General features: G+C 57.6%; 1 protein-coding gene across 1 annotated transcript; it reads left to right on the top strand.

Annotated features, from left to right (window-relative positions):
* The first annotated feature begins 12,723 nt into the window (after positions 1 to 12,723).
* ELFN2 (extracellular leucine rich repeat and fibronectin type III domain containing 2) lies at positions 12,724 to 59,944 on the top strand. The gene is given in 4 exon segments (XM_032492181.1): positions 12,724 to 12,796; positions 14,826 to 15,006; positions 52,046 to 53,014; positions 53,016 to 59,944. Coding segments are annotated over 2 exon segments (2,463 nt in total). The 5' UTR covers positions 12,724 to 12,796; positions 14,826 to 15,006; positions 52,046 to 52,513; the 3' UTR covers positions 54,978 to 59,944.
* Positions 59,945 to 69,513: the final 9,569 nt, after the last annotated feature.

Below are 69,513 nucleotides of genomic sequence, written 5' to 3'. Positions count from 1 at the left end.
CTACTATGACTGTAGTCAGGGAGGCAGGCTGGCCAACCTCACCACCCAGGAATCTCAGCTCCAAGCCAGGCAGGCAGGGTGCCATCAGCACCCCTAATGAGGCTCCCTGGGGCCCCTCCCATAATTGGATCTCTGGACCAAATAGTCTCTACCTGGACAGTTCCAAATATCCCCCAGGGTATGGCAATGGCCTCTGGCCCTCACAGGTACCCTCTTGTCTAACCTCAGCAGGGACTTTACATATATTCCTCAGGCCCCACTGGGCCTTCAGTTGCCCTTGACTCATGGACTATGAGGATTACAGACTCTCAGAATCAGAGAACCCTATGGAATTAGATCCTCCAGCTACTGTATCCACACCCCTAGCTCTGTTTTCACCTTTGCTTGCCTGGATGCAGAACATGGATCTTCCTCAGTTTTCCCAAATATCATTGCTTGACCTCCAGCCCACTGGCCCCCAAGATGGCTCCTGTTGACACCTTCCTCCTGGAATTCACACCTTGCGTCGTCCCCTCCAACAGTGCACAGGGCACACCGGTGCAACCAATAGGAAATTGCCTGAGTGACAGTGTATAACTTTCTGAGGTTAGGTCATGCAAGAACTGTGGCTTCCTCCTTGTTCTCGCTCTGGGAGCAGCAGCTGCCATGCTGTGAGGACACTCGAGCAGTCCCGTTGACAGGTCCTTGTGACAAGGAGCTGAGACCTCCCGCCAATAGCCGGCACCAACTTGCCAGCCATAGGAATGAACCGTCTGTGAAGCAGATCCTCCAGGGCAGCCTCCAGACGAGCGCAGCCTCAACCAAACATCTTGACAGCAGTCTTAGGCAAGGTCTTAAGCCAGAATCATCCACTCCCAAATTCCTGGACCACAGGAACTGCGAAATAACCACTATTCTTTTGCTGTTGGAAGCCGCTAAGCTTTGAGGTAATGTGTTCCACAGCAATAGATGACTGATATGATAAGCATGTAGGTTTTTCTGAAGGGGGTGGGGGTGGGGAGGCTGAAGTGGGCGGAGGGGCTTACATTGCATGCTCTGCAGCAAAATAACTGAAAAATCCCCTTTCGAAATCTGTGTCTTCTCCAAAATTCCTCCACAGCCAGACGTCCTCTGGGGGCTTTCCTCTCACCTTCCTGCTGACCTGCCGTCTCCTCTCCTGCCTCCCATGCACTTTTCCCCAAGCCCTAGCTCCAAACGGTCTCATCCTTATTAGGTGCAGCCGTGATGTGCTCCCTAACCCTGACCTTCCACCTGGCATCCCCTGACCTGTCACAGTGCCCAGCAAAACCAAACGCCCCCAGCTAAGAGGCCCTGAGAAGGCAGCTGGAATCTATCTCTTTATACTAAATTTGGGATGGTTCCATGATGGGCCAGGGGCAGAGGTTTTAGTGGGGAAACTTCATTATTTTTCCCTCTGGGTTCCCTGTCTCCTCATTGGTCCTTAGTGATCATAGCTCGCGTTTCCAGCATTGGAAGCACAGCAGAAAATCTGATTTTTGGTCTGAATCCAAAAAAAGGAATATGACACCCCATCCACGGTCAGTGTGTGTGTGTTTCTCTAAAAGAATCACTTAACCTAATTTTCTTAGCATCAACTGGAAATGCCATGCGGACTAAGTGAAAAAAAAAAAAAAACTCAAGTGCAACGGGGAGATCTTGTTTTTTACCTTAAACAGCACAGGAAGCTTTTTAGCAATTTATGGGTTCCTCTGTCTGTCTCTCTCTCTCTCTTCTGTTTTCTAAGCCATCAGAAAGGAAGCTATCCTGGAAACATGTGGTGATACGGCCAGGGCAGTAAGGTCATTTGGATGTGACCACATTTGGTCAACTCGGGAAAAAAGGGCACTTGGTGGGCTGTGAGAGGCAGCTCTCAGGCACTGCTCAAAAATCCCAGAGCCTATGAGGGTCTGGGATTTGGGACAGGGGTCCAGGCAGCTGGAAATGCCTGTGCATCATCTCGCGCTGAGGCTTCTGGGTTGGTTTTGCTTCTGTTGTTTTTTCTGTCCGTGCATCATTCTGCTCAAGACTCAATTAGTTCAGCTGTGGGCTGGGGGAGGCACTTTGACTCAAATTCCACCAAGACTGTGCATGGTGGTGGGGAAAGAGGAAAGTGGGGGGGCTGGTGAGAAGGGGGATAGATGCTGGGTTCCCAGGACAAAAGCCCCTAATGTTCACATTAGTGACTTATTAATGAGAATAATGTATGTTAAGGACCCTGCCTGGCCCTGAGCGAGCCCCATACCAGGTAGCTACTGTGAGAGGTGATGGAGTGAGATGTAATTCGGGGGAGGACACATGTGAGAATGAATAATGATACGATGTGATGCGCGCTGTAACTAAGGCCTACACAGACTGTTCTGGGAGCCAGGGGAGGAAGAAGTAACTTGGCCAGCTCAGCTTAGGGATGGTCAGGGAAGGTTTCACTGAGAAGGCGGCCTTTGAGCAGTATCTGATGATAGACTGGAAGTAGACAGTTGGGGAAAGCATATGAAAGGAGTAAAGTCTTCCAGGCTGAGGGAACAGCATGATCAAAAGCACAAAGGTGTGGAGTTTATGGGGTGAGAGTTTCATGGCATGTTCTGGAAAGAGGAGATACTGGAGTCACTGGGACCCAGAGCCTGTATGGGGTGATACAAGACGATGCTAGAGACGTAAGTAAGGGCTTGAGTGCAAAGGGCCTTACTTGGGCAAGGTAAGGAGTTTGGGTTTTATTCCCTAGCAGGGAGGGTGTACCATTCATCTCTGTGTTTGCACCCAAGGCAGACATCACTAGCTGATCATGAAACTTTCTGCAGAGGGAGCTGCTGCCAATCAATTGGCATTGTCATGAAAAATGAAACGAACTGCATCCCTGCATGGGCTCTGGGGAGACATTGGAGGGGTTAGATAGGTGGGTGATGAAGGAGGCTGCTGCAGGTGTTCAGGTGAAAGATGGCAAGGCCTAACTTGGGACAATGACGACGGGGATGGACTTATTGCTGCCCGGTTTGCCCTTACCTGTCCACTAGAGAGTCCAAGCAGTCTTATCATCTCCACCCCCAGGCTTGGCCAGGTGCTCAGGATCCTGTGTGTGTGTGTGTATGTGTGTGTGTGTGTGCGTGAGTGTGTGTGTGCATTAGCTCTGTCTGGGCGCTTTCTTAGTGCGAAGGTTGCTGTATTTCTGGACCCGTGCTAACCAACATGGTGGCCACTAGCCACAGATGGCCATTTAAATCTAAATTCGTAAAATCAAAATAAAATACTCAGTTCCTCAGTCCCACTAGCCACAACGTCAAGCACTCAATAGCCACCTGTGGTTAGTGGTTACTGTATTAGACAGTGCAAATATATAACATTTCCACCATCGCAGAAAGTTCTGCTGGAAGGCGCTGGTCTAGGGAAAGCCCGGTCAGAGGGTACCCACCATGACCCTCAGTTAGCTCAGGCCAACCCCATCTTCTGTCTGGTGGAGGTGACTAAGTTAAGAGTCTGAAAGTCTTGCCAATTTATGTCTGCCTACCAAGGGCAAAGTCTCTGATGGGAGAATCTTTGAATGTTTCAGAGTTTTAAACCATCTCAGCGCTAGTTCACCAGACCTGGAGGTTCCGGGGGAAGGAAGTTCCCATGTGGTGAGCTCCAGCATTGTGCTGGCGGACAAGGCTGCTTCTCTCTCTTTTTTAAAAAAATTTATTTTATTTTTTTTCTTTTAAAGGCTGCTTCTCGTATTCGCACTTCACAAAGAAGGAAACTGAGGCTCAGAGAGGGGTGTGATTTGTCCTTTGGCAGATGACTGGGAAAGTCACGCAAACAGAACCAGAAGAGACTGTTTTGCCGTCCGCTGCCTGGTACTCCTTGGGGGTCAATACTCAGTGTCTTGGGCCAGAGGAGATTAGGTGGGCGTCCTCCAGTGCCCATGTCTGCAGGCCTCTGCACCGGAGAGCCTCAGCCACAGGGGCAGATTGGGGAACTTTCTGCAATTACGCCCTACATCCGCCAGAGGGCGCAAAGGCCGTTGTCGCTCCGCCTGACATGGGCGGGATGGTGGGGGACCGCTCGTAGAGCAAGGACTTTGGTCTGGGACCCTGCTTCAGGCCCAGCCCTGTCCAGGAAAGTACAGTGTGTTCCATACGGCCCCTGCCCTCTAGGAGAGCTCAATGTAGAGAGCAGAGACGACATAATGACATGTTTGGCTCTGCAGCAGTGGGCCTTGAAGGGTGGATAGGAGTATGCCAGGCAGCCTCGAGTGTAGTTGTGGAGGGCAGAGGTGGCATGCCCAACAGTCTGTCTTCTACTTGGAGAAACCGTGACCTCGGTAGCCTGCGTCCCACAGCTTGTCAGCTCTCCTAGTCCCACCCCAAACCTGCTTTCCTGTTTTCAGTTGACAGACAGGAGGAATTTCTGAACAGACGTTCTTTCTGCTCTAGTAATACCTAACTCTGGAGTTCACTGCACACACACCCCAGGTGGTTTCATGCCTCTGTGCCTTTGCACATGCTGTTCCCACAGCCTGGGACATCCTTCTCCACGTTCTTCAGTTGACCAACTCCTACTCATCCGTCAAGATTCAGCTCAGGCAATGGCTTTTTCCAGGGAGGCTCTCCCATTCCTGGCCTTGATAAGATGCTCCTGCTGGGAGTTCCTGCAGTCGGTCTGCTGTGCACTACCTGAGGACAGGCACTGGCGCATGCTACCCCATGAAAGTGATTGAGATACACAGGGCCTGCTCCAGGCAGGGCTTCAACCCGTACCAGGTGTGGAGAAGGCTCCGGTTTCTTCTGCACGTGACATAAGCCAAATCTCACCAGGCACTTGTGTGCCCAAGTGCAGGGGGTACAGACTCTGGACGCCAGAGCTTCTTGCTGCATCTCCTACCTCTGTAGGTGACTCAGATGTGTGTTTATGGGGGGTGAAGGGGTGGGAACGGTGGCCAGGGAGGAACTCGAGCTCAAAGGACTTAGGAGGTTTCTCTGGGCTGCAACAGAGCCCAGTGTCCCCCTGGGCATACTCCCTGAGGGGTGGGGAAAGGTAGTGAGCAGCAGCCCAGAGTCCTGGCCCAAGGACAGAGAGACCTGGAGTCTAATACTATCTCTGCTATCAAGCTCGCTGTATGACCTTGGGGGAGTCACTGCTCTCACCGAGCCTCAGTTGTCTCGCCTGTAAAATGGGAATGCAGCACACACACTTTTCGTGTTGCCAGCGGGGCTGGGGTGTTGTGGGGTCCACAGGTGCGACGGGAGCCTGGGGGTGTAGGCGTCCTCGGGCGGGCGCTGGGAGGCGCTGCGCACCTCGGGCGGCCCTCCCGCCGCAAGTTTGCCTCCAGCTGTTGAATGCGCCGGCGGCGGCGGCGGCAGCGGCGGCGGGACCGGGTCCCCGTGGGGTGAGCGGGGCTGGGGGCCGGGGCGTGCCCAGGACTCGGCCGTCCGCGGGGCCGCGGCTGCAGCGGCGGCGGAGCCCGGCGCGGCCCCCGCCCGGCGGGCGTGTGTCTGCGAGCGTGCGTGTGTCCGCGGCAGCATCGAGCCCGGAGAGGGGGCGGGAGGGGTCTCGCTGCGGAGAGGCCTAAGGAGGGCGCGGGCGGCGCGGGCGGCGGACGGACCGCGGCCGCGGCCCCTGACGCACGCGGCGCCCCGGCCCCCTCCCGGGCGCGGGCCCCCGCGAGGCAGAGGCGCGGCGGCGGGGTCTGCGCGCACACGCCGGCTTCCAGACACACACCCGCCCCGCCACAGACACACGCCGCGCAGCGAGCCCCGGCCGGCGCGCCAAGCCCGCCGGGCGCCGCGCACATCGCTCCGCGCTCGCACTCGCACTCGCACCCGCGCGCAGGCTCCGCAGCCGCCGCGGCCGGAGGCGGCGCTCGGCCCGCAGCCCGGCTGGGGCCGGAGGTGAGTGAATTCCTTCGGATCTGAGCGCCCGCGGCCGGCCGGAGACGGTGGGAGTGGGCGCTGGGACCCGAGGACACCCCCTCCGCCAGTGGGGGTGGGGCTTGAAGGGGTACCCAGCCGGGGGAGGATGAGACGGGAGAGCCACCCCCAGTGCCTCCTGGGTCTGGGGGTCCCCGTAAGACCCCCGGAGGTCCGCCCTGTGTAGGGGGTGGGGGTGGGGGAGGTGGTTGTGGGCGGAGGCGGGGTGGGAGGACGAGGAGGACGGTCGGTGAGGTGAGCAGTTTTGGGGGGTGGTGCAGAGGCTTGATGGTGGACGGTCGTGCCAGCCAGTGCCACACCGCACCTCTCTGCCCCAATCTTTGCCAATCCGGGGGTCTTCGCTCCCCTCTTTCACGGAGTGCTGCCGGGGTCAAGGAATTCATCTTCGTAGCTGGTAAGGGGGAGTTGATTGGTGCTGGATGACGGCTCCAGGGGGAGGGGGCCAGGGTGGGGCTTTACCCCCCTCTTCCCCGCAGGAGGGCGATGGGTTTGACAAGAGGACCGGAATTGGGGAGTAGGGGTCCCGGGGGTGGGGTGGGGACCCTTGCGAAGGCTTTGCTCCTTTCTCCGTGGCGCCGGTGTGGGGCAAGCAGGGAGGCAGCCCGGGGAAGCAGCAGAAATCGGCAGACTGCAGCTCTGGCAGGGCCAGGGCCACTGCCGGGTGGTGTGTGAGTGTGTGTGTTTGTGTGTATGTGTGTGTGTCTGTATTTGCATGTGTGGGCTCCAACAACTGGCAGAAGAAGGGGGCAGGGGGTGGGTGTGTTGGCTGGTGGGGCGGTGTGTGCACGTGGGGAGGGATGTGTGTGCTGTGTGTGTGCACACAGGGCTGTGTGCAGGGGTGGACCCCAGCGCTCTGTCTGTACACACACACACACACACACACACACACACACACACTCTCTCTCTCTCTCTCTCTCTCTCTCTGTCTGTGGCCCAGCAGCGTTTCCTCAGAATGTTTGGAGGGGGGAGAGCTGATGTGTTTGCACGCGTGTGCACTCGGGATCTCGTGTCCGGGGCAGAGGCAGCCAGGCCGTGGTGTGTCAGGCGTGCCCAAGGAGGGTGGTGCTGACCCCCGCTGGGCTCAGCCAGGGAGAACTGTGGTACCTGAGGGCACTTCCTGTGGCTCTGGGCTCCCTGCTGTGCCTGTTCCACCTGGACCCCTCCCACCCCAGTGGCTGCCTCTGGAGGGCACATCAGTCCCCTTGCCGGGACACAGGTGTTGTGTGTCCGGGCTGCAGTGGTTGCTGTCAGCAGGCCAGGCTGTTGGAGAAGAGAAGCTGAGGGGAGGAGGGGGTGCTGGCAGCACCTGGAGGAATGTGGCGGAAGCTGCAGGCCCCAGGCGGCCAGATTTAGTTACCGAGGGACGAGGGACGTTTCCAGATGGGGAGCTGCATCATGGGGGGGTGGGGCAGGGAGCACCGACTGGTGTGCGGTGTGCGTGCCTGGCTCACACACCTGTTCTTGGGGTCTGTGGGCACCTGTGGGACATGTCATGTCTTGGCTATCAGCAGGGCATGGGGGCCTGCACACGTGTGTAAGTGTGCGTCCGAGGAAAGGAATGAGCGCAGACGCACATGCAGGCACTGTCTGCAAATGCCTGTCCCAAATGAGCTGTGTTCGTGGGTGGGGACCTTTGGGCCATCGGTCCCCGGACAGGAAGAAAGAGGAGAAATTGAAGTGGGTATCAGGGAGCAGTGGGTGCGACGTCAGTGAGAACCTCTGGGTGTGACATCAGCTCTAGATTGCCAGTGACGTCACTGGGACAGCAGTGTGATGGGTCACCCCCAAGGGCCGGAGTGTGTGATGTCAGTGGGAGGGTGAGGGAGGTGTCACTGTGAGGGTGTGTGGCGAAGTGTGGTTATGTCCCCTACGTAGTGAGGGGGAAGAAGGCGAGAGGGATGGAGCCTGGGAGTGAGCAGTCCCTCCCAAGAGGCCCCATTTCCTGAGTGGATGTGGGACCCTTTTCCTTAGGGCCTGTCCCCCTTATAGCACATTGCCACTGCTTCCCCGACTTATGGTGTCCCCTCTCCCCCTCCCCCAAGCTGGGACCCTGCCAGTCCTGTTCTCCACCCCATCCTAGCCATGCCGCACAGACCCTTGGGTGAGTGTGTACTGGTGGGCGAGTATGTGTGTGTAAGTGTATGTAACAACAGAAAACTGCCACCACCAGAGAGCCAGAGACCTTTGGTTCTAATCCCACGTTGCCACTCTGGGTTTTCTGATTTAGGCATTGCCTTCACCTCTCTGGGCCTGTCTCTCATCTGTCACCGGGGAGGGGGGCAGTGGTTAGGGAGGTGAGAGGGGATTACAGGCTTCAGGGGGCTGGGTACCCAGCACATGGTGGGGGCTCAGTCCATGTGAGCCCCATCCTCTGGCGTCCTGTCCCCCAGCCCAGAGCAGCTGCTCCCCTGTTTTGCTTTAAGTCTAACTTTGTAAAGAATGTTCTTTTCTCTCCTTGGATCCTCACAGCAGTCCTGTGAGGCTGGCAGGCTGGCTGCAATTTTGTGGCCATTTGACAGATGAACAAACTGAGGTCAGAGGGTAAAGTAAGCTGTTTGTTGCTTCATTCTTTAGTGAGAACTCCCCCACCCAGTGGATGCAGGGAAAACCATCTGATTGGTAGTTCACTGCCCCACAGGGCACTCTCATTGAATGGAGGGACAGGGAGCTCCGTGCAGTGGGGGCGGGGAGTGGGATGTGCCAGAGTGAGGGCCCCAAGCCTGAGAGGTCAGTGGCTGCAGTGGAGGCTGCTTCCTGACTCCCAGTCCAGCGCTGGCTTGTTCTGCCCTCCCCATGACATTCCGAGATGGAGCGGGTGATAGAAATGGGTACATCCAGCTGCCAGGCCTTCCCTGGTGGGGTTGGCCCGGGGTGGTCATTGGGGGCTCTGTACCTGCTCCCATTGTGGCTCCCTTGTCCCCTGGGGTCTGGCAGCGTGTCTGCTGTGGAAGCAGAACTAGTTCTGGTGACACCTCTGCTGTGTCCTGGCCGTGTATGACACACGGGGATCAGCCTCTCCTGTCTGTCTCCAAGGCGGTGGCTGCTTGCCTTGAGGCCTCGATGAGCCAGTGGGAGAGGGTGGCATCCCTGGGCAGGGTCAGGATGGCACCCATCACAGTTACTCTCCCTGCTTCAGCTCCAGTGCCCCTGGGCCAGGTCCTCCCTCCTGCCACCCTGCCCCCCGCCAAATCTGCTGTGACAGTGTGCCGTGCAGACTAGACAGCCAGGAAGCAGGATTGCCTTGAAGCCCAAGTCTCCTTAACAAGTCAGGCCTCTTCGGGCACAGCGTTAATAGTCCAGAAGGTTAACTCAATCCTCTGCCTCCTGCTGTCCCAGCCCAATCCCCTATTAAATTAACCTTCTCCTGGCTCAGTTAGCACCTGGGGCAGAGGCACAGCCATTAGTACTGGGGATGGTGTCTGGGGGCTTGGAATAATAAAGCCCCTGTCTTCTCCCCCCAGTTCTTCAGACAGTCTCCAGGGAGACCCCAGAGAGCCCCTGAGGACTGACGCTGGGCAAGCTTGCTTACACCTGGGGTGCCAGAGGAAGGGCGCGGGCTGCCTGATGCTGCCGACAGCAATAATTATAGTGATAATAATAATAATGATATTAGCTCATATTCACTGAGCCTCTACTGAGAGCCGGGCCTGGCGTGAAGCTCTTTATAAGGGGTAGTCGTTTAATCCCGCAAAGCCTTCTGCAGTTAGAGCTATTATTATTTCACATTTCCAGGTAAGAAACAGAGAGGTTCCAGACTGGCTCAGGGCCACACAGCAGTGGAACCAGGAAGCCCCACAGGTGGACTCTTTGCATCATTAACTGTTAACTGATGAACTCCTTTGCCAGGGGACCCTGGGCATCTTGGGGCGCCCCTCTCGCTGAGGGACCTCTCAGGGCCTTGTTTTGCTTATCTGTAAATGGGGACAGTGACCCTGCCACAAGGAAGCAGTGGGTGTGGCTGCAGGGACAGAGGGGTAGAAAAGCTCCTGGGTCTCAGTCCCAGCTCCCCACTCCTCCTGCGCCCCCTCCCTCTGCAGTGACCTGTGACATTCCCAAGGGCAGCTCCTTGCTCCCTGCTTCTCTCACAGTGCCTGGAACAGCATAGGGCACATAGTAGGTGCTCCATAGGGGCTCCCCTGGGTGACAAAGGGGTTGCTGCTCCAGGACCAGTATCTTCCCCAGGCCTGAGTCCGTCATGGCCTCAGCTGGGGGTCCCCAGACCACTCTGCCACACTCCCCCATCTTGCTTGTGGAAGAGCAGGGGCTCAGGGTCCAAATTCTGCCTCTTTTCCTCCTTGACGTGTGTCCTGGGTAAGAAAATTCACTTCCAGAAGGTTCTGTCTCCTCAGTGTAAAGTGGGGGTAATGGTACCGAGTTCTTAACTCTCTCAGGTCGGTTACATAAGAGAATGGCAAGTGTGGAGTATTGTGTCTGGCACATAGTAGGTGTCAAGTAGATGGGTTCCCTCCCCCTTCCCGTCTGTCTCCTGTGTTCGTTCCTGGTTCCCTGGAGTGGGGCTTGGGTTGTGTGTGTGTGTGTGTGTGTGTGTATATGTGTGTGTCCGTCCTTCTCTCTCTTTTCAGTCTCTACTTTCACTCCGTGAAATGCATAGAAACTGTTTCCTGGAGCCAGGCTGGGGGATCTGAGGAAGCGTGAGAAGGGCCTGGGTGCCGGGTCTGCTCCAGCTGGAGTGTGCAGACGGGCTGGTGTGGAGGCAGGGCATGTCTTTGTGTGTTCGTATCTGTGCGTGTGTGCAAGCTGGTCCCTACCTCTCTCAGGGGGAGGCAGGGAGCCATTCCTAAGGGCCCAGCCTAGTGGCTCAAGCCTGACTCAGTTTCCCTCCCTGGCCTATCTTTATCTTGTCTCTTCCCTCAAATCCTCTCTGGATCCTGGAGAGACACAGGCTGTGGGGTCAGCTGGCCAGCCGCCCTCCCTTCCCTGCCCTTCTCACTACCTGGGGGATTCCCTGTCTGTCTCTCCCACGGCATGGCAGCTCCAAACAGGTAGAGACTAGCAGGTCCTCAAAAAATACTTGTTGAACAGCTTCCTTTCATCTGCCTGCTGTTGAGGATGGGTTGATGTATTTTGCATTTAGTCCGTGCACACACGCACACAGTTATAAGCACGTCTCACTGAAGGATAACTGCTGGACTCAGACGGGAACCCTCAGGGATGAGCCCTGGTTCTGAGCAGACAGAAAACATGTGGACCATCTGCCAGGTGCTCAGCACGGGGCCTACACACAGTAGGGCTTGCTGACAGGCGATACCCATTGGTCTGTGACCCGACTGACTAGGGGCTGGTGCTGAGCCAGCCTTATAAGCAGGGCTGGAGAGGTCAGAACGACTTCTGCTCAGACATCAGAACCCCCATGACTGCACACCTGCTACGTGCCAGGCACGGGGCGAAACACTCTCTATTATCTTGTTTAATTTTGGCTGGAGGATTGTGGAAGAGGTCCAGCCGGCCTCTGGGTGGGGGGCATGCCAGGTGGAGACCATGTGAGCCAAGGTCCGGAGGTAGGAAAACCCGGAGTGGATTTTGGGAAGATGATTCTGGACATGTGGTTTGGGGATCAACCACTCAACAACCTAAACAATCTTAAAATCTGGGCTAAGAAATCCAGAGTTGTCCTTTTTGTCAGAGAGTGCCCGAGTCTCTGGGTGTTTTTTTAAAATGCAGATTCCTGGGCCCTGCCTCCTGAGATTAGGGTCGATACGGAGCCCGGGAACCTGCATTTTAAGTGCATTTCCAGAAGATGAATGCCCAGGTTTGCTGGGTGCGTGGCAGCGGAGGGGGCTGCTGCGTGTTCCTGGGGATCTTCTGGACTCCTCCCACACACCCCGGGAGCAGCAAAGGCGTACCGTTTTCCAGAAGAGCCTGAGCTCAGAGAAGTGAGGCGTCTTCCCTTGGGTGACACAGCAGCAAGACCGAGGCCGATACTGACTAGTACTGACTAATAATCTTCCTGTTCACTGACTGCTGTTCTAAGCCCGCTCAAGGAGCCTCTCATTAAATCCTCAGAACCACCCTCTGCATCATTCCTGTTGCACAGAGGAGGCAGAGTGTGCGGTCAGGGCTTCAAGTCCGCACCACTGGTGAAGGCGTGAAGTGCAGTGGGCGTGAAGTGAGGCTGGAGAGGGCCTGCCCCAGCATTTTGGACTGAGCAGTGCCCTCCCTCTCCCTTCCTTCGGTGTGAGGGAGCGGGTGGAGCTGAGCCTGCAGTTGTGCGTGTGAGCAGAGGCCAGAGGCGGGGGTGGAGTGGGGAGCAGAGAAGCCTGGAGGACGTTGGAGAGCCAGGAAGGCGTCCCGGAGGCGGCGGCGGCGGCGACGCAGAGTCGCGTAGCGGTGGCCCGAGGCCGCTCATCCGGTGGGCGCTCTGACCGAGGCAGGTCCGGGTCTGGTGGGCGGCGGGTGTGTCCTCCCCAGTGCGCGTCAGGGACTGGCCGACGCGGGGCGCCCGGGCGCAGCCCCCGGCTAGGCATGTGCGCGGCGGCGGCGGGCGGCGGCGGCGGCGCGGAGCAGGGGGCGGGCGGGGTGGGCAGCCACCGCGGGGGAGGAGGCGCGGCGGGGGCGGGAGCGCGCGCAGAGCCCCAGCACGGGGCCGCCCGCCCCGCCCCGCTCCCCGCCCGCGCGGCCCCGCGGGGGTCCCAGCCCGGCCTCCCGCCACTCTCCGGTGCCCCCGCGCCGCGCGGCCGGCGCGGCCGGGTTTCCGCCTTACTTCCCTGTGCTTAGAATTTGCAGTCGCATCCCCTGGCGCTCGCGGCCAATTTCACGGCCTCTGGGCTCGGAGCCGTGCGCTGGATCGTAAACCCGCCCGCGCCCGGGGAAAGGGGTCGGAGGGGGCGACCGGAGCGAAGACCTGCCAAGTTGTTGGCAAGGGTGTGTGTGTATGTCAGGTGGGTGTGGACGGGATGGGGGGCTCCGCCGGCAACTGCCCTGGGAGAGCTGGACCGGTGTGCAGGCGTGGCCATGTGTGTGCGGAGCAGGGCTGTGTGTCCGGAGTGGCCCCCACTGTGTGAGCATGCCTGGGGCATTTATGTGTTGGTCTGTGAATCTGTGCAGGGGCCCCTGTGTCCATGTGCATGTTTGTCTGGGTGTATATGGTGAAAACTGTATGTGTGTATTGGGGGCTGGTCCACAGTGAGTGGCGCTGGTGTGTTTCTGTGGATGTGTTGACATGTGCCTGTGTAGTGTCCCCAGGCATGTTGGCACATGCTCCAGCCTGCATGTTGGGGCAGGCACCGCCGGGTATGGGGTCTCTGGGCAGCTTCTACGTTGCATCTGGGTCTGTGTGCCCACGTGTGTCTGCGGGAGTATGAAATTCTGATGTGTTGGTTGCTGTCTAGGTGTGCTCAGTGGGTACTGGTGTGTGAGGGTGAGTGTGCAGCCCAGAGCCAGTGAGCTCAGGGTCAAAGGTGAGTCATGTAGCTAGGGGGACGATATCCCTCAGGACCTGGGCTGGAGAGCTCTTTCCTGGAGCACACTGGCTGGTTCCTCTTCCTCTGCCTCTGGGTGGGGGTGATGGATCTGAGGCAGCGCAGGGGGCCAAGTGTGTGTTTCTGTTCCATCGTCGCTGCCACTGGCTGCCAGCACGTGGTGGGTCTACATATGTTTGTGAATGGCTGTGTTGGGGGGGGGCCGAGGTGTGAGCCCCTGCCTGCGGAGGAGGGCCAAGAGTGCCATCTGGGCCGATGGGGATGCAGGGCCAGACGGAGAGAGGGGCCTCCGAGGGAAGGGGATGAGTGTATGCGTGTGCACGTGTGCGCACAGATGGAGGGCAGATTCGGCCGAGGCACATCTGTCTGGGAGTATGTGTGTGTGTGCAGGTGGAGGTCAGGCAGGTACATTGCTCTAAGGATGTGGGTGCACATGTGGTGGGCGGTGAGGTTGAGGTAGAGTTAGAGGTGGAGCAGGCTGGGGGCCACAGGGGTGGGTGCCAGTCCTTGCAAGTTTTGAATAAGAGACCGGCTGGGGTTGGGGAGAGGAGTTGCTGGTTCCCTGCAGCAGAACGGATGGGGCCCAGCTTTAGAAGGGGGTGGGCCGAGTTGGTGTTGGGGTGACCAACATGAGGGCAGAGTGGTTGGCATGAGCGTGGGGAAGGGTGTATGTGTGTTGGAGGAGCCGGGCGTCAGGTCAGTGCAAGGGTGTGGGTGGGCATCCTCACCTGGGTGTGTGTCCATGACTGTGAGTGAGATGTGGGGCTCGGATTGTGACTTGGGATTAACCTCCAGGCTGTGGACCCCAGGAAGGAGTGATGGGGTCGGGTAGAGTTGGTGGGAGTGGGGGCCCTTCAGCTCCTAGAAAATCTCCCCATCTGTTTCTTGCTCCTCCTGCCCAGGGGCCATGGAGGGATTGAAAGATGCACTGTGGCCCCTGGCCCCTCCCCTCCTCACCCCCTTAACCCTGTGTGACAGGGTGGGGAGCCCCCAACCCTCCATCTGGGTTTGAGGCCCCTTCCCTCCATCTCTCTTGCCCCATCATCTTTCTATCTCCATCTCTCTGCCTCCATCTCCCCCATCTCCCTACCCTCATGTCCCCCATCTCCCTGCCCTCATGTCCCCCATCTCCCTGCCCTCACGTCCCCCATCTCTCTGCCTCCATCTCCCCCATCTCCCTGCCCTCATGTCCCCCATCTCCCTGCCCTCATGCCCCCCATCTCTCTGCCTTGCCTCTATCTCTCTCCATCTCTGCCTCCATCTCCCTCCAGTCCTCCCCTCCCTCTGCCTCCCCCCCTCTCTCTCACACTGATATTCATTTGTGGTATATTCGGTTGCCATGGGAAACCTAAGAAAGAAGTGAGTGTACCCTTCAAGACTTCAGCATTTTTCCCTCCTCCCTCCCTCCTGCTGTCCCCCTCCCTCTCCTCCTCTCCTCCTCTCTTCTCCCTCCCTCCCCTCTCTCTCCCTTGCCTCCTCCTCACAGCAGGAGAGCACTTGGGTGAGGAGCTGCTGCCGCCTGAGCTGGGCCAGGACCTGAGACCCCATTGCTACCGCCGCTGCCGCCGCCACTGCCACCACCGCCTCTGCTACTGCGGGGACCTCCCTGAGACCAGGCCAGGGACAGAGCTTCGCTGGCCAGAGGGGCTCCCTCTGCCCGCAGACATCTGGTAAGGACAGGGTCCTTCTGACTGTGTGTGAGTGCGTGGCTGGATGTGAGCAGGGCTCACATGACCTGGCCTTGAAAACCCATGATGTAGCCCAGCCTCTGCCTCCTATTCGTCCCTTCCTGCCTTGCCTGGCCCCTGCCCCCAGCTGCAGGCACCTCCACTCTCCTCCTCCTTGGCTCCCCTTCCACGGGGCCTGTGAGGCAGCTGGCAGAGAGGTGGGCCTTTGGGAGCTGGGACAGGTCCACTGGGGAGGGTGGGGAGAAAGCCCCTGCTGGCTCAGAGACCCCACTCCTACCCCTTCGTCCAGCTGAGAGACTGAACCAGGCCTGCCTGTACCCCAGCAGGGCAGGGAGCATCTGTGCCCTGGCGGGGGGTGGGTGGTGGGGAGCCAGCTTCCAGGGGATGTCCTGGGAGAACCTGGCCTCTTCCTCCTTGAATGGGGGCCTTTCCATGTAGAGCAGGGCAGACTGCGGGGCTGGGAGTGAGCTGGGGGCAGGGAAGCACCAGCAGAGTCAATACCAGGCCTGATCCAGTGTCACTAAGTTTTGCAGGAGGCAGGAAGGCAGTCTGACAGTAGGAGGCCGCGGGCAGGCAGGCCAGCCGGCTGGCAGGAGCTGTTATGTCCCGACTAGGGCCGGTGGCTGCCCTGGAGAGGAGAAGCCAAGGCTGTCCCTGTCACCGTGGCTGTGTTGGTGGTGGCCACGTGGAGGGAGCTGTCCAGGCGGGGCGCTGAGTGACGGTGGTTGCCGTGGCGAGGGAGCCGCCTCTGTGGCATTGTGGTCTCCATGGAGAGAGGAGGAGACAGAGGGAGGAGGCTGGCTGTCTGGGCTTGGGGTTGGTGGTTGCTAAGGAGAGGGAGATGCCGTCTCTAAGATGTGGTGGTCCCCACGTGGAGGGGCCGTGACTGCCAAGGTGTCAGGGTTCCCCATGGAAGGGCTGCTGCTGGGTGCTCTGGAGGGGGCTTGTGTGGGGACAGTGGGGGTGGTGGGTGCTCCGTGGAGGACGGTGGGAGAGTGAGGGGGGAGGGGCTGTTGCCGTGGATTTGGTGTTGCTGGCACAGCTGAAGCAGGGTTTTTTGGAGGAGTGTTGAGGCACACTGGGTGGGTCTGAGCTGTGCTCCCCACTTCCGTTGCTCATCCTGCCCCGTCCAGGCCAGACCGGAGCCCCTGCTCTACCACTGGCATCGCTCCTCTCATGGTTTCTCGTACCTGTCCTTCCCTTCCGCTTCTGTGACCAAGCTCTCCTGCCTCTGCTTTGTGCGCCCTCCCTCCTCAGGGCCTTGGAGCATACAAGTCCCCTATCTGGATGCATGCTCCCTCCTTGTCCCCAAATGGCTTTGTCCCCATCCTTCCATGTTTGCTGAGCTCCTGGAAGCCCGGCCTCAATACCTGCCTTTGAGGTATCAGAAAAGGAAAGTGACTTGCCCAAGGTCACATAGCATGCGCTTGCTGGGACTAGGATTTGACCCCGGGCACCTGCCTCCCCAAATGTCCAACTCACAGGCCTAACTCCTCCCCTTGGAGCCTGACCCCCTCCCCCCGCCACGACCACCCGACTCAGAGCTGTCGCTCTTCCCCCAGTCCCCAGGTATTCTCCCCAAGCACACGTTTCATTTTAATAACAGGAGGAACCGGCATGGAAGAGCACCGAGTTCTGGGTTTGAATTCCTGACTCTGTCACTTACAGCTATATGGTTCTGTGCCTCAGTTTTCCCTTCTGTAAAATGGAGACGATGTACATGCCTCTCAGAGTTTCTGTCACTTGGGATAATGTATGGGATGCCCTGGCTCCTGGGACACAGACTCTCAGTAAGTGGTAACCACCACCATCATCACAATTCCTTTAAGAATGATTTTAGAATGATTTTCTGACATGCCTGGGGCAGACAGGGTGCCTTCTCACCAGAGATCGGCCTTGTGGTGTCCTTCTGTGGGATCCTTGAGCCTGGAGGTACTGGGCTGATGTTGTGGAAGCAGGAAGTGGGGGGCCTGGAGTGGAGGAGGGCCTCCCAGTGACCACACAGCAGCTTGGTTGTTGAGGCAGGACAGAACCAGGTGGGGCCGGCTCCCTGTCCGGTGCTCCTGCCCGCTTACTCCCGGGGCCCATTTGTGCACTTGAATCAGATGGGCCTTGTCCCGCTCAGCTGTTGCCTGAGACCCCGGCCTCCAGGCTTCCTCCCCAGGGTCCCGTGTTCTGAGCCAGCTCAGCCAGCCCTGGCCTAGGGCACAGCGTGTCAGGCAAGTGGCTGGTGGGACCCTGGGAGTAGCAGGAAGTCTGTCCTGTCAACCTTCTTGGCACCAGGGGACAGGCCAGGCAAGGGACTGAAAAGGATATTCAAAGAGGGACATTTGAAGGATTTGGGGAGTGACAGGCAGGATGGCTGCCTTTTGAGTGACAGAGCTCTGAGTTCAGATCCTGGCTTTGCCACTTTCTAGGTGGGTGGCCCTGAGAACATTTCTCTGCCTTTCTAGGCCTCAGTTTCTTCATCCACGTAATGGGTATGATGAGGATTCACCTTGCCGATATGGGGCAGGGGAATGAAGTTAAAGCACAGGACCTGGTACCTGGGAGGTGTTTCCTGAAGTGGCAGCTGCTCCTTCTAACCTGTCAGCCTTCTTCACGTTTTAGGTTGATCTGGGGAAGAGGGGAAAGAGCTGTCCTGGGTGGCCCCAAATGGCAGCAGTGGGACCAACCATGCACAGACCTCAGTTCATCACAACAAGAGACTTTTTCACAGTCAGAGCTGTCTTGGGATGGAGTGGATGAGAGGTGTTGAGCGCTCTGTATACGGCGAGATCGCAGAAGGCTGGCAGGGGTATAGAGCTTGGAATTACAAGACCCAGGTTCATGTCCTAGGTGTTGCCATTTATGGGCTGTGGGATCTTGGGAGCCTCAGTTCCCCCACCCTGAAAAATGGGAGGGATAATAGAACAGGGGTTACTTTAAATGAATTCAAAGAGACCTCAGATTCCCTTAAATCTGCACAGCATCCCATTTTCCAGAAGAGGAAAGCAAGATGCAAGGAGCTTAAGGGGCTTATTGCAGTAATACCAACACCTGCTCTTTGCCGATTATCTGCCGCACGGCCCGCATGTTCCCACACGCTCCAGGTCTCACTTAATTCCCTGGCCTTTGTCCCTGCTCTTGTTTCTACAGGAGTGGCTGTTCCTTCTGTGCCCATGGCTGCTACCTGGACTTGTTGTGTGGCTGTCTCCTGTGCCGGCTTATTGTCACCTCTTCAAGGAGGCCCTCCCTGATCACTCTGTTCATTGCTCTGGTTCTTCACTGTCTAACACTGCTAACGCAAATTTGTTTATTTGCTTGTTTATTATCCCCACTCCCACCATTGGAGAGTATCAGTTCCATGCAGGCAGGAGCTTGTTCCCTGCTCTATCCTGAGGGCCTTGAACAGGGCCTGGCACATAGTAGATGTTCAGTAAATATATGGCAAAAGCATGGGTGACCCTGCCAGCTCCCCTGGGAGGTCAGTTTCATCATTCCCCTCTTACGTCCGAGGACAGTGGGACTAGGGAGGCCTGGTAAATTGCCTGTGGACATGCAGCTGGAAGTAGGTGGCAGACCTGGCCCTTGATTCCAGGCTGGGCGCACTCAGGGTCAAGTGCTTTTTCTGCTGCACTACACCGCCGTGCTGGGGAGCTTTGCATTTTAGGCCAGAGAGTTTAAACTTTACTCTGAACACAGAGGCAAAATCACAGAGAGGCTTTTAAATAGGGAAGACTCCTGCCATAAGGAAAAGCTTTCAGTAGCAGCCAGAACTGTCAAAAGAAATCAGCTCTACTGCTCCCTAGCTGTGTGGCCTTAGGCAAATTACTTAACCACTCTGTGTCTCAGTTTACTTGTCTGTAAAATGGAGGTACTATCTTAGCTTATCTCGGCTGGCTTCTGGGAGGCAGTGGGCTTTGAGATTTGATTTGCATCCTGGACTCCAAGGTCCCCTCCCCAGGATGGAAAAGCAGGCTCTGCTGAATCACCTCAGTCCTGGGAGGCCTCACTGCCAGCCCTGAGGGATCTGAGATTTTGACTTCTAAAGAGGGGACATTTTAAGTGCTTGGGACACATCATTTTCTGCTTTACCAGCCTGGGCTCTCTTGTCCCACCCCAACCCCACCCTCCCTTAAAAAAAAGAGAGAAAGTCAAAGAGGGAGGAGAGAGGAGGTTTTAACTGAGCACCTACTATATGTGCCAAGGACATTCCTGTTTATAGCCCCTTTTCCAGCTGTAGCAGACTATGCAGAGTAGGATTGTTGTGCCCATTTTACAAATGACCGAACTCAAGTTTGGGAAATTTCTCTGTAGGGCACAGAGCAGGATTTGGACCTAGGCTCAGAGTCTCCTGTCTGTACTGTGTTGGGAGAGGGGAGAGAGTAATATGTCTAGGATGGGTTTCCTCTGGGGTTACCTGGGGAGTGGGCTCGTGGTCCCAGCCCTGCCAGGTTGGGGCTTAGAGTGGCCCAATTTTAGAGGCTGGACCTTAAGGGGTTTTGGATGGACAGACTGCTCCTGCCAGCCTGGCTCCCTGACTCCCCCACACTGCTGGCAGCCTCGCTGGCCCCGAGAATAGATCTGGTGTTGTGTGTGGTTGTCCCAGTGTCTCACTCAAGACCCCATTTGTTTGGGGAGGAGAAAGGGGGGTCTGTGGTGCCCAACAGAGGTGGGATTCATGGATAGGGCCGAGGCGGGGGTAGCCTGCCTGGTACAGGCCAGGCCTGGAGGAGGGCCAGGAGGGAGTGAGAGGAGGGGGCTGGGGTGTGGCTGGGGGTCCTGCTGGGGGCAGAGTCTGGTACCCTGGGTGGGGTGGCTGTGTAGATGGGGGTGCAGGAGGAGGAAGGTGGGAGTCCCGCTCTCATGATTCCTGGTCTGAAGGAAGGAGAGTGTGGTAGCCCTGTCCTCAGGGAGCCCCAGGTCTTAGGGAGTACAGGGAGAGGCTGTGCCATCAGGAACCTCGTGAGGGAGACACAGCCCTGACTCCAGGCAGCCTCCTGTCTGAGAGGGGATAGAGTCCCAACTCCCAGGAGCCCCAGTCTGAGAGCGGAGGCACTGTGAGTGTTTTGCGCTCAGTTTGGTTTTTGAGTGGAGGAGGAGAGGATGGTCCCACTGAATGGAGGCTCCCTGAGTTCTGGGAAGACTTCCTGGAGGAAGCAATCCCTGAGGACTGGGAAGGGGTTGGATTCAGGGCAGGGCCTCCAGGAAGGCCTGTTCTGTTGTTGGAAGCAAGGCACAGTGGGTTAGATCCTGATTCTGAGAAGTCATGTGCACCTGAGTCTCAGTTTGCTCATCTGCGTAATGGGGACACTGCCGGGCTCCTGGAGGGGATGGGATGAGATAGGGTTGGAGGGAGGAGTACCTGTACACAGTAGGCCCACAGGACTGTTGGGGCTGCATGGTTGGTTAGGCCTGAGGGGTTCTAGAAGCTGTCGAAAACCCATTTCCCACCCCCTGCCTCCACCCTGGGTCACAGCTCAACCAACTCAGCTTCCATCTTTACAGGCACAGGAGGGAGGGCATTATTGGTGCTGGGCTGTGGGTGGAAACAAGGGCCATAGGGCTCCTTCCTGCCTCCAACTTGCTGTGTGACCCTGGCTAGTCCCATACTCTTTTTGGGCCTCAAGGGCGGAGATGGGGGCTGGCCAAGGACCCTGAGCATCCTAGGAGGTGCCACAGACAGGGGTCGACAGAGAAGAGCAGGTACCCCAGACGATGGTGGCTCAGGGGCTCTTGAGCTAGGCAGAACTTGGGGGAGAAAGGCCTTTCCTGCCTCTGCCAGACACCCTGGGATGCAGGCTTGGGGACAGCAGGTTGGAGTGGAGAAGGTCCTGGAGCTGTAAGGGGGTGACACAGTGGTCAAGCATGCGGGTGCAGGCCTGAGTTCAACTCCTGATTCCACCCATAATAAGTGCCTCAGTATCCTTATCTGTAGAATGGGAATAAAAATAGTACCCACCTCATAAGGCTGCTACTCTAAAGTACTGAGCACTATGCTTGACATACAGTGAGTACTCAGTAAATGCTAACTCTACATGCTGGGTTTCCTGGTGGTGGGAGCAGGTAGGCAGGGCTTCATGGCCATTCCAGCCACCACCTTTCAGGCTGTTGGGGATCAGCCGTGGCCTGTGGAATCCCAGAGTGCCGGGTCCGGAAATATGGGGCTCCTCCCACTCTCGCCAATGCCAGCTGAACAAGATGCTGTGGAAGGAGCTAATGAGTTTCAGAGTAGGCAGCGTGGGTTCCATCCCAGCTCATTCATCCGCTGGCTGGCTGCCTGGCTCTGGGCAGGTCATTCTCTGAACCTCTGTTTTCGTCTATAAAATGGGATCGAGGGCTGTCATGAGGATTAAGTGAGATGATGCAGGAAGGCAGCATCCATCGCACCTGTACAGACGCCTGTTGGTACCTACTGTCTCCAGCTACCGCCCCGCTCTTCCCGTCTCTGATTTGGTGCTGAGGTTGCTGCCAGGGAAGGGGCTTTGGGAACGGAGTTCCCAGCTTGGCTGAGATGACAGCTGACCCAGAAGCTCTGTCCTGGGTTCAGCAGCAGGGAGCTTGGGGTGGAGACTGTCCTCAGGGGCCAGCTGGGCCTCCAGGGCAGCTGCAGACACTGAGGGACCCGGGGAAGGATGGGAGCTGGGCTTTGATGGAGAGTTAGGACCCCAGAGTGATGGAGGGTCCCAGCCAGCAGGGTCTGCACCTGCTCGTGCACTCGTGGGAGTCTGATGCCCAGAGAGGCGCCAGCCCAGGGTCACATGGCACTGAGGGTGACTGAGTGTGCCCCGAAGTAGACTCTGGTCTGGCAGCTTCTAACTTGTACTTTCACTTTTCATAGCCCCTGGGCCAGGCTGAAGTGGCTGGTCCTGGGCAGGGTCACTCAGGGCCTGGCTGGGCTTTCTTAGCTCTGCCTCTCATTCTGTCTATGTGTCCCTCTCTGTCTCCACCTGCCCCAACTCTGGCCTGAACCACCCCCATAAACAGCCTGGCCCTGTCTGTTTGCCGAGACTTCATGTTCCTCCCTCGGCCTCCTGAGGGAGGTGGATGGACTAAAGATGGGCGTGCGTGGGTGTGAGCACATGTGCCCCAGGTGGTTTTGTGTGTTTGTTGTGTGTTGGAGCGTGTGCACATAAAGGAGAGTGAGAGTGTTTCCAACTCCTTTCTAACTAGGGGCCTGACATAGGCTCTCTGTCCCCTCCCCATCTCTGAGGACCCTTCCCCAGGTTTCCGGACACCTGCAGACACCTGTACGCTGTCTGTTTTTCCCCATGGGATTTACCTTGCTGCCTCTACCCTGGAGATCCTGACTCCACATTCCAGACATCTCCCCTCGGGCCCAACGGGGCCCAGTCCTGATCACCTTGGCGTGGGGTCCTCGCACAGCTGTGTCCCTGTTGTGGATGCCTGGGTTGGTCACAGTCTTTCCACTTCCACCAATAGCGCACGATATCAGATCCTCACACCTCCCATCCGACGGGCTGCCCTGTGACCTGGGTGGGCTCGTTTGTGGGGTGGTCTGCTGCCGGGGCTGAGTGCGGACGGCTGGGCTTCCCTGGCAGCTGTGGGCCGCGGGCTTGAGGCTGGACCCCCCCATTCTGGATGGGGCAGGGGTCAGGAGGCCTGGCCCCCGGCCTGCATTCTCACCTCAGTCTCTCTTCACACCCTGGGGCCTGAGTCTGGGTCAGTCCTAGGACGTCTTTGTTCTCTTAGCTGTGCTAGAGATATCTCGGTGCTGTTGGGAGAGAGCACTGGGCAGAGAGCCCTGGGCCCAGGGTTTGAGTGTCAGCTCTGCCCCTGACCCTCTGTGGGACCCAGTTCTCAGCCCGCCCATGAATCAAAGGGAGCCACTTAGTCCTTTTATATAACAACACCTATATAACACTTACCACGTGCTGGGCTCTGTTCTCAGAGCCCTACAGAAATTAAATCCTCACAATAAGCCAACAAGATATTATTATGCCCATTTTACAGATGGGGAAACCAGGGTGCTGAGAGGTTAAGGAGCCTGCCCATGGTCGCACAGTGAGTGGTGAGACCGGGATTTGAACCTGGGCCATTTGGCTCCCTGCGCTGTCCTGACCAGCTTGCTGTGTTGCACGCCCTCGGTAGTCTGTGGAGAGTGGTGCTTGAGCCGGGCCTGAGCCAGCCCAGTTCCCTGGTCTGAGCCTTGACGGTGGTCCAGGAAGTTGGTCTTGGCACACAGTAGGTGTGGCCGCTTGGGATCAGGCTGGATTTGAGCCCCTGGGTTATCACTTACTGAGCAAGTCACTTGACCTAGCGGAGCCTCAGTTTCCCTGTATGTAAAATAGGGTAACAGTACTATGGAGCAGAGTTGTTACGGGCAATTCGTGCAGTGCGGTATTGTGGGGCACCAGCACACAGTAGGGATTCAGCACATTGTGAGGGGCAACCATGATGGCTCCATGACAGGGTGAGAGAGGGGCAGCTTAAGGGTGGTGCCCCGTGCCAGCTGCAGGGAGTGTGTACCCTTGGGAGCCTGTGATTAGGAGAGGGGGTGTCCAGGGGATGTACTGCCAGCCCCTCTCATCATCCAGTGCCCATCTGTCCATCTGGTGCCTCCACCATGCAGCCGGGCCTGGGGCTGGGACACAAGACACACCCACGATGGAGGCACAATGCCAGCATCCTCCCTCATTGTTATGAATGGGAACCTGAGGCCCAGAATGGGGAAGGGATTTATCCTGGGGCCCACAGTGAGTTTGCATTATCTGAAGTTTTATTGCTGAGTGGAATCTTTTCTAAAAAATGCAGTGACAGCCCTGCCTACAGTAGCCCTGTTCCGGCCATACTGGACCCCATCCTACGTGGTCCATACCCTGCAGGGCGTTTTTCTCTGTCCCATGTTCTGGTGACCAGTTTACATGGGACTCCCCGGCTCATCCACCCCAGGGGAAGCCATGAGGACCAGGACCTCGTCCGTCCATTTATAGCTGATCCTGCCTGCCCAGCAGAGCCTGGTGTGGCATAGGAGGTACTTAATAAACATTTGTGGAAAAATGAGTGATCTTAGAAATCATCCCCTTCAACTCTGTTGTGGTAAAGTCTGAATTTCAGAGGGGTGGAGAGCTGTCTGGCGCCGAGCTGGGAACTGAACCCAGGTCTCCCGGCTCCCAGTCCTGAGCCCTCTGGTTTGTGTACCCGTGTACGTATGCAGCACACATGCACGCATACACAAATGCACACTCTGCCATGATTCAGAAACTTCACTCTGACCGTTACTCAATTTTCAAGCTTCAAAGTGTCCATCTGTCCATCTCTCTCCAAGGCTGTGGGCTGGACACCTACTGGGACACCTGCTCTGGGGCCTCCCCCGCAGCCTGAGGCTGCCCCCAGGAAGGGGCAGGGGTCCTGGGGGAGGGTGCAGACCGCTCAGGTGACATCTTCCCCAGGCACATACCCTGCTGTGTGCCCAGTGGGTTCACTGTGTCCCCTGCTTCCGGGGCCGCACCCTGAAGGCCCACCTGCCCCAGCCTCCTGGTCCCCCCGCCCCCCATCACTGGGCTGTCTCAGGTTTTGGGGGAGGGGGTGTCATTCCTGGGGACCAGGCTCCCTCTCTGCCTCCCCCAGGAAGTCTGCCCTAATGCCCGGGAGGATGGTAATTAGTATGAGGCAGGCTGATTAGCTCAGAAATTAAGTCTTTGTTTTCCTCACTCCCCAGTTTCCCTAATTGAGCAGATGCAGAGCGGGGGAGGGGGAGGGGCTGCTGGTTTGGTCACGGGGCTGGGTGGGGGCGTGTGTGGCGGTGTGCTCGCTGCAGGGGGTGGCAGGGGTAGGGGTGGGCATAGATTGGGGGCATGGTCAGGGGAGCCCTAGTGGAGGAATCACAGGGCAGGTGCATCGTCTAGTGGACCCCTAGGCTGCTGCCCTCTGGAGGTGTCTTTGCGTGGCTCTGGGAGGGCATCACACCTGGGACCCCACTGTGGGTGCCCATCTCCATTTATTCATTCCTTCAGGTCTTCACTTCCGGCCACTCATCATAACTGCTGTCATTTATTGAGCACCTACTGTGTGCATTCCCTTGGCTGGATGTCTTCTATATATTGCATTGTTCAGTCCTCATTTGATGGTGCTGGTCTGGGACACCCATTTCCTGGGGGAAGAATCTAAGGCTCAGAGATATGAAGTGACAAGTCCGAGGTCACACAGCTCAGAGTGGCCAGGGCAAGATTCAGACCCAGGTGGTCTCATGTGGCCCTGCTCTGGGCTGAGGGACCATTTGGGCTGGGGGAGAGGGGATCCTGTGACCAGATGGTGACCAGCCCAGGTCCTGGACATTAGGATGGGTAAGGCCTTTGTCCTTGTTGGTTTCATGGGGGTCAGTCCATCTACCTTCTCGGCTTATCAGGAGGGGCAGGAACAACTGTAATAATGACAACAGTGATGATTTGTTTGGTGCTTACTGTGTGTCAGGCAGGTGACAGATGCTTTTCACAGATTCATATTTCATGCTCAGAACAATCCCAGGAGCCATGGGTAGACACCCTTATTATCCCATTTCACATTCACAGAAGGCAAGGTTCAGGGGGTAAGGGGCCTCCCTTGGACCCAGTTAGTAAGTAGTGGATGTAGGATTTACCCAGGAGCCCTCTGACTCCAGGCTCTTACCCCTTGGCCACTGATCCACATGGTCTGTAGTCCCTGTGAGGTACCTGGAGCATGGCAGGTGCTCAGCAAAGGTTAGTGGCCTCCACCCTCCCTGCAAGGGCCAGTTCTTGGAGATCCTGTTTCTCTGGGGCTCAGCCTAGGGCTTCAGGGGATCAGCCCTCCTCATAATACCCTATGGGGTAGGTATTGCTTTTATTTCCATTTTACAGATGGAAAAGTTGAGGCTGAGAGAGGTGAAATGACTTGCCCAGGATCTCACAGCTGGTGAGACGAAGGGGCCGGGATTTGAACCCAGGTGGCCTGGCTCCAGGTGCTGCCATGTGGCAGGCTCCTGAGCATCGGCGTCCACTCCCAGCCAGCCTGTGACTGAGAGATGCTCCCTCTGGCCTGGTCCTCAGCCCCTGCTATTTGGGCGGTGCCTCCACTTACCTGGCTCCTCTTAACAGCTGTGTGCAGGGGATGCCCAAGTCTCCTTCCTCTGCTGTTCCTGCTTCTGGCTGTTGAGCATCGGGTGTGGCTACCTGCTGACTGGACATGTCTTTTGGGGTGTCCCTCTGGCCCCTAAAACTCAACTTGTCCAATGCAGGACTCTAACTTTCTCCTGCATCCTGGTCCATTTGCTCCTTCTCTGAGGCTCCCTGTTCCAGGATGGGCACCACCGTTGTTCAGCCACCCACCTGGACCCTAGGAGTCATCCCTGAACTCCACCCCTGTCCTCCTATCCTTATCCTGTAGGTCCCCAAGTCCTGCTCTCAGATGGTCCCATCGCCTGCCCACCCCGCTGCCCTCACTTGCATCAAGCCACCGTCATGGGCCTGGACCATTGCGGAAGCCTCCTCAAATGCCAGCTCTTACCCTCTCCAGTTCATTCTGTTCCCTTCTGTTGGCCTGGGCTCCGAAGCATGTCACTGGTTCCCCACTGTCCTTGGGCTAAAATCCAGGATTCTTATCCTGGCTTCTGAGACCTGCTGGACTTAACCCAGCCACAGGCTTCCTGCCTCTGGGCTCCCTCTCCATCTCCCTTCCCCTCTCAAATGCCATGATCGTGTCTCCTGGCCTCATTCCAGTCTCTCAAAAGTGCCACCCTCTGGGTACTGCATAGGCAGTTTGATCGCCAGGATCACCCTCAGCTAAACCTTCCCTGACCCCAGGATAAATGAGGCCACTCAGGTGTCCCTGCACTGGGGACATCCTTCTAATTCTCCTAAATGCCCTTTGAGGGGAGCAGTGTTGCCCATTTTGCAGATGGGGAAGCTGACACTCAGAAAGCTGAGCTGGCACCTGAACCCAAGTCTCTCACTGTGCAGTCTGTGTTCTCCCCCCGTCTGTGCACATGTGTGTGTGCACGTGTGCTCACACCGCAGTCACTGCTCTCTGCTGTCTGTGCCAGGTGGTGTTTGGGCTGGGATGAGCTGCTGCCTCCTTGGGAGAGGAGGTCTGAGATTGTCTCCGGGGGCCAGGGCCTGTCTCTTCCTGTAGACGGTGGAGATGCTATGTGTGAACGTTGGTGAGTGTGTCAGCCCCTCTCCAGCCCCTAGACCACAGCCTCCCAGCTGATCCTGCTTCTCTCCCCTTCTTTCAAAACAAACACCCGCGAGCCCAAACTACCCATCCAGCCAAGGCACAGATGGAGCCAGAGTTGGAATTAATTAGTCCTGTTGCCAGGGCAACCAGGATCCAGTCCTCTCTCTCTCTCAGGTTGGCCCCCACCTGCCAGGCTGGCCCCTGCCTCTCAGGGCCCCGCCCCTCAAGGCCCTGGCCCATCCCTTTTCCCCAGCAGCAGCTGTTGGTGCCTTTGGAGACTCTTCCAAAATCGAGGAGGGCGAGGGTAGGGATATCTAAGAGCTGGGTTCGAGTCCCTGCTCGGCCACTCTTGGCTTGGTGGGAGCTTGGACAAGGCCCTGAGCCGCTGGGAACCAAGCTATGACTGGGCCAGCCTGGGAAGGGCAGCCTAGGGGGGATCTGAGACTAGTGAGAGATGAAGGATGGACGTGAACTTGGGGTACCTTAGAGACTAGCCTTCGGCATATGGAACTGCAGAGGCCAGTGCCTGGTGATGGGAGCTGTTAGTGCTACTGCTGACAGCAGATGTGGGGCTGCCTCCCCTGGCCACAGGTTCTGGACCATTCCTCCTCCCCCATCCCGACTTTCTTCCTCACATCCTCTGAGCCTGCACCTGCTGAGTGAACACCAGCAACCCGGGTTGTGTTCTGCATTCTTGTCGATTTTTCTGTCCACCAGTCCACCCTGCTCTGTCTCTTCCTGCGTGGCCCTGGGCAAATTACTTAGCTTCTCTGTGCTTCCAATTCCTTGTCTGAAAAGTGGGCACAACAGCACCCACTTAATGAGCCATGGGAAGCCCCCACCATGGTGTTTAGCCTGTGCTAAGCACCCGGTTGCTTCTGTGCCACTGCTGGATGCAGGCCAGGGGGTGCCCTGTGAGAGGCGCTGTGGGGAGGACAGGGGACAGTGGTCCCACCTTCCTCTTGGGAGTTGAAGTTCATGAGCATGGCTGCACTGCTGGGCAGCTGAGGCTCCTGGCCCCACTGTCTTCTCTCTGAGAACTGTGCACTGTGTCCTTCAGCTGTATCATGCTGCAGATGGGAAAATCAAGGCTTGGACCGGGTATTTGGTGTAGCAGGGGCTGATCTTTCTAGCATGGCCCTGTTTTCTGGATCTTGCTGACTGGTGCTGGCTGGAGGGTAGCACAAGCCAGGTCTGTAAAATCCAGGGCTTGAGGCTCCGTCAGTGTACTCAGAGGGTATCTGTTCTTCCTGCCTGAGCCTCAGTTTCCTCATCTGTGAGGTGGGCCTAAACATGCAATCCATGAGATCACCTGTTGGAAAAGCTTTTGAGAGGCATAAACTAGGGGTGGCAAACTCCGATGCCCACAGAGGCTGGGTCACATAAAGTGTGCATAGGGCAGAGGAAGGCAGTAGGGTGCGGTGGGGCCTGTGGTCACATCACTGCTCAGGCTCTGCCTCAAGGCATCAAACCTGGATTTGTATCAACACTGAGCCCACCAACAAAACTGATTTTGGAGCTGCCAGCTTGCCCTACTGAAGGCAAACTGTACAAATGGATGAACTGGGGGGCGAGGGTAATTTAACTCTTTAACAGAATTACAAGGACTAGCATTTACTGAGGGCTTGCTCTGGGCCGAGAGCAAAGTCACCACTTCATTCAGATGATCTTGTTTGATTGTCACAGCTCCCGGAGGTGGGCAGGGTGCAAGTGCAGGTCCAACTTTGTAGATGAGCCAGTTAAACCAGAGAGGTTAAGTCAGAGCCCAAGGTCACACAGCAGTGGAGGAGGAAACAGGGCCCACCCCTGGGCCTTAGGATTCCTGATCTGGGGATTTTTCCCTCTGGCCTGATGGGTCAGAGTGGAGGGAGGGAAGGGCAGACCCGCTTGGCAGGGGAACACCAACGTCTGTGGCCTTTCCTTTCTCTCGTAGAGGAGGCTGGGAGAGGGAGGAAAAACAAAATTAAACCAACGAAGGATGTTGTGGAGCTGAGGAATAACTTATTTTTTATGAGCTTGTTAACATTTGTGAAGTTAAGTAAGCAGAAATTTATGCCGTCCATTTGCCTGCATTAAAGGGAGGGCTGCCTGGGCCCAGGGTAGTTACTTGAAACCTCACTGGCCTCACAGGGCAGCTGCCCCTCCGCTCATATCAAGCAGCTCTCACGTAAAGAGTGTTTATTTTGGTGGTTTTCTGTGATTTCTTCCGATCCCGCTGTGGCCGTGTTTCCTGATGGCCCACTGTGTGCTTGGTGCTAGCCTGCTGCGGCTGTCGCTGTTCTTGCTGTGGTTGGGAGCAGCTGACCTGGATGCTGTCAGAGCGGTTTGGCCCTTAGTTCAGAGGCTGAATGTTCTAGACACTGTTTCCAGCCTCCCCAGAGGCCTCAGAAAGTGCAGGAGGCCCAGAGACCACCAGCTTTGCTGCCAAGAGCTGGCAGACCTGAAGCATGTTGCTTCAGCTCTCTGGGCCTCAGTTTCCTCATCTGTAAAATGGGAACAGAAGTAACATGTGCTCATCTGAGATGACATGGCTTGTGAGGGTGACATGCCTCTTTTGCTAGTTGACCTGGCTCTTTGGGTCCCTTTGTTTCCAGTGGAGCTAGAAGACCCTTTCTCTAGGAGGCCTTCCTGGACACCTTGTTTTGAAGCCCCACGGAACCGCCCCCCCCCCTGCCCCCCCCACTCCCTGCAGTGACTGGTCTCCTGCACCACTCCCTTTGAGCTGTGAACTTCCTGGGGCAGAGCCATCTCTGTCCTGATCACTGCGAAGCTACTGAATGAGGGAGTGGATGACCTTCTTAACCTCAGCCTCGGTTCCACCACTTTGGAATGAAGAGCGCCTTCCAGGTGTGAAGTGATTTGTGGTTTTAAAAGCACTTCCAGGCTGCTGCTATCATTTGATCTCCACCTTTTCATCCCCTTGCGAAGAGACGAGGCAGAGACTGAGATCTGCAGTTGTAGACGGGGAAACAGAGGCCCAGGCAGGGGTGCAGGGTACCCAGCACTCATTCATTCTTTTGTTCAAGGACACTTTTGAACTGCTCTGTGCTAGGTATTAGGAGAAGAAAGATGGGGTCCTGCCCTTTAGAGGCATAGGAGCTGCACTCAGGAGGCAGGCACGATGAGGGTCGAGGGTCAGGAAGCCGCAAATCCTCATTCTTTCATTCATTCACCCAAGAGGAGCAAGGTGGCCTTCCGTGGGGCTGGAGCCCCAGCAAGTGAGGAGAGAGGTGAAGACATGAAGTCAGGGAAGGCGGTACGTTTTATTCAGACCTGATGGAGTCAGCAGACAGGTGAGGGTGGTGGCAGAGAGGAAGGTGATGGCCACTGCGGTGTCTCAGGTGTGCGACTGGAGGCTGGTGGAGGTGGGGAGAGGGGGGTGAATTTGCATTGGTTGTGGTTGGCTAATGAACTGGTTCCCTCTGTCTCCAGGAGCTCAGGGAAGGCTCAGGAGGGAGGAAACGTGTTTATTCAGCAGACAGTTCTGAAGCATCTGGTGTGGACCAAGCATTGTGCTGGGGCTTGGGGGTGAATGAGAACAGTCCCTGCCATCAGGGACCCCATAGCCAAGGGGAAGGCAGACTAGGCTGACTAATGCCCCAGGTGGGCTGGAGGGCTTCCTGTAGGAGGCGGCTTTGAGTCCCGTCTAAGGAGTAGCATTTAGGAGGTGGGAGTGGGGCAGGAGAGCAGAGCAGGTCGTGGGAATTTCAAGGGGAAAGGCCCTGTGCTAGGGCCTGGGAGCCCGGGGAGCCCGGGGAGCCCCAGAGGAAGGCAGGACCTGTGAGCTCCCTGCAGGCCAGGAGAAGGAGTCTGGACTGTGCATCTTCCAGCAGCAGGGAGCACGCCCGGCATTTAGAAACAGGGTTGTGGATGATACCCTCCAGGACGGAGGGAGTGGAAAGAGCTGAAGAATTGGGGAGGGGACTTCTCAGAGGTGCTGTTATGGGGTTGGGTTGAGGGGGTGGGAGGCTGGTGCTGGTAGAGGACGGGTAGAGGGAGAGGCCCAAGTAAGGGAGGAGTCGCGGAGGCCCAGCACAAGTGGGGGTGCACGTGTGCCTCCGTGTGTATGCACAGTGGGGCACCATTTGTTCCAATGGCGTCCTCGTGACAGGAGGGGTGTTGGAGGGCAGATCTGCAGACAGGACCAAGCCTGATCAGGATGGGTCTTGAATGCAGGGATAAGGACTAGGGAGGCACCAGAGGCTTCTGAGCAGAGCAGTGACCCACAAGCCTGCTTGTGCTTTGGTAAGTTTCCCCTGGCAGCTGTGTGGAGGTTGGGCAGAGGCAGCGTCGTCCGAGTGTCTCCTGAGGAGGCTGCTCCACCTGTCCGGGGAGCTGTAATGGATAGTGTCCAAGCGACGGAGGGGCACGAGGGTGGCAGAGCGCAGGGCAGGCTCAGTGGAAGAGGGGGCATTTGATCAGGGCTGCAGAGGGCGAGAGGGTTCGTTTCTGTGGAGGTGGAAGAGAGGACACGGCAGGTGGCTGCAACGGAGGTGGGAGAGACCAGTCTATTCAGGATGCCTTTGAAGGATTAAAGGGAAGGTGTGAGCTGGAAAGGAATGTCATTAACGAGGATCCCACCCGTGCTGATCACCCTCGCCCCAGCGCCCAGCTCCACGTGTACCTACATGGCTTTGGGTAGGTCCACTGTGCCTTCATTTCGCTGTCCTTAAAGGAACTCTGGTTAGAACCTGCCTCTTGTGGGGTCGTTACGAGGCTGAGGTGAGTTAATCCACCTACAGCCCAGTCTGGGAGATGCTCTGTAGTTATTGGCTGTGGTCATTTCAGTCTCATTTACCACTCCCAGCAGGCTGGCAGGGCAGCCTCCCATCCCCGGGGGCAGATGAAGAATCGGCTCAGAGAAACTGTTCAAGCTGCCCGAGGGGTACAGAGCAAGGATCTGAATCCAGGTTGTGCGGGACCCCAGAACTGGTGCTTTGTCCTCGGTGCCTGTGGCTCCTGGAATGCTTGTAACGTGCCCAGCTCTGGACACTGGGTGAACACTCACGCTCCTCCTTAGGATCAGGTGCAAGGAGAGAGGGCGGGGGCAGGTCCTGATCCCTAGCTCAGCCCCCACCGGCTGTGAGGCTCCAGGTCAGCTGCTTGCCCTTGGAGCCTCAGTTTGCTCATCTGTAAACAGGGGCCCCACGTGCCCGGATAAGAGTCGCTGGGCCTCCAACAAGGTCAGCTATGGCAGCCCCCTGGCCCAGGTGCGGCTCCCAGTAGGGACTCCGTCCACATTCCCTCCCTTTCCCTGTTTCTCTGCCCCTGCCCGACAACACTGCCCTGAGCAGGCTGAGGCCCGGGGAACTCAGGAGCCGAGGCACTGGTCGAGGCCCTAATGGTCGTAATAATAAGGATAAGGAACGGGGAGGCCCTGTTGTCACCACTAGTAATGAGTGGGGAGCTGGGCAGGTGGGTGGGGATGGAGGCCAGCTGGGAGTGACATTCCTGGGGGCCATGTGGTTCTTGTGCTTTTTTTAATCCTCAGCCCCCCAGGCATCTCCTCTGTGCCAGGCCTCTTGCTCGCGCTGGAGACATGGAGGGACACGCGGTGCCAGCTCGGCCCTGGGGAGGGGAAATGGTGGCTGTTCGGGGGATACAACTTGGGGCTGATGAGCATGGGGGTGCTGTGGAATGGTGAAGCCAGGCCTAGGGTTCAGGGAGGGCTTCCTGGAGGAGGTGATGTCTGAACTGAAGCCAGTAGGGGTTCCCAGTGTTGGTGGCAAGTGGCAGGGAGAGGGACAGATGTGGGGCGTGTGTCAGTCGGGGTGGGCAGGAGGAGCTTGGGCGAGAAGATGACCTGGACCAGCTGAGCCCGGGGCATCTGAGGGCACCTATGGAGGCATCTGGCAAGCAAAGGCCCAGGATCTGGGCTGATCAAGAGCATGCCTGAGGCCACCCTGGAAGAGAGGGCACACGTAGGTGGGTTAAGGACAGCAGAGCCTGGAGGAGCAGCAGTGTTTGGGGGGCCTGGGCAGGAAGGGGGTGCCTGGAAGGAGAAGGGATGTGGCCCCAAGGCCTTGGGCAAGGCTCTTGGCCTCTCTGGCCTCAGTTTCCTCACCTGTTACATGTCAAGGGCCCAAATCCGCTGAGGGGGCTGCCAGCTCTGACCTTCTCTAAAGTACCCCAGAGGGTCTGAATGTGGATGAGGGAGGCAAACTGGGATGGAGGGTCCCTGCACACAGTAGTTTTGATCCTGGGGCCTGGAAATGAGTGCATTAACAGTTTGCTTGTCCAGAATTTACTGACCTTCTGCAGGCTGGTCCCTGTGGCAGAGAGGGGACTCGACTTGGTCCCCACCCTTAGCACTCACAAGTGGTGTGCACTGAGGAAGCACCCAGGAATCCAGGAGTGCTACCGCACTTTAAGCAACCCCAATCTGCAAATTCAAAGTCTTTATAAGAGAAATTAGAGGCTGGTTCTCTATTTTATAAAGTAATTTGCAGGAGGGTTTCCGGAAATAGCGGAAATCCCCAGGGCATGTATGCTGGGTCTTCATTTGCGTGGGTCCCCTACTGGTCTCTGATTTCCTTGCTCACCTTTGTCTCTTCCGCTGTATGCCAGGAATCCTGGTCCAGGCATGCAGGATGTGCTCCTTAGATGTGGAATGTCAGGTTGGCAGGGTTCAGTGCCTTCTGGGGATCCCTGGCCCCCTTGGGTGACAGCAGGTCCTCAGAAGTGCTAAGCCCTCCCAGTTAACCATCAGCTTCTCTTCTGGCCTCCTGGTGGCTTTGTGATACTCTGGGTGACAGCAGACAGGGACTTGCATCCTGCTCGCCCCTGAACCCTGAATGAGCCTTCCCACCCAGGGTCCCCCACCCCTTGGTGATCCCCTGCAGAGACCAGTTTTGCTGGATGGTGAGGGAGGCGTAAAGTGGATGCTTCTCACTCAGGGTACCACTGGCTGCAGAGACCTGCGGAGATTTGAGCAGAGCTGGAGGGACAGAATAGCCCCCCAGCTAGGACTTGGTATGTCCCGGGCTCTTCCACTTCCTAGCTGTGTGCCCTTGGGCAAGTGGCTTCACTGCTCTGGGCCTCAGTTTCTCCATATCTCAAATGGGTATAATAATTGTGCCAGACTCCCCAGGCTGTGAGAGGGTTGAATGAGTTAGTGTGAATCACTAAGTTCTAGGCATGTAGTTAGTGCTCGGCACTCGGGCCCAGGCAGTGGGGCTTGGTCCCAGTCCCACTGCTTACTGGTGGTGACCTGGGAGCCCACTTTATCTTTCTGAACCTCGTTTCTTCCCTTGAGAAATGGGTCTGATGATCTTTACTTTGTCATCCTAATAAGTGGGGGCCTATGTCTGCATGCAGACGAGGAGTGGTGAGGCCCGCACCTGGTCTGCTGGGTTCCCTGTTGGCACTGGCTGTAGCCCCGTCGGTCTGCTGTCTTGATTTGACAGAGGTGTTTGTTCAGGCCACAGGACTGCAGGGACTGACTGTGCCGGGGGCTGGAGCTGCGGCAGAGAACACACTGTGCTCACTGGCTGGACTGTGTGGGATGGACAGACGCCATCACGGGGTCAGACAAGAGCAGGGGAGTCACCTCGGGAGAGAGGAGAGCTGCCTTGAGGGGAAAGCAGGAGGGAGGGTCTGGAGTGGGTTGTTGGGCCAGACCTTCTGTGGCCTAGACCTTCAGGAGGATTTATGGCTTCAGCCTGGAGCCATGGAAAATTCTGGAAGGGCTTTAAGAGCAGGGCCCTCAGTGAGTCTGTGATGGGCTATTTTGAGGGGCTTCCTGGAAGCTGAGCAGAGGATATTAGGGGAGGAACCCAGGGGACACCTACAGACGCTGGGAGGCTGTGTTGCCATCCAGACAAGATCCACTTGGACACGCGGGTGTGTGGCCTGGGCAGGTGTCAGGATGGATTGGAGATGAGGGATGAGGCAGAGGGCGGAGTCAGGAGTGATTCAGATAATGAGACCGAGGTACAGAGAGGTTTGCTAATGGGCCTACAGTCACACAGCCAGGGAGTGAAGCCTCAGGGAGTGAAGCACTGGTATGAGGCGGCAGCCTGGCCTGCTGCTGGGGGTGGCCCTGCAGCCCAGCAAGCAGCCCCACACACAGGTGCCCCTGGAGCGGAGGTGGAAGGCAGCAGAGCCAGTGGGGCCATGCTGCCAGTGGCATCCTCACGCTTCATTCACGGGCTCTGCTCTGTGCCAAGTGTGACGGAGATGGGTCAGAGCGTCTGCCAGGGAGTAGGGGTCCATTCTGTGTTGCCTGCAGCTCCATTAAGCAGGGATCGGCATGTAGGGGAACCAGTCCAGGAAGGATGGAGCCAGAGCAAGGTGGTGGCCGAGTGTCCCGCCTCCGGGTGGCATGTGTGATGGTGAGGACCCCAAGTGAGATGGGGAGATGGCCTTGACCTCACTGGCTTTGGTTTCCTCATCTGTGAAGTAGAGGTGGTTCTAGGAAGGATGAGACAGTACAGGACTTAGCACAAGGCCTGGGGCGTGACGCGTGCTCAGGAAAAGCTGCGTGCCATTATGATTACTGTTGTCATCACTGTTGTTGTGTGGAAGCTGGAGTCCACCCTTGCTGGCCATGGGGGTCATTTGGGACATATCACTGATTTGGGACATGTCGTGGTCTGCCATGCCAGCTTAGCTCAGGGACAGGTGATGCTGACTGCAAAGCCCAGGCCTAGGCCCAGGGGAGAGTGGAGACTGCTGGTGGGAGAGAGTCAGGAAAACTACTGAGAGGGCTGGCTCCTGTTTTATGGAGAACAGAAGGTCATGTGCTTCCAAGAAAGACACAGAAGTGCAGGGAAGGGTGGACGGAGTCTGCAAAAGGATCACACGGGGCCGACTTTGACAAGCCCAAGTGGTGCTTAGAGGCCTGTCCTTTGCCTGGTTTTACCAGATAAACATGTAGGAGGTCCAGAGAGGGTGAGAGCCTGGCTCAAGGTCACACAGCAGCTGGCGCTGGGAGCAGAACTGCTGGCTTGGGGGCCTGGTTGCTGCACCCCTCTGTGAAGGAAGGATGTGCTCATTTATCAGGGGAGTTTAATAATGAATGAAGTTGAAGTGTCTTTAATGCAGGCAGCAGGCCCGAAGTAATAAGGGGCCCTGTATTAATTCGGAAGTTAATGAATATGCAGGTGTGTCTAAATGATTAATGGGGCTCCTGAAGGCCTCGGAGAGGGGTGCGTGAGCTGCTGCTGATGGAAATATGAATATTGCATCCATCTGGGAGGTTGGATAAACCAGGGAGCAGGTGGGCATTAGTGAGCCAGAGGGCTCTAGCGGCCACAAATTGCTGAATATACAGATGCTCGGGGGCACGTATACAGTGGTGTGGCTAAGGGCTCTCATTTCTTGCTGTGTGATCTTGAACAAGTCACTTAATTTCTCTGAGTCTCAATGTCCTCATCTGCAGAATGGGCATAAAAATACTGCCTGATTCCTAGGATCCGGGGGATGAAATTCATGCTAGGCCTTAGCACCAGAGCATCCGAGGAAGACTGTCATAGCCTTGTTAGAAAGGCGGGCGGAGAAGTGGCTGAGGACGGACAAGGAAAGTATCAGAGTAACAGTTAAATTTGTAGGAGGGCTGGTCTCTCATTTGCTCCTAGAGGCAGCTGCATGGGGCAAAGGAGATGGGTCTTGGGGAAGCTGAGGCTCAGAGAGGGCTGGTCCCTGCCCAAGTCACTGAGTCACCAGAAGCAGAGTCGGGCCTGGGCCCAGGTCTACACACCTTACTGGTGAATCTCAGAGGGGATGGAGGTGAAGCTGCCAGCCAGCAGGAGGCGCCCACCGATGCACTGACCAGAAAGGGCCTTCTGAGTATTTGTTGGGCCGGGGGTTAGGGGACCCCACAGCCCCTCTCAGAGCCTCAGTTTCTCTGTCCATAGTGTGAGAGTCTGTCTGCCACTCCGGGCTGTCTTGAGACTTTGGTGAGAAAATGAGACACGGAACCCACACTGGTGCTCAGCCTTTGGGGAGTCCCCAGACTGCAGGCGTTATCCCTCAGTGCTCAGAACAACTGTGCCAGGAGTTTGTATGCATCAGTCGTGTCTTGTATCTGAGGAGCTGCATGTCCTGGGCCGCTTTGTAGCTTTGGGTCATTGGGCACCTCCCCTGGCCTCTCTCTGCCTCAGTTTCCTCATCCTTCGAGTGGGCGAGTTGTGTATTAAGTGTGTGGGCTCCCTCCTGCTCCCCCACCTCCCCGGGGCCTGCTTCCCATCCTGTGTACAGGCGTCTTATTCATCCTTTCAGCCCATGAACATGTTTGGATTTCTTGAGCCCCTCCTGGGTGCCGTGTTGTGCCCTGGGCTTCTGGGTGAGTGAGATCGCCCTCCTCGTCCCTGTCTTTGATGAGGTCCTGGTCCAGGGAGAAGGCAGGTGTGAAACGAGCGTCCAGGGGTGCGAGCTGGGGTAGGACACTGGAGCCAGAGGACGGTCTCTACCGGATGTGGGTCAGAGGAGAGGTGCCTGTTTATCTTGCTGTCTTCCCCACCGCAGCTTCCACCTGAGGCCGTGTCTTTTGGCTGTGAGTCCTCAGCTGCCAGCAGGAGATCCTAAGAATGGCTTTTGGAGTGAATGACGGAGTGAGTGAGTGAATGGCTGGCATCTAGGCCCCTTTCCCTGCCTCTCCTGGGCTCCGGGCCAGGGAGCAGAGGCCCAGCCAAGCCCTCCCTTGGTTGTCCCAGGTGGACCAGGGCAGCCCATCTTGCATTCTGTTTTGTTCCTCCCTGGGTCTCCAGCCCGGGGCCCCAAGGCCCCCCTGCCGGCCTGGCAGGGTCACGGAGCTGCAGGTTGTTGTTAAGGGACCTGAGCCGTCATCACCATGTGTAGCCTGCTGCTGACAGAGGAGGAAACTGAGACCCGAGGGGAGGGGGCTCTGGGGCGGGGCTGGGGTCAGAGCCCCTGCTGGGCTGCTCCTCTGGCTTGGCCCTGTAGGGCCCGGCCTGGCTGTGTATTTATAGTCTCTGCTGATCTATATTAACACCAGGGCCTGCCCAGGCCTTTGCAGCCTCTGGATCTGAGGATGGCTTTGAACCCTCTGGGGGCTGTGGAATCAGAGCTCATCCTCGGGGAGATGGGGAGAATGTGGCTTCTCACCTTTCCCTTCACAGCCCTGGGGCTCACGCTGGGCCCTGCGCCTGGACAGCGTTCGCCAGCCTGGGCCCGGTCTCAGGCCCTTTGTGGGGGTCGATGTCTTTGCTTGGGGTTTGTTATCATGCCTCGCTTCCCTCCAGCTCTGCAGGAAGACTCTTTGTACAGCATGGGATTGAGCGCATGGGCTGTGTGGCCTCAGGCAAGCCTCCCCCTTCTCTGAGCCTCAGTCTCCCCATCTGTAGAACTGGCCGTGATTCCCGCCTGCCTTTGTTTCAGGCCCTGAGCATCAATGCTTGTGAGCTGGGGTCGCTGTTCACCCTCCTCACGTCTCTTCTGCTCCTCATCACAAGCGGTCCTCAGAGCCTCTAGGGACTGGAGTGTCATCTCCATTGGACAGATGAGGCCACCGAGGCCCTAAGGGTGGTGTGACTTGCCAGGGCCATGCCGCCTGCTGGGGCTGAATTCGGACTGAACTAAGTCCGAATATTCCAGCTTCCCAGAGCCCACCTCCTTTCCAGGGCCCTCGGGGTCCTTGGGGCAGGCCACCTCCTAAGCCACCAGCTTGGTTCCCACCCCCATCGCCATGGGAACGGCTCCACTAACTCTATGCTTCTCTTACAGAGCAGAGACGACTGGCCGCCCTGAGCGCAATTCAATTCAACAGACATTTACTGAGTGCCTACTATGCGCCAGGCCTTAGGCTAGGCATGGGGGTGGGGGCGCAGAGAGGAAGATGGAGTCCTGTCCTCAGGTAGCTCCGGGGTGGGGTGGGGGCCATAGAGAAGACTAGGCAAGTGCTGAACGACGACAGCTCAGCTCCAGGAGAGAAGCTGCCTGTAGGGTTGGAAGCAGTGGAGATACCTTTGTTCAAGCACATCCCTAAAGAGCTTCTGTCCCTCGTTTGTGCCTCAGTTTCCCTGTCTGTAAAATGAGGGGAGGGGAAGTGGGAGTTAGACAGTCTTGAGGATCCTTCCAGAAGTCCATGGGAATGGGATCAGGGCATGGGGGCAGAGTAGGGAGGCCATTGCTCTCCTTTTGGAGAGGTAATCTCTGAAGGCTTCTTGGAGGGGGAGGCATGCAATCTGGGCTGCAGGGGGTGGGGAAGGTGGAAGTGATACCCCAGGCTCAAGAATAGCATGAGCAAAGGTCCAGAGGACATGCCCATGGGCATCCCTTCAACTCTGTAGGTTGTGAAAGGATGTCTTAGGGTATGAGTTCAGAGAGGGAGGGAGGGACCGAGGGCTGCATGTCAGGGTGTGAGCTCTACTCTGTGGGCTGTTGAGGATGGAGAGTCAGGAACAGTGGTCCTGATTTGTGCTGCCCCTTTCACCTCCCCTCTCTCCCTGGGTTACACCTGAGGGTCACGTTCCCATAGAACCCGTGGCCGTGGTTGTGCCTGCACCGTGCTAGACACTTACCCATTAGTGCCCAATTGTAACCCCAGAAAGTGGATGTTACTGGGCTCGATTCACAGATGAGGACACTGGGGCTTTTGCCCAAGGTCATGATCTGACCCCCAGCTCCTCCATGCTCCTCCCACTAGCTCTCATTTTGGGAGTCCCTGTCCTCTGTGACACCCGCTGTCCTATGAACCCCCAGGCTCTGAGGAGTGCCTGCTAATGGCAGTGCAGCTGAGTTTGGAGGTGAGGTTGGGCAAACCCTCAGATATCGCTAGAAGGACCAGCTTCCTCCAAGACCTGAATTTCTGCCCCCACTGCAACCCTCTGAGATGGGGGTGAGGTGGGGCTCCTTCCCACTTTACAGATGAGCAGAGGCCCTAGGAGTCATATGGCTGGTCCCAGGTTGAGGCAGAGACAGCCTGGGCAGGGAGCCCCATCTTCTTATCATCCAGCTGAGGCTGGAGGGAGGTTCGGATCCCCTAAGATCTGTGCACAAGCTGACCCCCACAGCCCTCCCCAGGGAGTGGAAAGGACTGGCATTGGAATCACAGACCTGGGTTCAAATCCTGGTTTTGTCTTGCACAAACAGTGTGATCTTGAGCAAGTCATTAATTACTCTGAGACTCGGTTTCCTTACCTATAAAGAGAGCAGACCTCTTTCATTTAGCCATTATCAGATATATATTCAGCACCTTCTGGGTGACCGGGGCTGGGCTCTGATGGAGAATCGGGCCCTTTCTTGGAGAACTCAGTTCAGGAGTATAAGCAGAAGTTATGATTCCAGTTGTGATAGAAGAAGTTCAGGGGTATGTGGGAACCCACAGGAGGGACCCCAACCAGAGCATTTTAATTGGTGGTGGAATCGGGGGAGGCAGGAGGGCAGGAGAGGAAAGCAGGAACCAGCTTTGCAGGACCCCAGGGGCTGGGCTTCAGATGCCCGCTGTTGGAAATTTTCCTGATCAGTAGGGAGCCAGTGAAGGCTTTTGAGCAGGGGAGTGCCATGTTCAGATTTATGGTTTAGAGTGCTCCTCCTCTGCCGGGTGTAGGGGGCAGTGAGGATGCTGATTGAGAGATTCATTTTGGGTGAGGAAGGAGGCTGGAGCAGGGCAGGAGCAGTAGGAGGAGGGCAGCAGGGCAGGAGACCTTCCAAGTGTGGGCCACCGTGGATGCTTCTAGCTAACTCAGGGAATGGGGAGAGAAGCGAGGCTGGGGAGTGGGTGAGCAGTGGGAGGTGTGTCCCGTCGTGGACAAGGACAGGTGGAGTTTCAGGCACCAGGGAGGGGTTTGAAAGGCAGCTGGGAGGTGGTGGTCAGCACCAAGCTGGGAACAGAAGCCTTGGGAGGAGCAGAGATGCGGGGTGGGGGTGGGAGGAGCGGTGGGGAAGCAGGTTTGGGAAGAGCAGAGAGCCGGCTCCAGGACCTCAGGGAAGGTCACTGCGAGGAGCCCAAGGGGAGTGGCCCGGCAGGTAGGCGGGATGTCGAGGTGTAGGGACTTAGGTCTGCAGGGAGATGACAGAAGTCACATGTGTCAGGCACTTGGCCTAGTGCCAGGCTCACAGGATGGGGCCCCAGGAGGGTCAGTTCTCACCTTCCTTTCACCGGAAGGCAGAACTGTAGTCTGTCCCCTTGCTGCCCTGAGGAGGAGGCCACCGAGGAGGAAGGTGTTTGGGAAGGAGGGAAAGGGGAAAAAATATTTGCATGCATAACCAGGCTGAAGTGAGGGAGAGAGAAAGAGGGAGCAGGAGATGAAAAGAAATTACCATACGCCGGGTTCTTGTTATTCAACCCAATTTTCAAAGGACCACAGCTGTCGCACTGAGATAATCCGTTAATTATAACAGCCATTGTGCTCTGGCAATGGGAGAGAAACCGAGGCTGGGGAACAAGCTGAAGGCAGGGGTGGGGGCAGGCCTTTGGGGGGGCTGGACCTACATATGAGAGGGGGCAGGGACAGGCAGGAAGGCCGACGCTGGCAGGGTTTGGGCCTCGACCATTCCTCGCTGCCAAGGTTGCGGCAGTGGGTGACAAGGACCAGCTGTGTGCCTGGCACTGTGCCACGCCTGTGAGCCAGGCCACCATCACCCTTCTAGAGGCAGCTAGCTTTATTGAGCACTTACTGTGTGCCAGACCCTGCTCTGTAGATTTCATCCTACCACCCTCGGAGGTAGTGCCTTTCTAGTCCCATTTTACAGAAGAGGAGACTGAGACTCAGAGGAAAAAAGTAGCTTGCCAAGGCCATGCTCTTTGTCCAGTGGCAGAGCTGGGATTTGAGCTGAATGTGGCCTGTCCTTCCAGGACGATGCTAGGGAGGGCCAATCTCCATGGGTTTGCCACACGAACTTGGTGGCCACGTGTCCCAGGCCGTGGTCTTTGCGCAGCCGGCAGTCCACAGGGTGGCCCTCCCCTGGGCATTTCCGGGGCTCCTCTTGCACAAACAGAGCTTCCTTGTTCTCTGATGCCACAGCTGCAGGCCCCCGCAGACCTCCCTACCCACCCGCAGCAGAGCAGCTAGTCTCAGGGCCGAGAGAGGGACCCCACGCTCCTGCCTGGTTCGGGCTTGTGATGGGCTACAGCCCGGGGAGGGGTCTCAGCCTGGCCATGGCTGGCTGTGGACCCTGGGTGCCGGGCCCTGGGAGAAGTGGTGGGGAGGCTGGGCAGGAGCCCCAGGTGAGCAGAGTGAGGGGAACCCGAGGTCTGTGGGGAGAGGGATGGGAGCAAGAGCCCATTCCAGAAACCCCAGAGTCCTTTGCTACAGGCCCTGCTCTGGGGTGTCACTTCAGCAGCTGAGGCCTCAGGCCTCCTGGTGTCCACAGCGGCCTTGTCCAGAACCTCGGCCCAGGCTGGCTGGCAGTGTTTTACTGAGTAGGAATCATACTTGGGAGTGAGTAACCCTCACACCCTAACAGGAGCCCCAGACTTGACCTAGAACCCAAGCAGCATCGTTGGAGAGCCAGGGGCCCCACAGGGTGACAGGCAGGCCTGGAGGGCTGTATGGGTGCTCTCCTGCTTGGGGGTCCCCACTCCAGTGGGCCTGCTTGGAAGCAGGGGTGTGGGATGGGTCAGGGCAGCCAGAAATCCTGTAGAATTGGTGACACAGAGGCTATCACGCAGCCCATTTTTTGGATCAAGGAATTGTAGATATATTGTAGAACTCTTGAGGCCCAGATTCATAATCAGAGACCCTCCCCTATACCAAAAAAAAAAAAAACCACCCAGAACCACAGAACCAGGGAGGCAGGGGCTGTGGCACCCTTGAGGTCTCCCCCACAGGCTGGGATTCTAATCGTCCCCACCCTGGGGTTCCCTCTGTGGCTGGCCTCACAAACCCCAGTGCCCGGGGGTCAGTGGCAACCTCAGCCAGAGGGGCAGGGAGGAGGGTAGGCCCACCCGGGCTGGCCCCACCCGTTCTGTCTCCGCAGGGCTGCAGAGCCTGGGCAGCCAGGTCTTCCGGGTTTTTCAGTGGATTCTGGAAATGAGGATTAAAAAAATAAAATCTCCCAAGTTTTCAACCTTGGCAACTAATTGAAAAAAAATTTTAAACCATTGTCCAGATGAAACAAGATCCCACAGCCCAGTGCCATGGAGGGTCCAGGCCAGTGTGTAGTGGTTGTGAAACCTCAGTTTCCTCCTCTGTAAAGTGGGAGTAACAGCAGTACCGACTCCCGAGGTTATGCAGAGGATTAAGTGAGTTCACAGGAAAAGCACTCAGGCCTCGCCCAGGTCAGCCCGTGACTCTGTTTTCGTCTTGCCCCAGGCTGCCCATCCCTCCCCTGCCAGCTGCCTCCGGGTGGGCTACGTTCTCCGCCACCCGGAGCCTCCACTTCTCCCCACGGGCTCCAGATGCGCCACCCCGCCTTGGGACAGCCCTGAGGGTGTTGGAAGGCAGGGAAATGTTCACCCCTTGGGGCCCTGGAGGAGGAGGCAGAGCCGGGAGGGCGGGCCTAGCCGGCGCCTGGTACATAGTAGGTGCTCCATAAATGTTTATTGAATGAATGAATGGAGGCCATGCAGGCAGAGGCAGCCACGTGTGCGCAGGCACTGGTGAAAGAGTGGAGACTGGTGAGTAGTGCCCGGGGCTGCAGCTGAGCGGGGCCTGGGGTTTGCCGGAGCCGAGGCCAAGAGGCCAGCAGGGATCACGTGGGGGAGGCAAGGCCAGGTGGGGGAGGCAAGGGCCAGGTGGGGAGGCAGGGGTCAGGTGTGGGGGGAGGCAGGGGCCAGCTGTGGGGGGAGGCAGGGACCAGGTGGGAAGGCAGGGGTCAGGTGGGGGGTGGTGAAGGGCAAGGTGGGGAGGCAGGGGTCAGGGTGGGTAGTCAGGGGCCAGATGGAGGAGGCAGTCCCTGGAATAGCATGAAGGATTCTGGAAAGCCAGGGATGACCCTGGGGCGGGACTAGGAGGTGGACTTTTAATACAAGTCATCCTTGGCTGTGAGCAGGAGGCTCACGTGCTCTGCAAAGTGCCTGGTGGTGGGTGGGGTGGATGCTGGGCTACTTAGGGCCGGGTAGTGGGTACCAGGGAGTGGGCTGTGTGAGTGGGCCACCTGTGAAGAGCTGCCAACGGAACCAGTGTCTGGGCCACCCCTGCCAGGCTGCTGGGTGGCTTCCCAAAGCCAAGACCTTTTGGTAAAAGCCCTTCCATCCTCCTCCTCCTGCCTACCTTCTTCCATTGAGGCCTGGACACGGCACAGGTGCCAAGGACAGATGTAATGCCCCTGGGAGCAGGGGAGACCCAGGTACCAGTTGAGTTCATGGGAGATGACACAGTGAACAGTTACAGAGGGCTTGGAGGTGGCCCCAGTAAACCAGAGAGACAGGTGTCCTGCTGCTGACCCCCTAAACAGGGGAGGAAACTGAGCCCAGAGGAGTAAGGCGCTGACCTGCCCGAGGTCACACAGTGCGCCAGCCATCAGTGTGTCGTAACAGCTCGTGGCACAGCAGACCAGCCCAGCCCCCTCTCTGGCCAGGGTTACTGGGCTTGGAGATGGTTGCTCAGTACAACGAGGCCTTGCCGACCCAATTAGCCCCCAGTAACTGTCAGCTGTTCCTGCTGCTGATGCGGCGCTGCTCTTATTAAGCTCTTTTGGGTGAGTTGGAACTCGTGAAGGCAGGGTGTGTCTGTCTGTTGTGGTGCCCGTGATAGGCACACAGTGGGAGTGTTGTAGATACATGCGGATGTGTAAGGAGCGTAGGGGAGTGTGTGGCTGGTTGGACAGCATGCCCCACCTTCCCCGGGGTGAGCTGCAGGCCTGGTCCCCATTTCCCCGCGACATGGAGTCAGCCGTGGCCTGCTCACCCAGCAGAGGATGGCACAGAGCCAGGAGCGGGTGCCACGGTATCAGGGGGCAGGAGCCAGCTCCCCCGAGATGTGGAGCAGCTGGCACGAAGTGCTGAGACTAACAAGACATGATTGAATGGGAGTGGACGGAAACCCGGCACCTGGGGTGAAACCCAAACAGATACTGCCCAGGGCTGCCCGAGGACGTTTTGAGAGCATCGGGGCGGCCTGGCAGGATTGCGAAGAGGCCTGGGGCCTCGGTTGACATCTAGGACAAGGTGAGGACATGGGGCAGTGCACATTTGCGCGGCTCTAACAGAGGTGTGGCGCCAAAACTTAGGAGGCAGAGGGACCCTGGTGCCCATCACTGCTCAGACCACGTTGGCACTGAGGCTCCGCTCTGGGTGACACATTTTAGGAGGGACCTTGACAGCAAGCATGACCCAGGGCAGCCAGACCCAAAAGTGTGGGACTTGACACCGTGGCGCAGGAAGAGCAGTAGGCACATGAGGCTGTTTAGCCTGGATACACGGCTTGCAAGGGCACGAGATAACAGCTAAACAAATATTAACAAGACCTTTGAGGTGGGCTGTTGGCCTCAGTGGCTCCAGACTGGCTGTGTCTGGCCTGTGGCAGGCTGGGACTAGTTAACTAGAGAGGTACAGGAGCTAGGTTTGGCTTTGTAAGTTAGAGAAATCTCCAACAATCAGAGCTGTTCAAGAAGGGAGTAAGCAGCCTCAGGTGGGTGCTGAGATCCCTGTCACTGGAGGTATGCAAGTTGGAGGCAGTCATATCTGCAGGGATCCTAGAAAGTCTGGTAGTTCTAAGAGCTCAGGCCAGTCCAAGTTGTTGGCTGTGTGGTCTTGAGCAGATCACTGCACCTCTGAGCCTCAGTTTCCTCATCTGAAAAATGGGAAGCATAAGGGGCTTCATGAGACTATAAAGAAGACTCAGCACATTTCTTGTACACCGTGAGTGCCCCATCGGTAGTGGGGCCCCTCCCTCTGATATTTAAAATCCTGACTCAGTGGAGTCAGGGACTCCAGGATCTCCCTCTGTCCCCCATCCCCAGCCCCAGCCCCAGCCCTGAGCTCTTATTTCACATATCATGTTTTGAGCACCTGCAACATGCCTGACCCTGTTGCAGGCATGGAGGTTACAGTTTTGAACCAGATAAAGCCTACTTTGATTTTCTGATAGGGACAAGGAGGGGGCGATAAGGAGTAAATGACATCTCGTATTGTTGAGGACTCTGAATAGACCAAAGCCTGAGTTGAGTGACCAGTGAGTTATCTCAGATTTGGTTTCAAGGAAGGTGGGTTTAGGGGAGCAGTTATACAAGAGACCTGAAATCAGGTTGTGAGTTGTACAGATATTGGGGAATGAGCAATCTGAGCGGCTAGAACAGCATGTGCAAAGGTCCTGAGGTGGGAGTGTACCTGGGGATATTTGAGGAGCTTAGCTGGCCTGGACTGAGTATTTCCTGATTGATGGAGAAGTTGAAGTCTCTCTTGGTTTGTGGACAGTCCACACTTGCACACTTTTCTGATAGGGAGGGAGGTGTCTATCCAAGAGGCAAGAAACCCACAAGATGGCCTGTGCATGTCCAGTCCCTGCAATGGACCCAGCTGTTTGGGGAAAGCTAGGGAAGGAGGGGGCCTCAGTTTTCTCACCTGTGAAATGAAGCCAACAGCACCAGCCATGCAGGGCTGATACAAGATTCAAGGAATGTGAAATGTCAGACACAAATGAGCCATTGGGTAAGGGGTAGCTGTGACTATCTTATGGACAAGGAGACTGAAGCCCCGAGAGGTTAATTAATGTGTCACACAGCTCAGCATTCAATCCAAGGATTTGCCTCCCAACAGCCGTGCTGCTTCTCTCTGCCCTGCAGCTGGGGCTCTGCACCTGGAATCCAAACGGTTCACTTACCAAACAGTAGTTCAATTGCGAAGGTATATTATCCCGTTTTACAGATGAGGAGCTGAGGCCCAGAGCAGCCTGCCTGAGGAGCCCTGGTGAGGTGGAGGCAGCGACAAGGCCCAGTATCCAGTTCCCAGAGGGGTGGCAAGCTTTGTCCCCGAGGGTGGAATGGTGGCAGCCCATCTCTGGGCCCCCTGGCCTCGTGCTACGCTTCCAGCAGGAGAGGTGAGGTGGCTGCCCGCCCCGCGAGTTCTGGCTGGGCCCCAGGAGTCCTTGGTCCTCCTAATCCTGGGTAATGGCATTGACACGGACTGTAACAATGACACCTCGGGGAGCCTTGGCCTGGCTGGCCCAGGAAGGAGCCCGTGCCAGGGCTGATCAGCTGCTGCAAATGAGATTTCCCTGGCTGAGCCTCACGTCCCTGCTCCTGGGAGGTCAGAATAACGGATAGCATCTCCCCACCTGCTCACAGGCCTCACCAACAGTCCCTCAGAGTGTGGTCTCAGGAGCAGGAGCCCTGTATTCACTGGGCCCCCTGCCCTGTGTGCGGCATGTTTGTCTCCACCGTGTCCTGGGGTTCCGTGAGAGCCTGAGGAGATGGGAGGCACCAACCTTGCCACACAGGTGGAGAAACTGACGTTTGGAGGGGCCTGCAACTTGCCCAAGGTCTCAGAGCTGGCAGTTGGTCCGGCGTCTTCCCGGCTGACTCCCGCTCCCCCATCCCCTGCCCCTTCTGCCCTCTGCCAGGGACCGCGTAGGTGGACCTCCTGTCCGTCTGCTCGCCGAGCCCAGGCAGGGCAGGCAGCCCCATGACCCTCTGAACCTCACAGCCCCCCAGCCTGGAGCGGAGAGGCCAAGGCTCCCCTCTGCCTGGGGAGCGGAATGGTCAGCCTGCAGTGGAGGGGTCTGGGGGATGTGGCCCAGGGGCTCAGGGAGCCTGAGTCCAGGGGAACCCTAATCTTAGGTGATGAAGGTTGTGAGGAAATGATAAAAACCTGGGTGTCCTGGGTTAGCTGAGTGGGGAGCCCAGGTCTGGGGGCAGTGAGCTCCCAGAGGGGATTCGAGGTTGGCAGATGAGGGTCTGTCGCTGCCCCCCTGGGTCCTGGGCTAACCTCCCACTAGCTGAACAGGTCGCTTCCCTGGTCCTGGCCTCAGTTCCTCCTCTGACGGTGGCTGGCATTGGGCAGAGCTGGGGCTTCTCATCCCTGCTGCTCTGAGGCCCCGGGATTCTGAGTCCATGGAGGGGCCCTGAACCTCGTGGCACCTGGAGAAGGGCACGGAATCCAACTGGGTCAACCGATGACTTCGGGAGGCAGGTGCTGAGGCCCAGCGAGAGGAAGTCTTTGTCCAGAGTGACTCAGACATTCCGTGGCCATGCCCAGCTCTGAACAGAACCCCCCACCAACTCAGCTCTGCCCCTCAGACCTGTAGGGTCTCGCCGACCCTTCTCCCTCCTCTCCTTCCAGGGGTGTCCCCGCGAGAGCGGGCATCGTGCAGTGTGTAGCCAGCTCAGCTGGGGGCCTGCCCCAAGACCCCTCAACAGCATGCTGCCCCTCCACTGCACCGCGTTCCTTCTCGCTGTGGTGGCGGGAGAAGGACCCTTGTTGCAAAGGGGCTGAGTTGGGGTGGGGGTGGGCGTTGGGGGGAGGGGTCCTTTCAGGGCAGGTCAGCTGGGAGCGCAGCTCTTTGTCCAACAAGCCCTGGCACCCGGGCCAACCCGCCACTGCCACTGGCCCACAGCCTGCTTCCCTGCGGGGCCCCACCCTCCCAGGGGTAGTGCTGTTTAGGTCCCAGGCCAGAAAGGCCTCTGCTTCCAACAGCTGCTAGCTGCTGCTCCCCACCCCGGCTCTGGGCTGGTCACAGGCTGCATTTTGGTGGCTCAGCCAGGCTCAGTGCTCATCTGTCTCCCTGGCCCCTAGGTGGGTGGGCGGAGCGGGCAGCAGGCACTGGGTCCCCTCCTTTGCACTCCCTGTATTTGTCATCTTGCTGTGCTTTTCTGCAGATCGATTTCTCTGTGTCAGATATGCCCTCTCCATTTATCTCAATTCCTCTGCCTCTCCCTGCTCAACTGTCTCCATATTTCTGCTTTTCTCTCCTCCTCAGCCCTTGTCTCCTGTCTGCAGCTCCCTCACTTCCTTTCTCTCTCTCACCTGCCCCCCTCCCCTGGTGTGTGCGGGGTAGGGCCAAGCTCCTCCCACCAGCGTCTGTGCTGGAGCATCACTCTGAGGGAGCAGGGGAATGGCGTGACCCCCAGGACCCTCAGCCTCGGGCCTGATAGCAGGGCAGCCGGCATACCTCTCCCCGCACCTCCAGTGGGTGTGCAGCCCAGCCAGGGACCAAGTGCTGCTGTCAGCGCCTTCCTGGCCTTGCTATCCCCCCTCCCTGGCTGTGTCAGGCCTCGATGGGTGGTGGGCAGGCAGCCCAGGGACAGGGACAGGAGGCTGACGCACACAGGACAGGGTGATGGGGAGCTTCCTCCGGCTCTGTCTGAGTCACGGGGGAGGATGGGGGGTGGGGGGAGCTGGGCCCAGGCCCAAGTCATCCTGGAGACCAGAATGAGCAGGAGAGAGGGCAGGGTCACCTTGGGGGACCAGGTGGGCAGAGCTCAGGGTGGCTGGGGTAGGGCCATGGTATGCCTCTGTGCCCCCTGGACTGTTTGGGAAGGGAAGAGGTGGGCCAGGGCTAGTGCAGCACCCTTCTCCCACAGCCTGGTCACCTTCTCCTACTCCCCTCCCCTCTGCTTCTTCATACACTCTCAGCCTGGTCTGGGATTTCTGAGGCTCAGGCCAGCTCAGCTTTGCCGCAGCCTGGCTGAGCAGGTTCTGGTTTGAGCAACTCAGATCTGAAGATAGGGGGCGCTCAATGCAGCTAAAATTGTGCATGTGCGTACATACTCACACATAGTCTTGTAGAACACACGTGTGCTTAACATGCTGACATACAGGCAAGTGTGTGCCTGAGTTCCCTTAAGATGCCCACATACATCTCTTCCCACCCTCCACACGGGCACGCCCTCGTTCACTCGAGAGCACTCCTGTAGCTGGCCACAGAGGCACACATCCTGTGCACAGGGACATATGTGTGCAAGCACACCTGCCCGCATACCCATCCGCATACCCATCAGCTCGTACACATCAGCACACCCCTGCTCCGGTGCTCTGAGCCGGCACGCACCTGTGTGTGCACCTGCATACAAATGCGATCCTCAGACATTCCTAGTCGGAGGAGGCACAGATGGAGGATTCTCTGACAGAGCGGTCTTGGCAACTCAGCCTCCCCCAGTGTAACCTCGATGCCTGGGGAGGAGGGGAACTGAGGCCCTGAGAGGGGTAGGACTGGCCTGAGGCCCCCTAGGAGCCAGTGGCCACATTGGACGGGAGCCCAGGACTCCTGACTCCAGCCCTGAGACTGGATGACACAGCCAAGGACAAAAATGCTCTCTGCTGCCTGTGTACCCTTCTTGCCTGACAGCCTCGTGGTTATCCCCTCCCTGCCCACTGTCCAGCCTCTCAGCCCAAGCTGGCCGTGCAGGAGACCGGGAGGTGTGAGGCTGACTCCCCTGAAGACCTTGATCATCAACAGCCTCTGACGCTGCATCAGCCTTTCATCCGAGGGGTCACCTGGATGCCCTGCTCACTTGCCACCTCGACAAAGGCTGCTTGCCTGGGCTTCTTTAGGGACTTTTATCCCTCTTCACGTACCTTGCCTCTGTCCCAGCCTTCTGGGGCTCAGGACTGTAAATTGCTTTTGCTTTAACAGCAAAGGTTTAACATTTTTTCTTAAAGCGCTCTCTCCTGGAGTTTCCCAGGAGGAGGAGCAGGAGGCAGAGGTGGCTCTCATGATAGTCTTCGGCTTTCTTTACCCAAACATGGATTTCTCTGGCCTAATCTTCATATCCCTGGCCACTGCCTAGGGTGGAGGGAGGGAGGACCGAGCCCTTCCTGCAGTCAGCAGAGCACCGGGTGTAAGCTCGAGACTGATCTGGATGAGTGGCTGTGTCTAGCTTGCTGGGTGACCGAGGCAAGTCCCCCTGAGACTGGGGTTCAGTTTCCCCACTTGGAAAATGAGGGTCCGTGGGCTTGGCAGCCCTGCACCGCCTCTCCTGCCCCTCTGCATCTTGAGCAGGGGCAGCATGCCCACTTTACTTCTACCCCCATCAGATGGTCAGGCAGGGCCATGGTCCCTGCTATAGAGATGTAGAAACAGACTCAGAGGTGGTATGCTCCACCTGGGTAATTGGGCAGGGTGGACCGGGCTCCAGACCTGCTGACTCTGGAGCCTCAATCCTGGCCCAGGCGGTTGTGTGACTCCAGGCAGGTCCCTGCCCATCTCTGGTCCTCTGATCTCCAGCCATTGAGGGGATACTGGGCTCTGGTCACACGATTGCAGACGCTTCTGGCTTCTTCCCCTGCCTGAGGCCCCCTGCAGGATCTGGGCCCTCTACTGGAAAGGACTTGCGGGAGGGGATATCAGCGCTGTGTCTGGCTTCCCAGAGTCTCTCCCTCTCTTTCTTTGGGCTCTGCTTCTGCCTGCAGGATGAGCTCATCTTGTGCCCTCCAACTGCGGGAGACCCCAGCCTCTGCATCCCCCTTCCTGGGGGGCCCCACAGCCATGCTCTGCTCCCCCTCCCCCAAGGAAGCCAAGTCAAGGGAATTATTTTTGGAACAAGAGCAGTTACACAACAAATGAATTATTTATCTTTGGGCATGGAGGAGAGGAGGCATTTTGCTGGGGCTTCTTAATTCTTTTCTGGATTGGAGGGTGGCTGCTCGGGTACGTGGCCATGTGTGTACAGGCCCGTTGTCATACACAAGACTGTAGGTGTGCTTGTGTGTGTGTGTTACACACCTGTCTCTGTGCATGCCATGGAGTTCCGGCTCATGTAGGGGCACGTGGTTGTGCAGGGAGGTGGACGAGCGTGGACACGAGTGTGCTGGGATGTGTGTGTGTGTGTGTGTGCGCGTGTGTGTGTGTATGCGGACCTGACCCGTTCCTCCTACCCCCACTTCCTTGTTTCTCCCGTCTCCCTCCTTCCAGGCCCTCCAGCCCCCTCCCTCTCTTGCCACCTACCACCTCCCTTCTTGTATATAACAGGGACCCCAGAGTGCTGCTGGCACAGGACCCCTGGGAGGAGGTGGAAAAGGGACTGGGGGCCTGTGCTGGAACTTAGAGGGGCAGCTCTGAGCCTCAACGCTGATCTGTCACCCCCTCTCGGTGCTGCCTTTCAGGAACCAGGTGACAGATGGGTCTCTTCCTTCCTGCCCCCGTCTCTCGTGCTCCCCCCTCAGAGCTCCAGTCTCCAGCCTCCCGTGGGAATCGTGGGAATTGTCTGAAGTTCTGAGCCCAGAACCCCAGGAGGAAGAAGAGGAGGAGGAGGCAGAGGGAGAGGAAGTCAAGCCCCCAGAGCCTGGGTACCTTCCCGGCAGGAAAGGAGCAACTCGTGGAAGCAGGCTGTGGGGCCCACAGCCCCACCTGGCCCCGGTGCCCAGCACCCGTGGGTAGCACGCCGGAACGCCCCTGGCCGTTGGCACGGGCCGTGCCTGCCTCACCTGGGGCCCCCGTGCTGGGGGTCGCCCCCAAGATGGTGGCGGCCCCAGGGAGGACTGTGCTGCAGGCCCCAGCCTCCAGCCTCTAGGCCCCTCGAGCCCCGGCCCCCCACTCTGAGCCTGGCCTGCGCGGGGGCCGCGGCCGGAGCCATGCTGCGCCTGGGGCTGTGCGCCGCCGCGCTGCTCTGCGTGTGCCGGCCGGGCGCCGTGCGCGCCGACTGCTGGCTCATCGAGGGCGACAAGGGATACGTGTGGCTGGCCATCTGCAGCCAGAACCAGCCGCCCTACGAGACCATCCCACAGCACATCAACAGCACTGTGCACGACCTGCGGCTCAACGAGAACAAGCTCAAGGCCGTGCTTTACTCCTCGCTCAACCGCTTCGGGAACCTCACCGACCTCAACCTCACCAAGAACGAGATCTCCTACATCGAGGACGGCGCCTTCCTGGGCCAGTCGAGCCTGCAGGTGCTGCAGCTGGGCTACAACAAGCTCAGCAACCTGACCGAGGGCATGCTGCGCGGCATGGGCCGCCTGCAGTTCCTCTTCGTGCAGCACAACCTCATCGAGGTGGTGACGCCCACCGCCTTCTCCGAGTGCCCGAGCCTCATCAGCATCGACCTGTCCTCCAACCGCCTCAGCCGCCTCGACTGGCACCACCTTCACCGGCCTGGCCAGCCTCATGGTGTGCGAGCTGGCCGGCAACCCCTTCAACTGCGAGTGTGACCTTTTCGGCTTCCTGTCCTGGCTCGTGATCTTCAACAACGTCACCAAGAACTACGACCGCCTGCAGTGCGAGTCTCCGCGGGAGTTTGCCGGCTACCCGCTGCTGGTGCCCCGGCCCTACCACAGCCTCAATGCCATCACCGTGCTCCAGGCCAAGTGCCGCAACGGCTCACTGCCCGCCCGGCCGGCAAGCCACCCCACGCCCTACTCCACCGACGCCCAGAGGGAGCCCGACGAGAACTCGGGCTTCAACCCCGACGAGATCCTTTCGGTGGAGCCGCCGGCCTCGTCCACCACAGATGCTTCTGCGGGGCCGGCCATCAAGCTGCACCACGTCACCTTCACCTTGGCCACCCTGGTGGTCATCATCCCGCACCCCTACAGCAAGATGTATGTCCTGGTCCAGTACAACAACAGCTACTTCTCCGAAGTCATGACGCTCAAGAACAAGAAGGAGATTGTGACGCTGGACAAGCTGCGGGCGCACACCGAGTACACCTTCTGCGTGACCTCGCTGCGCAACAGCCGCCACTTCAACCACACCTGCCTGACCTTCACCACCAGGGACCCGGTCCCGGGCGACCTGGCGCCCAGCACCTCCACTACCACCCACTACATCATGACCATCCTGGGCTGCCTCTTCGGCATGGTCATCGTGCTGGGAGCCGTCTACTACTGCCTGCGCAAGCGCCGCATGCAGGAGGAGAAGCAGAAGTCGGTCAAGGTCAAGAAAACCATCCTGGAGATGCGCTACGGGGCCGATGTGGATGCTGGCTCCGTCGTCCACGCCGCCCAGAAGCTGGGTGAGCCCCCTGTGCTGCCCGTGTCCCGAATGTCCTCCATCCCCTCCATGATCGGGGAGAAGCTGCCCACCTCCAAGGGGCTGGAGGCTGGGCTGGACACGCCCAAGGTGGCCACCAAGGGCAACTATATCGAGGTGCGCACGGGCACGGGTGGTGATGGCCTGGCCCGGCCCGAGGATGACCTCCCCGACCTGGAGAATGGTCAGGGCTCGGCCGCTGAGATCTCCACCATCGCCAAGGAGGTGGACAAAGTCAACCAGATCATTAACAATTGCATCGATGCCCTCAAGTTGGACTCGGCCTCTTTCCTGGGGAGCGGCAGTGGTAGCGGGGACCCTGAGATGGCCTTTGAATGCCAGTCCCTCCCTGCAGCCTCCACCGCCTCTTCAGCTGCCACCCCCGGGGCACTGGAGCGGCCCAGCTTCCTCTCACCCCCTTACAAGGAGAGCTCCCACCACCCGCTGCAGCGCCAGCTGAGTGCCGATGCCGCCGTGGTGGCCCGCAAGACTTGCAGCGTCTCCTCTAGTGGCTCCATCAAGAGTGCCAAGGTCTTCAGCCTGGATGTGCCGGATCATCCGGCTGCCACGGGACTGGCCAAGGGCGACTCCAAGTACATCGAGAAGGGCAGCCCCCTAAACAGCCCACTGGACCGGCTCCCACTGGTGCCAGCTGGCAGCGGCGGGGGCAGTGGCGGGGGCGGCGTCCACCACCTGGAGGTGAAGCCTGCCTACCACTGCAGCGAGCACCGGCACAGCTTCCCGGCCCTGTACTACGAGGAGGGCACCGACAGCCTGAGCCAGCGCGTGTCCTTCCTCAAGCCGCTGACCCGCTCCAAGCGGGACTCCACCTACTCGCAGCTCTCCCCCAGACACTACTACTCAGGGTACTCCTCCAGCCCTGAGTACTCGTCCGAGAGCACGCACAAGATCTGGGAGCGGTTCCGGCCCTACAAGAAGCACCACCGGGAGGAGGTGTACATGGCTGCTGGCCACGCCCTGCGCAAGAAGGTCCAGTTCGCCAAGGACGAGGACCTGCACGACATCCTCGATTACTGGAAGGGGGTCTCAGCCCAGCAGAAGCTGTGACCCTCTCCTCCCCGGTGAGGTTGGAGGGGGAGGGCCAGGGGCACGTGGGGAAGGGCCCCGGGCGGCCAGGCAGGGGGCGCGCGGGGGGCCGAGGCCGAGGAGCAGACGCACACGCACACCCGCACGCACGCACCCATGCACACACCTGACCACCACCTGACTGTGAACAACCACCACCCGACAATAACAGACAGGAAAACAAGGATATGTTCTCCTTAAAGTTTACACACTGATACCGAAACCAGTCGTCTTTACTGTGCTGCCCAGGGACTCTGCTGGGGTGTGCGGGCTGGGGAGGGGCAGGGGGGCAGGTGAGGAAGCCAGAAGAGGGTGTGGGGTCTGGGGCTCTGGGACTAGGGACAGGTGTGGGGGCAAAGGAGCCTGGGGTGGGGATGGACTGAAGCCCCCCTGAGGCAGGGAAAAGGTCCCCCAAGCTGAGGAACCAGTCACTTGGAGATTTAGTAGCAGATGGACATTGAGCATCATTTCCTTCCTTTATGGATGGGGAGACTGAGGCACAGAGAAAGGAAGTGATAACCCCAGGGTCACGTGGCAGGTTAGAGTCTGTCTCCTAACTTCTCAGCTCAGTGCTATTCCCCCACCCCCAGTGGTTCCCCCAGGGACCTCACCCTCTTGTCCACCCAGTACCATTTCCAGGGCTGTGGTCTCCTGGGGCTGAGGGACTTGAGAATCAGGTGGGTGCTTTTCCCTTCTAGAAAGCCTCATGGCCATGCCCCCAGAGCGTGGAGCTGTGACATCATGTGTGCAGTGGAGGGGGGGGTTTGTCCCGCCACCAACAAGCACCCAGAAGAGGTGGGAGGTCCTGCTGACAGGAGAGGAGCAGAGATGTGGGGACATTCCACCAGCCCCCTTCAAGTGTCTTCCAAGTCGCCTGGGAGCTGCTGAGGGGGTCTGAGGAGAGCGGCTGGGCCAGTGGCCACCACGTCTCAGGTGCAGGCCCCCACACCCCGGCCCCCCAGCCTCTCTGGGCCTCCAGGACCCCTATTCATCCCAGAAGGGCAGCAGTGAACTGTGATGCCCGGGGGCAGCAGAGAGGTGGGGTCTCATGGGGGCCTTCCTGCCTACGCCCCCACATCCTGGCCTCCCACCTGCCTGGCCACCATCAGGGGCTCCTGGGGCAGCATGTCAGTCTGCCCAGAGGAAGGAGGGCTTTCCCACCCATCCCCTCTTGGCTTCCTGTCCCTGCCTCATCCCCTGGCCTGAGGGGCTCCTGTGTTTCTTTGGAAATGGCCACTTCTCCCTTGCTGACCCCCACCCAACATCGAACAAAGCACAAACGGTGAGCACCCCCCAACCCCCGCTGGGAAGGAGGAGGCTGGGTTGGTGGAGCCCCTCCCCTCCCTGGCCAGCCTCTGTCGCCATGGCAATCCAGAGCCTGGCAGTTGGGACCGTTGGGCTCCTGGGGGTTCTCTCTCAGTGTGGGCGGCAGAGGGCGGTGAGGGAAGACAGGGCTAGAGGAGGCTGCCACTTTTCTCAAGAGCTAGTGGCTTCCTGGGGTGTGCCCTGAGAGGCAGATCTGGGGTCCTGAGGCTGTGGGGTCTGGAACACTGTCTGGGTGTCCCCTCACCTGTGGCTGGGAGGTGGGCCGGTGGGCGGTGGGGACAGCTGTAGCTTTGTCACTGTGCCCCTTGGCGCCCTGCCCACCTCAGGAAGGGGAGGAGCCCACTCTGTACTCCCCGCACTCCTGCCTTGGGCCTGTCACCCAGTTGGGTTTCTTGAGATTTCGGGAGTGTGACTGTGGGGGTGAGGGTGGGTGCTGGGATGGGACCAAGACCTGTACTGTGTGGGGGATTCTGACCAGGAGAGCTAGTGCCATTCCCTGGGCAGGAGGCTCCAGCGACCTTCCTGCCAGGGGTAGGGTCTGGGGGAGGACAGTGGAGGACAAGGGGACCTTGGGACTCAACTGAGCACCTCTCTCACACCCACTTGGGGGACAGACCAAGCCCGGGGCTCACTTTGGGGGTGACATTTGCAAAGAAAGGACTGTTCTCCTGGGGAGTGGAAGGGAGGTGGCCAGCACGGATATGCAGAGCAGACCTCCCTCAACTCCCCCAAACCTGCCTCCCAGCCCCTCCTCACACCGGATTGGCGAAACAGAAAAGCAAGCAGGCGGAGAAGCCAGTGGTGTGAGAAAGCAGATTCCCTGTTATATTTGCATGACGATTTTACTGTATTTTTCTGAGCAAACATCTGTCGTGTATGTGCCCGTTTGTCCAGACTCCCTTCTCCCCTCCCCGCCCCCCGACTCCCACAGTCCCCCTGTTGTGATCTGACAAGCAGCTCTTGAAACCTGGGGAGGGGCCAGCTCTGCAAAAGACCCAAAACAGGTGCCACGAAAGCATAGCCCCCGCCCCACACCCGCCTCCTGTTTTTCTGGATGTTGGTCCCTCAAGTGCCACCTCCCGTCCTCCCATCTGTCCTCGCCCCTTCCCTGCTTCCCTGCCAGGGAAGGCCCCGGGGAGGGGAGTGTGAAAGAACCTCTTTTCTGTCCCACTTGCTCGCATTTTGCAGATGAAGAGGTCGGGCCCCCAAAGAAGGAGGGGTCTGGTGACTCGCCTGCCAGGTGGCGGGGCTCAGTCACACTGCTGAATACAGGAGGCCAAGAGCTTGGGGCTTCATGGGCAGCTTTACAGGGAGGCTTGGGCCCTGAGGGAGGAGCCCATGGGAGGAAGGGGGGGACTCCTGACCTTGGCCTGGCCTTACTGGAGTTGGAGCTGTCCACAGCGGGGTGGTTCCCTGCAGCAGGAGCCAGAGCCCCCATGACCCCTTGCCATTCTCCTATCATTCCTGGTTGAAGATGACCTATAAAAACCTCAGACAGGCTCACTTTGGGGGGCTTTAAAGGATAGGCCCCTGTCCTAACCACAAGGGTCTTCCACTCCAGGAGGCGAAGTGACATTCACAACCCAGGTCATACGGACCTCTGAGACAGAAGAGGATCTAAAACTCAGGCCTCTGGCCTCATGGCCAGGCTGGGTCCCTCAGCTGCCCAGGCCAGGCCCTGGCTTTGGGGAAGGGGCAGCTGCCCTTTAGCTCACCCTGGGGGCTTTTCTGCATCTGTGTCTTGTGTCTTGTTCAATATACTTCTTCCTCGGGAGGTGGTCGGGGAGGACGGGTATAATATTCATGAAAGACAAATGAAAACTTAAGTCAAGGAATCTGCTGGCTGGGGTCCTGTATCTGTACTGGCGATGAGGATAGTGGAGCTGGGCCATGGCCTGGGCAGTCCAGGAGGGCAGATGGCCAGGGGAGAGGGGAAGGGGGGCTGCTGAGGAGGGGAGGCAGGGAGGGGTCTGGTGGAGTCGGGGGTGGGAGGGGGCGAGCCAGCTGGTGGAGATATGGGTGCCCCACCCTGGACCTCCTGGGGGAGGCCTCCCAGCCTTGGGTCCTGCCTGGGCCTGCTGTCGGTCAGAGAGTCTCCAGAGGAAATTCCTGGGCGCCTATTCCTGGGAAGGAGCGCACCGATAGCGTCGCTAACTCTCTGTTGGAGCTAATGGCCTTCCAGAAGTGAAAAGCGGAGGTCTGGCAGGAAGAAAGCTGAGTCTGGTGCGGCCACCTCCTCAAGGGTCCCAGGCTGGCTTCTCCCTTCTGCAGGAGAGGATTGTCTGGTCCCCCGAAGGCCTCTCGCCCCTGACCCCTCATCTGGGACAGAGCAGGAGGACTGTGGCAGCCGCCTGTGTCCAGGCTGGGAAAGCACTGTCTGCCAGGTGATGGGAGTAGACAGACCGCCTTGGGGAGCCCCAGAGAGGTGGGGTAGAGAGCCTGGGCCTGGCTGAGGGTCTCTGATGTTCCCAATGAGAAGTCACTCATCTGCCTCCTCCGTCCTGGCCATTTAACAGAAGGGGAAACGGAAGCTCAGGAAAGGGAAGGAAGGAAATCTTCTAGGGTCTCAAAACCAGTTAAAGACAGACTGAGGACAGGAAAGGGGCCAGGCACAGGGGACAAGAGTCACAGGTCCCAGCTTATAAGAGGCTTACATGCAGTGAAGGGATAGCCACAAAATGTTCCCCAGTGATGGAGACTGTGCAGAGAATTAAAATAGGGTGACGGAAGGGCTGGATGTCCCCAGGCACCTCCTTGAGCCCCCTCCCCCACTACTCTGCCCCAGCCCTTCGAGACATCCCACCCCATTCCTGATGGACAGGGCCCTCCTTCTGGGGTGGGGGATGGGGCATCAAGGCACCGGGAAGCCCTGGGGGTGTCTGACCCCTGTGAGGCTTAAGGGGCAGGGCTGAAGTTTGCCCGGAGGCCACTGTGAAGATTCGGGCTCTCCTGACCCTCATACTGTTCTCCTCCCTGCCAAGACTTTTGCTCCACAGAGGCCACCTCAGTCCCAGGAGCTGCCCTGCTCCTCGTCCTCCATCCTGCCCTTCTATCCTCCCACCTTTTAAGACAGAACCAGTATATAGACTCCTTGCTCTCACGTCTGCTTCAGAGTCCCCCGTTAAAGGTCCGTCACTGCTGCCACTGAGCAGTAGGGAGAGGACCGGGGCTCAAATGGGGCGGGGTGACAGGACAGAGGCCTCCTCTCCTTCCCTGGCCCCTGGCCAAACAAGCACACGGCTGGGCAGGGCCGAGGGGGTCCACCCTTGCTCCTCTACTCCCTCCTTTCCCCTCAAGGAGCCACCAGCCCCTCGGCCCTGCCCTGTGGCATGGCACCTGGTTTGGGTCCTGCAGAGTTGGGCTCCTGGCCCTGGGCTACGAACCTGTGAACCCCAGCTGTGTGTGGACCTTTTCTCCCTGGGGGGCGGGGCCTGAACTCTCCTTTTCTTCTTTTTTTTTGGGGGGGTAACTTCATTTATTTTCTCTTCCCTATATCTGCCTCTCACTCCTCTCAATTTCCCGTTTTAAACTGAATGGCACGAAATTGTTTTCCTCAACTCGGAGATTCCTGTATGGAGAGAATCAATTTCTATATTTGCAATAAATTTCTTATTTAAAACACAGGGCCAAGGTCTTTCTTTCTTATTTAAAACACCCGCCCAGCCTCTGCAAGTTGGGGTCCTAGCGCCTCCAGTTTCTGGTGCCTCGGTTCCCATCTCCCCTTCTCACCAGAGCCTCAAACGCAGGGTTAAGGGATGGGGCCCATCAACAGGCAGTCCCCGCCCATGGTCAAGGGAAAAAGAAGTATGTCTGCCAGACTGAGGGTGGACCATTAGGGAACTGAAGGAGCACTGTTCCCCCGACCCCCAAGCCTAGCCGGCTAGGGGCCCTGACAGCCTCTCTCCCTGGAAACCTGGAAGCGCCTCCGCCATATGCCCCCTTCCCTTCCTGATGTCCTGGCCTCCATCATCACTGGATCCAGGCCTTAGAGATGGAGGGGCATTTTGGCCTCACTTAAATCTCAGCTGATTCCTGGGGATTATGCCCCCTAGTCAGTGGCCAGGGACTCCAGTTTCTCATAGGCTGTCTGTCCTCAGAGGGTTATGGTTAAGTGGGACCCTAAGTAGGTCTCCTCCTGGCCATTGCCAAAGTCAACCTCCAGGCTGCCTGCCTCTTCCTACCCTTTTCTCCATAGCCATGAACCACCCCTGCTCCTTCTCAGGGATCAAGAGATGCAACTTGTCTCTCTGATCAGGCACGCAGCTTGGGGCTTCATCCAATGACTTCAGGCTGAACTGTCAAACCTTTGCTCAGGTGGTGCCTGGAGCCCACCTCCAAGCCCCAGCCTCCTGGTCTCCCCAGTAGGCAGAGCCCTTCCCCCTCTCCTTAGGCTCCTTTGCTCTCCAACTGCTGCAAACCCCTCCTCTGGGAAACCCCTGGACTCTGCCTGCATTGCTGTAGGGGAACTTGGAGCGGACTCCTTGGCAATGAACTCTTCCTCCATGAGTGATGTCACATGGAGGCATTCAGCAGCCCCAACTGGGGTCAGCAGTCCCTGTAGCTCTGGTGGCTCTTGACCCATGGACTTTTCCTGATGCCTTTTGCCTCCCTGGGAGTTGGTGTGGACTGGGGCCAGGGAGGAGGGGCTTGGAAAGGCCCAGGAAGGGAGCCCCAGCTGGCCTCCTGTCCCCTCCAAGCTGCCCTCAAGCGCCCTCAGTGCTGCTGCCCCAAGGTGGCTGCAGCCTGGGCCAGGGTCTCTCTCCCTCTGTTCCTTGGCTCTTCCCAAGCAGCCTGTGCCCTGCTTCCTGAGGGAAGGTTCACTGTGAACTTGCACCATGGGAGGGGGTGGGGGGGTGGGGCGGTTTGTGGGGGAGGGGTCAGAGGAGCAGGTACTGGAATCTCACAAGCTCTGTTATCTCAGGCCTGCAGCCGGGGCTGCCTGGGGGTCCCCCAGCCTGGCTCAGGCTCAGGGCCACCGGGCGCAGCTTCCTTCCCCGGGGCATACTGTCCTCGTTTCTCTTCACCAGCATGGGCCTTTTCTCTTCGAGGGGTCCTATTATTCCCAACGAAACAAAGATGTAACCAAAGGTGGACATATGCCTGGGGGTGGGTGGGTCCAGGCCAGGCTAGATCCTTCACCTCCTGGCTGCTCCAAGCCCCACCACCCCCCTTTATTTACAAAGTTACCAAAGAGTTCAAAGACTCATAGCCTTCCATTTCAACACAGAAGTTATTCTATGTACAAATCTAGTAAATTTTAACATTCACAGTTGAGGGGACTTTGGGTTAAGGTCCTGCTTACAAATGCAATTAAATATCCTTAACTATCCCAAACTTTATCTAGAAGTTTAATATATCTGATTTCCTTTTTCAATACTTCATTTATTTGAAGAATAAACAGAACCTTGTATCCTGGTAAGTTTCTACTTACTTCTCGCGTAACTTTGGGTTCTTACCATGTCCCGAACTTCTTACCAGGTAAATGGTATTTCCAGGAAAATCACAATTCTGAACTAATTCCTTATTTTCAAACAATTGACTTGAATTTCAAGGACGCTGGTGCTTTAATAGAGCACACATCACAAATACCTGAAATGCCAAATATACTCAGATATCTTAACACAAATGTTTAATTATGCAGACATGACATGTTTGTTTTGTACCTATTTCTGATTTTTTCTGGGATGAGGAGGTATTCATCCAGTAAGGAGACAAATGGGTCTGCTTGTGGGCAGTTTTGGGTAAAACCTTCTTGCTGGCTAGGGCTTCCATACACTGGAGATTTCAGCTGGGCCTGGGGTCTGGGCACTAGAGACAGGAGCACAGTAGCAAGAAAGGCCTCACTTTTTACACTTTCTGTGTCGTGCCCTCTAGTTGGGGGACCCTCTGAAACCAGTGCCTGTGGGGCCAAGCTGCATGTGACCTGGCTCTTCTGTCTCCTCCAGGAAGCCTGCAGCCCCACCTGCGTCTTCTCATCTTTGACATCTTCCGGGTCAGGACCCCTTCCTCCTCCTCCAGATTCATGGAAACTCCTCCACAGGGGAGGACACCCAGTCTCTGCACTGTGCCAGGGCTTGGTTTGAAGGTGTTCACAGTTCCAAGGTTATTGTGTGACCCCTCATAGCCGCTGGCCAGGGAACCTCCTCTTCTCTTTAGTCGCTTAGCTCAATTCCCCCCCCCTAAGCTCCCACCTTGCCTTAGTAACAGCAAAACCTCTTTCCCCAGAGATGCCCTCAAATTGAGCCCTGGTGCCTGAAGGGCACTGGGGACGTCACTGACTCTCAGCTGGTTCTGAGAAGCAGTCCTGGCTCTGTGACTCCCGGATCTCTGCTTCTCCCATGCTGTCTCCTCCTGTCCCTGCCTTGGGTAGTAGAGGTTTCTGTAGGTCCCAAGGGCCGCCGCCTCCAGGCCTGGCCAGACCCCTGACCTGGGCCACCCTGCTTGCCCTGTCACCTGCTGTTCCCCTCCCCACCACCTGTGGTCTGCTGCCCTTCTCTCCACACTATGAACCACCCCTGCTCCTTCTCAGGGATCAAGAGATGCAACTTGTCTCTCTGATCAGGCACGCAGCTTGGGGCTTCATCCAATGACTTCAGGCTGAACTGTCAAACCTTTGCTCAGGTGGTGCCTGGAGCCCACCTCCAAGCCCCAGCCTCCTGGTCTCCCCAGTAGGCAGAGCCCCTCCCCCTTGCTTCTCAGACCCCTGCTCTCCAACTGCTGCAAACCCCTCCTCTGGGAAACCCCTGGACTCTGCCTGCATTGCTGTAGGGGAACTTGGAGTGGACTCCCTGGCAATGAACTCTTCCTCCGTTAGTGATGTCACATGGAGGCATTCAGCAGCCCTAACTGGGGTCAGCAGTCCCTATCACTCTGGTGGCTCTTGACCCATGGACACTTCCTGATGCCTCCTGCCTGGGAGTTGGCGGGGACCAGGGGAATCCTTCTGGAAGGACCCAGGCTAGAGCCTCAGCTGGCCTCCTGTCCCCTCCAAGCTGCCCTCCAGCACCCTCAATGCTGCTGCGCCAAGGTGGCTGCAGCCTGGGCCATGGTCTCCCTGTTTACCGGCCCTTCCCAAGCAGCTGTGTAAATTAATAAAGGGAAACCTCACTAATCTGGAGACAGGAGGCCAGAAGGGAGGACTCTCAGATATGTACCATTAGATGTCAATACAGACCCCAACAGGAGAGCTGTACCTCACATCTCCTACAGGAAGTGGCACTACTTACTACCACTAGCAGGAGGAAGAAAGGTTTTTCTCCTTGCCTGGCAACAGCCAGGCCAATGAGAGACTGTCACAACTCAGTCAATGAAAAGCCACTGTACTGTGAACTCGCAGTTTCTTCCAATGGACTTTCTGTTTATAACAGCCACTCCCAAGTCCCCTTTCTCCTCTATAAAAGAGTTTCCTCTACTTTACTTTTCCAGGATTTTCAAGTAATTCACCACAGTTGCACGTCCTGAGTTGCAATTCTTTGTTGATCCTAAATAAACCCATTTTGCTGGTAAAGTAACTCGCTATTTTACTGTTTTAGGTTAATACAGCCCATGACCTGCTTCCTGAAGGGAGGTTCACTATGAACTTGCACCATGGGAGGAAGAGGAGAGAGGGAGGTTTGTGGGAGGGGTCGGAGGAGCAGGTGTTGGAATGTCACAAGCTCTATCATCTCAGGCTTGCAGCTGGGGCTGCCCCGGGGTCCCCCAAACTGGCCCAGGCTCAGGGTGCCCTGCCCAGCTGCCTTCCCTCTAGCTCTCCCCTGCTGTCATTGTGAGGATGTGGGGATGTGTCTACAAACCTATCCCCCAGGAAGGACCTGGAATGAGGTCCTCAAGAAAAGAGGCTCTTAGAGAAGGGTCATGCAGGTCCTTGTCCCTCACACCTTGGTACCAGCAACTAGGACCTGGGTCGGTGCTTCTCCTAGGCTCCAACCCCTTCAGAACTTTCCTCCAGGCTGGGTGCTAGCTTTCTGGTACTCATTCTGAGGGAAGCCAGGAGCCACCTCCCAGGCCTGAATTGCAATGCATGTCCGTGGCTTGCTGGTCTCCTTGGGCCTGCACTCCTACCTGGTCCCCTGCTCCTCACAACCTCTTCCTCCCAGCTGGCTACCTCACTGAGCTACAGAGACCTACTCACCCTGTCCTAGGTGACTTGACTTCCCAAAGCTGGGTCTCCCCAAACTGCAGCAGGGAGGCCCTGGCAGTGTGCCAAAGCCACCCATTGTTGAGGTAGGAGGAGAGGACTGCACAGAAGCTGTCCCTCTTGTCCAAGGGACACTGCAGGTCTTCATCCAGTGACCTTGAACTCCTTTGCACTATAGTCTGCTGCTTGGCCCATGACCCTTCTAGACCCTGCTGTCCTGTAGGGACTAGAAACCCCTTCCTCCAGGAAGGTGTCTAGATTTTGCCCCTCAGCAGTAATAAGGACAATCAGGGGCATAACTGGGTCTCAGCATGTGCCCTGGGGCCTGGCACCAATGTGTGGCCCTAGGTCTGTCTCCTTCTATCTCTGCCTTGGGTGATCGAGGTTTCTGGGGGACCCAAGGGCTTCTTCCTGCAGGTCCCGGCCAGGGCAGCCTCCAGACTTGGCTGGGCCCCTGACCTGGTCCCCCTTGCCTGCCTGTGCTGCCCTCACCCAGTCTGCTGCCCTTTTCTCCATAGCTATGAACCACCCCTGCTCCTTCTCAGGGATCAAGAGATGCAACTTGTCTCTCTGATCAGGCACGCAGCTTGGGGCTTCATCCAATGACTTCAGGCTGAACTGTCAAACCTTTGCTCAGGTGGTGCCTGGAGCCCACCTCCAAGCCCCAGCCTCCTGGTCTCCCAAGTAGGCAGAGCCCTTCCCCCTCTCCTTAGGCTCCTTTGCTCTCCAACTGCTGCAAACCCCTCCTCTGGGAAACCCCTGGACTCTGCCTGCATTGCTGTAGGGGAACTTGGAGTGGACTCCTTGGCAATGAACTCTTCCTCCATGAGTGATGTCACATGGAGGCATTCAGCAGCCCCAACTGGGGTCAGCAGTCCCTGTAGCTCTGGTGGCTCTTGACCCATGGACTTTTCCTGATGCCTTTTGCCTCCCTGGGAGTTGGTGTGGACTGGGGCCAGGGAGGAGGGGCTTGGAAAGGCCCAGGAAGGGAGCCCCAGCTGGCCTCCTGTCCCCTCCAAGCTGCCCTCAAGCGCCCTCAGTGCTGCTGCCCCAAGGTGGCTGCAGCCTGGGCCAGGGTCTCTCTCCCTCTGTTCCTTGGCTCTTCCCAAGCAGCCTGTGCCCTGCTTCCTGAGGGAAGGTTCACTGTGAACTTGCACCATGGGAGGGGGTGGGGGGGGTGGGGCGGTTTGTGGGGGAGGGGTCAGAGGAGCAGGTACTGGAATCTCACAAGCTCTGTTATCTCAGGCCTGCAGCCGGGGCTGCCTGGGGGTCCCCCAGCCCAGCTGCCTTCCCCTTGCCCTCCCTGAGGCCTCCCCATGAGCCACAGTTGTAAGGATGGGGGCCTGCTAACCTCTTCTTCCAGGAAAGCCCTCAAAGGCTGCTCCCTGACGGCAGGGTACTTAAGGCAGTTTCACACAGCGGAGGGGTTTTCCTGTGTTTTTTTCTTGACAGTTCAGGGTCTGGATTCTCTCTTGGCCCCAACTCACCCCATTGCCTGGGATTGCGGGTCCCAATCTGCAGCTTCTCGGCTTCTGCATTTGCAGTCTCCCACGTGGGTAAAGACTCAGTTCCCAGTATTCACCGTCTCAGGGACCAGTGAGAAAGGGGACCCAGTGCCTGCCACAAGTCAGAGGCGAGGGTCCTGGCACATTCATTGTTCTTCCATCCCTCCTCCTGTGGGTCACCGAGTCCCTCTTCCTGGCCCTGCTCTCAGCCTTGCCATGCCAGGAACTCAGCTACTGTCGCCTTCCTTGGGCCCCTTGCCCTCAGAGTGTCCTCCCCTTCATGCTTGTCTTTGGCCGCAAGACGTTCTGACGTGTGAGCCGGGACAGCAGGGTGTCTGTGCGGCACCCCTTGCTAGTGGTTAACTCAGGGCTGTCTGCCTCCCCTTGCACCCGTGCCTGGAGGGGTTTGTGCTTGGATCTCCAAGGTCTAACCTCCACGTGAGGTCCAGGGCTGCTTCTCTGCCTGTCTGTCCTCTTTCCTCAGTGCCAAGTCCGCCACACCCATCCCTGTCCAGCTGCCCTCTGAAAAGAAACCCTGCCCCAAATCTCCTTGCTTGGGCTGAAATAGCCCACGCTGGCGTCTCTGACAGCCTGTCTTTGCTCCTCAGCCAAACTAAGCAAGAACGCGTGTGACAGGGCTGAAGATGGGAAGTTGTAAGCTCTGAAAGGCAATATTTTTGCCTTCCCCTTTTCTGTCCGCCTCCTCCAGCAACTGCCCCTCCCTGACGTTTAGAGAGCTACCAGAATCTGTAACAGCCCAGGAGGTAAAACTCACCCATCTACCTTTTCCTCTACTTGCTCTTGCAAATAGTAGTTCTGGCCCACCTCTGTTATAAACTTTGGCCTGGGCTCTGTTGCAGACAACAGAACTCTCTATAGCTAATTGAAGCAGGGAAGGATTAACAAGAGGGGACCCCGAGCTGTACCAAATTATTGGAAGGGCTGAAGAGCCAGACTCGAGCCTGTGCTTTCTGGACTGACTTTCTAAGTAACAGTGCAGACTTGGGCCACCTATGAGGCTCCATGCCCCTCGGTCCATTAGCAGGACCCCGGCTGCTGGCATCAGGACCACAGCAGCCCAACAGATGCCCATGGAAGCTGGTGATGGGCTGAAGGTTCCTCTGCTAAGGCAGGGGATGGTCCTAGGAGCAGAAGTGCACCCTCTGCCTCATCGCCTCCTTCCGCATCTCTCCAAAGAGTAACTGATCTGCAGAACTGAAACTGCCTCTGACACTCTGCTTCAAGACCGTCTTGCTTGGCAGGCCACTTTAGGTTTCAGGTCTCACCAGCGCCAAGAGGCGCTCTGTAGGGCAGCGGGCCAGGCTTTCCCATCCATTGCACAAACCAAGTTGCATCTAATTTCAACAGCAACCCTGTGGAGTGGCTGTTTTAGGTCTCTTTTACATTTGAGGGCTAAGGTCAGAAACAGGAATTTCCACGAGCTGGCTTGGCTTATCAGGGGCAGACTGGGAGAGAGCCCCGCCCCAGTTTACTCCCACACTGTGCTTGTTCCTCTGGATCGTCTCTTCCAGACGTCCCCTTGGGCCAACATCCAAAGGCCCGAGGCCCCAGTTAGGACACTGCAGGCCATCCCAGCTCATAGGCCAACAGAAAGTAGAGGCAGGCCAGCTTTGAAAGAGGCCCAGGGCCTGCGACCATCCTGAGCTTTGGGCTTCTGTGATGATGTCCCAAGCTCTGTCGGACTCCGCATTCTGATTCTTGCTGTTAAAATCCTGGCTACTTCTGAGCTGTTACAAATTCTTCATTTAAAGATGAGAATGAAGTCCAGAAAACGGGGCATGGGGAGAGCCTTCCCAGTCACTGGGAGCGTGGTACCACTTGGGAAGACAGAGGTCAGGCCTTGCAATATTTCGACTGGGCCCCAGACATAGGAAGGACAGGAGGTAGAAGAGACCAAAGTCAAGGGAGGAGCCCTGCCCTGGGCGGTGCACATCAGAGGGCCTACTCTGACCTGCCTCTAGTCCCCAGCTCCTCCCAGCAGGGCGACGAGCGTGCAGGGCGGACCCCTAGCACAAGAGATGCCTAAGGGGTAGCCCTGTGTGGGAAGTGGGGACAGAGCTTGGATGTGCGGGCTAGGGGGCGCTATATGCATGCATGTGCGATTGCTCTAAGGGTGAAGAGGAGGAGGTGTGCGGCGGGCCAGAACACGGGGGCTAGCTTTCCCTGGGCCACCACATTCAAGGAGTCCAAGAATTTGCAATTCAAATCTGTCTAGGTCATTATGAAGGTCTATTTGTCAAGGCAGGAGAATGTTCTACGGGTTTCTTAGGTTGATTTATGGCTTAAATATTTGGACCGAAGATATTTGAGTATTTGCACTTCCTTTTGTAGCTTCCCTTTGTACTCTGGCCCAGGTGTGCAAGCACCGGGTGGGGCTAGGCTCCAAGTGAAGGGAGCCTGCCGTGGAGTTGGGGAGCTGCCCTGTGTGGGAGAAAAGGCTCAGGAATTGGTGCTGGATGGGAAATGGTTTTGTGTTTTTGTGTCTGGGAAGGAGCAGGGTGGACTTCTGAAGGCCAGTCCCAGAAAAGGGGATGACACTGCAAAGAGCGAGGAGGTGGGAGCAGAGATGGGCACACCCAGGAACTAGGGGGCAGTGCTGGACTTTTGTCTCCTGGGGAAGGGAGGGGATGAAGGAACCAGCTTCAGAGGGATGGAGAGGTGGAGGGGAGGGGAGGAGATAGAAAATCTGGTTGCATTTGGGGTATGTTCTCCCTGTGCTTTATTGGCTGAGTAAGACACCTATTTTTACCTCCCTTTGCTGCTGTTCAGCAGAATCCCCCCCGCCCAGGTGGTTTTCCTAGTTTCTTACTCTAAGGGTCAACCATACGCATTGCTCTAAGTGCCACCTGAGGCCAAGGTCTGGCTGGCATCTGCAGTGGAGAAGCCTAGAGGAGACATAGCCTCTGGCTCCTGGGAGCCAAGAGATGCCGAGGCAGGACGGGGCCCTGGGGGCAGCACACAGGCAAGGGCCAGGCCTGGGAGCTGCCGGATGTGATTACCCTTAACGAGGTATAAAGTTCCTTTCACAATCTTCAGCTGAGGATTACATGCTGTAGTGTAACCCTAGTGGATAAGGGGGCCTCATGTGGCTTAGTCTCTGAAATGAATACCATTCCAAACAGCACAGCCCCACCATCAAATACTGATGAAAGAGGAACGCCACTCTTTGCTCTCTCGAAGAACACCTAGATTGTATTTAGGATTTATGGCAATCCTTCTCATAAGCTCCTTCTTTATTCTGCTTGTTTGTTTCATGCACAGACGTCATTCCAGCACCCCTAACCCTCCACTTCTCTGGCATTGCTGCTGTCAGCTCTGATCCTTGCACCCCCCATTTTTGGGTCTATGGGTCCCCCTTGTCCAGTGTGTTCTAGCCTAAGGACTTCTCTGGCTTCAGGATCTGAGGGTAAAAGTCTCCCCATCAATGCCCCATTGACAGTTGCCGAGCAACTCTCCACAGTCAGTCCCTGAGCTGTTACTGTGTCAGGCCGGCTGTGGGCTGTTCTAGGGGTTGGGGAGGAGAGTGGTC

Source organism: Camelus ferus, chromosome 12 (genome assembly GCF_009834535.1).
Source record: "Camelus ferus isolate YT-003-E chromosome 12, BCGSAC_Cfer_1.0, whole genome shotgun sequence".
NCBI lineage: Eukaryota > Metazoa > Chordata > Mammalia > Artiodactyla > Camelidae > Camelus > Camelus ferus.
Note: the sequence above shows the minus strand (reverse complement) of the source record. Positions and strands in the feature narration are given on the sequence as shown.